Source organism: Cricetulus griseus, chromosome 5 (genome assembly GCF_003668045.3).
Source record: "Cricetulus griseus strain 17A/GY chromosome 5, alternate assembly CriGri-PICRH-1.0, whole genome shotgun sequence".
Classification (NCBI taxonomy): domain Eukaryota; kingdom Metazoa; phylum Chordata; class Mammalia; order Rodentia; family Cricetidae; genus Cricetulus; species Cricetulus griseus.
In genome coordinates, this window is record NC_048598.1 from 117,283,614 (window position 1) to 117,355,445 (window position 71,832).

The 71,832-nt window shown below is 48.5% G+C and overlaps 1 protein-coding gene across 2 annotated transcripts; it reads right to left on the reverse strand.

Annotated features, from left to right (window-relative positions):
• Nucleotides 1-11,019: 11,019 nt before the first annotated feature.
• Nucleotides 11,020-59,080, reverse strand: Esrrb (estrogen related receptor beta). Of its 2 annotated transcripts, XM_035445792.1 has the most exons (6): nucleotides 58,678-59,080; nucleotides 40,649-40,765; nucleotides 23,625-23,735; nucleotides 23,074-23,235; nucleotides 15,580-15,849; nucleotides 11,020-11,264 (listed from the first exon to the last, which is right to left on the reverse strand). In XM_035445792.1, exons 1-6 carry the CDS (start codon nucleotides 59,066-59,068, stop codon nucleotides 11,020-11,022), a joined length of 1,296 nt encoding a protein of 431 aa, XP_035301683.1. In that variant the 5' UTR covers nucleotides 59,069-59,080. The 2 variants fall into 2 exon arrangements, with proteins under 2 accessions (XP_035301683.1, XP_035301682.1); XM_035445791.1 differs by lacking the exon at nucleotides 40,649-40,765 and having other exon boundaries at nucleotides 58,678-59,068.
• Nucleotides 59,081-71,832: the final 12,752 nt, after the last annotated feature.

Consider the following 71,832-nt stretch of genomic DNA (forward strand, 5'->3'; position numbering starts at 1 on the left):
TTTGTGATGAGGGTGTTGGATAGGCTTGTCTGTGCCATTGCTAGGTGGGAGTGGTCCCAGCAAAGGGCACATTTTGTTGACTGTGAGAGGTCAGTGGCCAGGGTATGGTTGCTCTTTATAAAGCCCATGAAAGGACCTGTTGCTACTGTCAGGGTGAAGGGCAGTGCCTCAGGGCCTCTGAACTGTTGACTCACCTGGCACAAGCTGTTAGCACAAGAAGCATCATCCAGGTGGTTGGTGCCACGAATACCATGGTGTGGTCACTACTGTGGGATCTGGGAATCTGGTATGCTGCCAGAAAACCTCAGAGAATTCATGGGATTGCCAGTGGTCCTCCTCCCCCTTGTACCCAGTTTCAAGAGACACACCAAGGAAGATGAATTGTGCTGGTACTCCAAGCAGAAGGGAGCAAAGAGATTTTTCTTTTTCAAACTCAAGGCACTGCCTGGTGCCCAGGCTGGTAGTGTGGTGCTGGTGTCATTGCTCTGACAGCATGAGGGATGCTTGGTTTTGTTCCCAACGTGGAACATTTATTATTCTCCTGTATGAGTTGGTACCCCCTGCCAGTTCCTTCTTCTAGCTCCCTACCCCCACATTCCAGGCAGCCTCCCCGATTCTGTCTGCCCCTTCACCCCAGAGGGGACCTTCTTATATTTACCCACAGAGGAAACTCTCCCACATGGAGTCACACCAACTGAATTCAACAACACACCAGTCATGTAGTCTCAGTGGGTGAAGTATTGTACAAAAGAGAATGCAGATACAGCAGAGAAAATGAGAGAAGACACAATTCCTGAACAACTAGTCCCAAGGGGGGGACTCATTTTTAAAATCAATTTATTTTTTAGGTCCTCATCCAAGTATATATTGTGCTGAGACTATTTCTTGCCAGGCCCCACCCTCACCCTACCTCTTCTCACCCCTCCCATCAGTCCCCTTTGTTCTTTTGAGACTATTGTTCTTCTCTGCCTCCAGTCTTACATACAGCCCTGATTTTATGTCCCTGTATAAAGTCAAGGACCCACAGGTGAGAAAAATCCTGCGATATTTGTCTTTCTGAGATTGGCTTAATTCACTAAATCTGATTATCTCCGGGTGCATCATGTTGTTGTTGTTTTTTGTTTGTTTTGTTTTGTTTTTGTTTTTGTTTTCAATGACACGATTTCGTTCTTCTTTATAGATGAAAACTTTCAGTATATATAGACCATATTTTCTCAGCCATCCCTTGTTGCTGGACACTTAGGTTGGTGCCACAGTTCGCTGCTACAGGTGTCACTACGATAAGCATTAATGTGCAGTTATCCCTGTGATTGGCCATCTTGGAGCACTGTGGGTGAGTACCCAGGAGTAGAATATCTGGGCCTTATAGAAGCTCTACTGTTAGTTTTCTGAACCTTCCACGTTGATTTCCGTAGTGGCTGGACTGCTTCCCATTCGCAACAGCACGGGGCTTCACTTTTGTCCACATCCTTTCCAGCACCTGTTGTTCCTCGTTTTCTTCATAGTAGCTGTTCTAACTCGGGCAAGATGGGATCTTAGTACAGCTTCAATTTTCAGATTTTTATTTATTGTTATTTTATGTGTATTAGTGACTTGCCTGAATGTATGTATGTCTGTGCACCCTGTGTGTGGTGTGTACTGTGACAGTGGAAGCTAGAAGAGGGCATCGGATCCCCCGGGACTGGAGTGACAGATGGTTGTGAGCTGCCAAGTGCATACCGGAAACTGAACACAAGTCCTCTGGAAGAGCAGCCAGTGCTCTTAACCACTGACTCATGGAGCCATCCCTCCTGTTTGTCATCTTTTAAGAATTATCTGTTCATTTCATTAGCCCGCTTTGTTGACTGGGTCATTTGATTTCTTGGTGAGTTGTGTTATAGTTTTAGTTCTGTGCATGTTCCACACATTGATCCTACATAAGAGACAGCTGAGATGGACCATTCAGGAGAGGCCTGGCTGGCTGTGTCCTGTGCCAAGAACAGATCCATGCAAGTGGAAGAAGGAGAGGGAAACGAGAGCCTTCCGTCGTTAGACATGTGCAAAATCCAATGAGTGCATTCCAGAGTCAGCAACTATCATTACAGGCTAGTGAAACTTGGCTTTCAGATAGACAAACGTAAACCCATGCAGCATAAGAATTCACTTTAGGGAAAATATACTCCTCACCTGAAATGCAAAGTTGACTAGCCTCATCAGGAGTGGTGGTTCACACCTGTAATCCTACTCCTTGGGATGATGAAATAGGAGAATAGCAAGTTCAAGGCTAATTTGTTGTGGATTGGCAAGATGGCCTAGGGGGCAAAAGTGCTTGCTGCCAAGACCTGATTACCTAAATTTAATCCCTGAGTTCCATATGATGGAAAGGGAATAGACTCCCATAATTTGCTTTCTGACCTCCACATGTATACTATGGCATTTGTGTGAGTGCCCATGGAAACACATTTAATGAATTAATTGCACTGAGTTGCAGGCAGTCTGACTACTGCAAGACCCTACCTCAATAAACAAAAACAGGGCTGGAGAGATGATCCAGAAGTTAGGAGCTTGCAAGGACACCAGTTTGGTTCCTAGGACTACACTGGGCTATGAGTGACCAGTAACTACAGCTCAGGGGAAGCCAGTGCCTTCTTCTGGCCTCTAAGGGCACTGTACATGGGTATACGCCACTCCCCACGAACACATTAATTAGAAATAATTGTCTTTAAAACCAAGTTAACTCCCCTTGTGTATTTCTTATGGAGAGACTCCCAGGCTGGTATATTCTTGTCTCTGAAGGCTGTAGCCTGGGCACTGCCTCAGCTGTCAGCTGGTAGGCTTGTTGGAAATGCCCATTTCCAGCAGCCAGGTCCTCAAGTTCACCATTTTCCCAGGGAAGGAGCAATTCCCATGTTCCCAGGGACTTTTCCCTGGGCATGTGATCAGGGAAGGGGCAATTCCTATGCACCCAGAGGACAGCTTCTGACTCACTGCCCCAGCCATCAGCAGATTGTTAAGACTCCTACCTTTTAGTTGCCTACAACATCAGTTCCATCCTGTATCAAAGATCGGGAGGGTCCGGGATGCAAGTGACCACTGGGCATAGATATGGACCTGCGACCTGTCCACCCAGGATAAGCTCTGACCCCTTTTGGCTCCTTATCTAGTCCTGGATGTGGTAAGATGTCACCTGCCCTGTGCTGTTCCTCGGGCACACTGCTGTCACCCACACACACCTGATTAGGGGAATCGAGTGACTTACAGGGGCTTCTCTTCCCTAGGGTCGGAATTTGCATAGGGTGATGGATGCCGGGATGTCTTCTGAACACAGCTGCACTTTGCATATTAAACAAAGCAATTTCCAGGGGAAGCTGGGGGAGCTTGGTCTCCTTCCAGGGATGTTTCCTCAGAGTCAAAGTCTCTTCCTTCCAGTCAACACTTTCCCCACTGGCCCTGGGTCCCTCTCATCTACTAGCGCCCCCCCCCCATTGCAGGGACCCCCAGTTTGGCTGCATTGGGCACAGGATGAAGAAGGACACAGGCCCTTGGCCAGGGCCAGGCCAGCGCTATTCAGCTCTCCTCTGTGCCTGATGCTGATATCCCCACCTCACAGGAGATGGGGAACTAGAATAGGAGTAGAGTCTCAGCCAGTACCAGCTCCCAAGAGACCTGGCTCAAAGGTCACAAAACCTCTGCTACCTCCACCCCCATGCTGCATGCCCAGATCCTTCTGGGATGTCTGGAGACATGCACTCCTCTGTCTGACCACTAAGCTTGGACACTGCACAGCTGAAGTCTTTTTTGCTTTGAGTCTAAGCCTTGCACCCAAGGACCTTTAGGATGACAGGCCAGGGCACAGTACCAACTACAAGGTTAGACTTAAATGTTATCTTCAAAGATGAACAGCAAAGCATAAGGTTGGGGGGTCTTGATATCTTTGACCCCATGAATTTGGCCTGAAGGCCACAGCAGTGTTTGAATTTAGTTTTTCCTCCAGTGGGGCACGGTTTACAGTAGTCACTTAACCATGAAACCAGGGCAGCAATGCCCTCCTCCAGTGGCCCCAGTGGTACACATAGGCTGTGTGTGGCACTTAGGGATCCTCCAAGAAATCATGTTTAGAACCTTCCTGGACACACCAGTCCTCATGAATATGCCTATGAGCTAGCCCTGGCAGGGTGGGAGCTGACACCTGTGGCTAGAGATGGCTTCGATGGCCCCATCAAAACCAAGGAAGATGTGAAGATGGACAGATTTGTTGAGTGGCTACTATACACTCAGTCCTTTCAGTGACTAGCTAGGTTTGGGATATATGGGTTAAAGAGAGAGAGAGAGAGAGAGAGAGAGACAGAGAGAGAGAGAGAGAGAGAGAGAGAGAGACAGAGAGAGAGAGAGAGAGACAGAGAGAGAGACAGAGAGAGAGAGACTTCCTTTGGACTTATGCAATTCTGGGTATGAAAGTGACCTATGTAACCTTAAATTTTACTGAAATCTCACCCCCTATAAAGTTAAGGCTATGTCACTGCATCAGTCACATGTGGGATCGATTGGGAATCCTGCCAACATTGGCCATGGGTGGCTGTGCCCAGTGTGAGGCTCCATTACACAGGAGAAAGGGGAGAAGCTATGCTGGCTCCTGGAATCCTGCCATCCTTGAGCCAAAAGTCTTGTATCATTCCTGTAGCTAGTGGGATCTGACCCATCATTCCCTGCTTGGGGACTGGCCAAGATTTGCTGTTGTTCTTCCCACATGGCTGAACAGCCTCAAGGCTGACAAAGCCAGGACTCCTACACTATAAGGTCTTCTCTTTCCTGTCTTATCCTCGGTAATCAATCAGCTAGATGGTTCAGTGAGTAAAGGCACTTGCTGGCCAATGATGAAAGTTTCATGGTCTGAGTTCGATAGCTATAACCCAGGTAATGATGGAAGGAGAGAAGTTAAGTCCATAAAGTTGTCTCCATGTGTACACCATAGCATGCACACACACACACACACACACACACACACACACACACACACACACACACACACACACACACACACACACTCTCACTCACTAAAAATTTTTAAACCCCATCACTTGGGTAGCAGAGGAAGGCAGATCTCTATGAGTTCATGGCCAGCCTGGTTTATATAGTGAGTTCCATCCAGGACAGCCAAAAACAAAAAAGAAAATGGAAGTCAATTATGAAAAACAAGTAAGAGTCTAGTGAGCTTCCTGGCACCCTCTCTGTCCCTGAGACTCCTGTGGAGGACTTACTTGGATCACAGCTCTTATTTTCCCAGGAAAGAGCTTCGCTAAAGCATTCCTTTGGGCTTACCTCTTTTGCTGGCTAACAATGATATACAAGGTGGCCACTGAGTCCTTCCTGCTTCACAAAGCAGAACTCAGAAGAGGAATTATCTTTACCATAGTCCTCTTGTAGCCAGTGCAGGCCTGTTCCTCAATACTGTTTTTCCTACACACACACACACACACACACACACACACACACACACACACCTATGATAAAGGTATAAGTAGCACTAATGAATACAACAATCATAACAATACAGTGTAATAAAAGTCAGGTGCACGCCTTTAGTCCCAGCACTTGGGAGACAGAGGCAGGTGGATTGCTGAGTTGAGGCCAGCCTAAGAAACCCTGTCTACAAAATCAAAAAGAAGAAGTGGGGGGAGGAAGAAAGGAAGGAGGGAAGGAAGGAAGGAAGGAAGGAAGGAAGGAAGGAAGGAAGGAAGGAAGGAAGGGAAGGAGGGAGGGAGGAGAGAGAGAAGGGAGGAAAGAAGTGGAGAGAGGGAGAGGTTATTTAAAGCTTGCAAACTGCTTGTTTTTGGAATTTTCCATGTAGTGTTTTCAGACTGGTAGCTAGTAACTAACCCTGCATTAGGTGGGGTTGGCAGAGAGGACCTGCCTCTGCACAGTAGAGACTGAGAGTTGGAGGTGAAGAGGAACTCACAGCTGACAAAGGCTTCCATGCTAAATCGGTTACTGAGGAAGCTCGTGCTATTTCCTGGTTAGCTGGCACACCACTCTTTGCCCTGATGGTGTCTCCCTAGACAAACAATAACATCTTAAACTTCTCATGGATTCTCCCTACCTGGCCCTGAACTTCTGTCAAGTCTTCCCCACCTCAACAGATGCCAGCCCCTTCTTCCAGCTCATCCTGATTCGTCTCCCTCCTCTCCCCACCCCACCCCACCCCACCCCCGGAAGCAGCATGGATATTCCTTGTGCGTGTTATTCCATTGTGCTGACATTAGAGGATAGACTGAAACCCTGGTGGTGGCTTTCATAGTTCACTGAAGGCTGGCCAGGCTCTGAGCTATCCACAGATGCCGGGTTTGTGGTCTGCTCATCTGGGTCTTCAATCTATTCCTTTCCATTTGCTTAGAAGCCTGCTACTGAGTGGGATCCACTCACCCCTAAATGGCTAGTGATTCCTCAAGGAAGAGCCCTCAAAACACTGGGATTCAGGATGAGGCCCAGACACTTTCCACTTTTGCAATGAGACTCTACCCACCCCGTCCCAGGATATGAAATAAAAACTGGCAGCCTCTTGCTATCATGAAAGAGGTTAAAGACAAAGCAGACAGAACAGGATTGAGTCAGAAAAGCTGAGCCACTCCCCAGGATCTTCCGCCAGGGTGGTACTGATGAGGTACCCAGCCTGTGGTCTGCAAATCTCCAGTGTTCTCGGGTTCTGGTGACAGCCACTGTATCATGTGAGCCAATCTAAAAAGGTTTATTAGATATATATATGTGTGTGTTTTTCGAGACAGTGTTTCTCTGTAGCTCTGGAGGCTATCCTGGAACAACCACTGTAACATGGGAGCCAATCTAACTGGAGTTCCCTGAAATTGGGAGTTACAGATAGTTGTGAGCTTCCAGATGGGTGCTCAGAGTTGAACCTGGGTCCTCTGGAAGAGCAGTCTGTACTCTTAACTTCTGAGCCACCTCTCCAGCCCCTTTACTGTGTTTTAAAAAGTTGAACCAGAATTATATTGACTTTACAACTCTGGATCAAACCCAGTCTGATGCTCTGTCCCTCCTACTTCTGGTGTGCACGTGCACGTGCACGCGCACACACACACACACAGACACACACACACACACACACACACACACACACACCCTCCCTCTAGAAGAATAATTCCCCATAAGCCAATTAAGATGGGATGTCTTTTACTTGTAACAAAAGGCATCCTGTTACAATCCTTCCAGGTTCTCCTTGGCAGGCAAGCACAGCAGCCTGGGACTCTGCGTGGCTTCAGCTATCCATACTCGCTTCCAACAATGGACCTTAGCATCAAGCTGCAGATATACCCCACTTCAAACAATGGAATAAGTTGTTCCTTCCTTAGCAACCCCTTAGTGACTCCTCTTTTATGGTCAGTTTCTACTCAAACATGTCCCAAGATGTATCTGGAAAATAGAGGCTGAGCACCAATATACGCTGATCTGGCCGAGTGCATATACCCTATTTACCTTGTAATCTCTATGTATAGGTTGTGCATGCATATTAAAACCAGATGCATCATGGGTATTTGAGCAGTGAAGAGTCTTAAATAACCCAAGTCTGTCATTGAAAACAGAGAACCACACACCTCATGTCCCTTAGCAACCATTTCCTCCTGCCTGTAAAAGGAGGTCCCGAGCAGTAACCAGGGGCCTGTGAGGACTCTAGGAGCCTGCTGGAAAGCAGTATGTCTGCTGTGTACTGTCACTTAGCTTCTGGATAAAGTTCCTTGTGACTGCAACTTGGAGGTACTTCAGTTCTTTGAACAAGACACCAGGAACCATGGTGACTTGAAGCAACACAGGCTTCATATGTGGCGGATACCACATCTCTCCAGCACCCACGAAAGGGAGTGCCTGGTAGAGAGCAGTAGCAGGGCTCCTATGACCCAAATCAGAGGTCTCAAATTGTATGCCTGACCGTGGCTGATCGCACTTATTTTTGTCTTGCAATGCTAGGGACTGAACCCAGAGCCTCTTGCACGCTAGGCAAAGCACTGCTCACATTTACAATATCCACATAACCTGTACCCCCAGGCTTCCTAGGCACAGGTGCTTTGTGCTTCTTCACTGGATTCTCCAGGTACCAACGTGAGTCCTAAGGGTGATGTTGTTCAGACAGCGGTGTACTCCAACAGACAATGCATGAAAAACTCAACACACCTTTCCCTATTTATTAGATTCCAGATACATGGGACTGGATGGGAGAACCCCAGGGCATGTGATTTACATGGGGGCTGTGGGAGAACACATACAAGAATTACATACAGGAAGGTGAGGCGGCACGAAGGGCTGCCGGTTAAAAAATATATACATCTTAAGCCATTCCAGCCACGATATCATTATCAGAAAATAAAGCAATCTCTCCACATAGTGCTTCTCTTTGGTGCTGTTCCATGGGCTTGGACTCTGGGCCCTCCGGTCTCCTCGTCACAAGTCTGTCATCCCCTCCTGCCTCCTGACCCATGGGTAGTGGAGTCTGGAGGTAAGGACCAGGCAGATAGCATAGGTTCTGACCCTGCTGATGCCATTTGAGAACCTCTTAGTCCTCAAGTGGTGGCCCTAGAAAGTCATCAGTTTTTGTATGCCAAAACGGGGAGGCATGACAGGACCATCCAGAGTCTTTAAGAAAGGACAGGGGACAAAGCAATGAAATAAACCCCAGCCAGTACCTCCTCCAAGGTTGGTTGTGTTTGATTTCTTGGTTTGAAATAACCTGATCTGAATATACAACTGTGAAGGGTGGTGATCTCTCCAATCATTCCAGAAATGGATATAGCAGGTAGCCTGGGGTTTTGCTCTGATTTAGAAGAGTTGGGTGATGGAGGGACGTCTCTCACTTTTCCCTGTTGCAGTGTCCTGGCCTCACAAATGTCTCTTGTCTCACTAGTCTCTGAACGAGGTGGCTCTACCCTCTGACTCCAGGTGCCCAGGTGTCCCAGCTTTCCCACAGAGCAGTCCACTGTCACTAGCACATTCTCTTTACTTGTCAAGGCAGCTTCTATCTAGGGATGGCAGGTCAGCAGCCCCCCTAGGGTGAAAAGGGCTCCGGGGGGGGGGGAGTTGCATTAGTCGACCACAGAGACAAAGCTGCCCACTTAACTGCTCCAAGGCAGTGTCCACTCAGCCAGCTGTGGGCATTTGACCTACCTATCCTTGCTGGTGTGCGCAGGGGACCCAGCACTAGTTCTGAGGTCCAGGTGGAATCATTTTTTGGATGACACCCTCTTTCCACAAGTCTGAGATACCTCAGTATGGCTGGGGGGTAGATTTCAGAAGCCAAGATCTCTAAGCCAAGCCCCTAAGGGTCAACCCAGTTCAATACAAAAGTGACATCTACCTTGGATCAGGGACAAGGAGAGCTCAGGCAGAGGTGCGGATGCCTTGACATCCACCCATCCAGTGGCTCTGAGATGTAATTCCTTCAGGGCAAAGAACAGGAAGAGGGAGGTGTTTAGTTAATGCTAAAAAAAAAAAATAGCATTAACTATGGGAAGCCTCTAATCTGGAGTTCCTGCAGCTCTGAGAGATGTCACCAGGGAGGCAGGGCCAGTAGCAGTCACAGGTACCAGAAAGCCTCAAAGAGGGGACCCCTGTGTGGGTCAGCATAAATACCCTGACCAAGAAGCTTATCTAGAGGGGCTTCAAAACCTTCCTTTATGCCCTGACGTTCAAGGAGCTTTGCCTCTTCCCTTAAGGCTGGCTACAGGTTCCCCTACCCCTGCATTCCAGGAAGGGGTCAGAACAGATGTGGCCTGGGATATCCCCAGAAAAGTGGCCCAAGCGGGTTGGCATGTCCATTTTCCAGAATGAACATCTTTACCTCCAGGACATCCCGTCAACCCAAAAACACCAGTGAGAGCTCAGAACTGCCCCTTGAGTGGGTAAATCGGGAGGAAGACTGTCCATGTGCCCAGGCCTGAGGGGTTTAAGATGGAGCCTTTCAGGAAGAGTGGGATGGGCTTGTGGACCACCCTAGACAACAACCAGACTGCCAGGTCTTGCCAGGTGTTGACCCAGGAAGGCTACATCCAACAACCCCAGTGCAAATGTCAAGAGGCTGCCCTCCTGTGGTACAAAGCATTGCCTTTTATGAGGTAAGGGAGGAGCCAAGAGGGACCTTTAGAGCTCTTTTCTTTCCAAGGTGCCATGACACCTCCCATCTCCTGGTGGGGGGGGGGGGCTCTCCCTATCCTACACCCCAACCAAGGTTGCTGACCTTGAGTAAGGGTCCCCAAGCGCCCTCTGATGAGACCAGATCTTCAACTTTCCACAGGTCTCTAGACTGGCCAGGCCCAAAAGGGGGAGGAAGAGGCCACAGGAACAGTGGGTACAGGACCCAATTCTTTTCTGAGCCAGGAACATGCCCTGAAGTTAGTTACCTTGGCTGGCTGAGGTAGGGGCAGGAAGCAGGGAGGGGCTTCTTGGGGTGTGTGGCTACTAGTAGGCTGACAGGAGCAAAAACTGGACTTGGGTATAGTAGGACAAGAGGAAAGAAAAAAGTGGAGGCAGCCAGCTGGACTGAGGAGGTGCAGTCACAGAGCTCTAAGAACGCAGGGCCTTTGGAGACACTGCTACCCCAAGGGCCTGCTCTCTCTGACACCAACACCTCCAGGAGAACCCAGTCTGTGTCTTTTAGGTCCTGGACACTAAGCTCTGCCCGTCCAGGTACATGAAGTCCTGAATGGGGAGGGGTCCAGATGCACTGCCTCTTGGTTGCAGGCAGGGGTGCTTCCTCTGGTGGTCTCCAGCCCTAAGGGGAGTCAGCCCTGGCCCAAGCCTTAGCACTGCCCATGGAGAAGGAAAAAATACCAAAGAAAATGCGGGTGACAGATGAGCCCCCCGCCCCCGCCCTCCCATCCCCATCTCCCCATCTGCTGCCCCCAGGAGTCTGCACATGGCCAGGAAGCAGGGAAGCTCCTCCTCTGGGACAGCTCAGAGCCCCGCTGCAGGTGTGGAAAGTCGAGGCTGGTGGCTGTGGAGGTCTCCACATGGATCATGTCCGTCCATCTTTGTGCTGGGCCATCACACCTTGGCTTCCAGCATCTCCAGGAAGAGTTTGTGCATGGGCACCTTGCCCTGCAGTTTCACACTATAGAAATGCTGCACCGCTTTGGCCGCTGTCTGCCGCAGCAGGGGCAGTGTCAGCAGCAGCTTGCCCGTCCTCCGTGGCTCCTCGTGGCGCTGGCTCAGCTCGTAGTCCTGCAGCGCCTCGTGCAGCAGGTCCTGCAGCTTCTGCACAGCCTCTAGGTCCTCAAAGTACATGGCATCTGCAGACACAGGAGAGAGTCAGTGCCAGCACCGGTTGGCGGCCCCCGGGTGGAAGGCATGTCTGGAGTGAAGACAGACCAGCAGGCAGCATGTCTACTTTCAATGGCTGACTGCTGAAGAACAACCATCTTCATTGTAGGGCTGACCGGAGTCAGCGACTGGTGGTGGCACTGGGCTCAGACCCCCAGTATTGAGGGGAACCTGGAACTTGGCTGGCCGAACTAGAACTAGAACCTCACTTGCAGGCTGTATAAGACTTTGGGTGAGTTACTTAACTTCTCTGTCTCTCATCTTCCTAGCCATGCCTACCTTATAGGGTTGAGAGGGCTATACAGACTAAGGATACAGAAAAGTCAAATGCCTGTGTCACAGGAGCCTGACTCACCACTACCACTCCTGGAACCATCATGTCTCCATGTCTACTAAGCCAGGAGTACCACCCATCTGCACCACAGCCAACTTTACCACTCTGGCTGCAGAAAGGACATGAAGGGGCAGAAATCAATGTCTAGCTTGGGGGTGAGGGGGAGTACAAGGGGCATGGTGACTCAGGGAGCCAGTGGGAACAGAGCCCAGTGATGGGTGTCTGCCCAACACGCACAAGGCCTTGGGTCTGGTCCGCAGCACTGCAAACAACAAAAGCACTGGCTTAAAATGTAGCCCATGAACTCACCTTCGGAAACAGTGGGCTGAAGTTGGGTCTGAGCAGAACAAAGGGAATCCCCTAGAACCTGTCCTGTGGGGGTGGGGAGCTGCCCAGCCACTTTCTGTTAACATCTTGTGTGGGGCCCCCATGACCTGCAGCCCCAAAGCTTGCTGTGTGGACACTGGGAGCTGAGCCAACCTTGTGGATTCCTCAAAAGAGCAGTCATGTCCAGAGCATGCTGGATGGCCTGACACCAGACTGCTGAGGCAGCTAAACCAGCTGTCTGGTCCCTAGGATGCTCTGGTCTCCCCTGGGTCTCCTTCCAGTATGTACTCTCCAGAGTCCCTGCAGGGTTGGACCCCAGCCACCCCTGACTCCATTTCCCATCTTGTCACCCTCCCCAAGGAGTCACAATTGGCAGGTGCTTTCAACCAAAAATGAAATAAAATAACATTGCAGGATCAATTTCTTTGCAATCCATCAGCAAGTCTGTATCGATGGCATTGATAAACTGTTAATTACAAAATCAATGGCTATGAATTTTTTTTTTCTCCTGTCAAAGAGCCCTAGAGATGGCTGGGATGCGGGTGAGTGACAGCTGGCACACTCTCAAGGGGCCAGGTCAGCCTCTGATGAGTTCTGCTCTTCAGTGCCAGGTACCTGAGTCACCCCATTCACTTAGCTACAGGGGCCCTTGTACTGCTGCCAGGAGAAACCAGGAGTCTGGGGCAAGCAAGGGCCACCGCCAGGGGAGGATGGTATACACCCATAATCCCAATAGTTGGAAGGCTGAGGCAGGAGAATTGCCACGAGTCTAAAGCCAGCCCGGAATATACAGTCAGTCCCAGGCTAGCCTGGGCTACAGAGTGAAAGTCTCAAAAACCAGAGAGATGCCAATCACTATTGGCTTGCTAATTACAGCAAACTGCCTCACACAGGGTATGCTGAGGGATGAAGAGGAGCAGGGACGACACATGGAATTCCATGCATTGTCTGTTTATAGAGATACACCAAACAAAACCAAATAAAATAAAACAAAATAAACAACCTGTATTAGGTCAGGTTTCTGAGGAGCAGAGCCCACCTAAGGCAGGGTTTGGATTGAATGATTTACGGGGAGGGTGTTTTCCCAGGAGGAAGTGAGAAGGCAGGAGGCACAGAAACAAGGACAACACAACCCCAAGGCCTGAAACCACACAGAGTTCTTAGGCAGACTGCTGGGCAATGTGAAGCCCCCATTGGCTAACAATGCCCAGCTGGGAATTGATGATGACGCCAAAGGCACCAGAGGGTAAATCTGGGGACCTAACAGCAACAAAACCCATGTGTCTGAGGATGGGAGTGCTATAGAGTAGCATGGGGCTGAGTCATCAAGTGTCCCTGTGTGTGCTTTAAAGCCACAGAGTGACCAATGGTCACAGTTTGTCAGTCACTGGAGGAGTTCCTAGGATATGAAACTTCCTGGGAAAGCCTGGCATGTGTTTTTGTCTCCACCTGGGAGTCAGCTGTCCCTCATCCATGCGCTGGGAGCACTATTTCCTCTGACATTATAATAGCAATGACAACCGTCAATATTTGCCGAGCTTCCCTCAAGGCCAGGCACTGGGCTGCATTATCCTCAACTGATCTCTAATACTCACAGGTGCTTGAAGGAAGTACCCAGAATGCCTCCTACTCAAGGACAGAGCCAACCAAGGTCATGCTGTCAGTGTCAGGGAGAGTGTGTGTGCCAGCACTGTTAAAGTGTCTGGGAGTGTAAGTGTGTGTGTGTGTGTGTGTGTGTGTGTGTGTGTGTGTGTGTGTGCAAGGAACTCTGCAACAAACTGCCCTGCGATGGGCTTATGATTATATGTACATGTTTCCAGCACCACTCTCATCTAGACCCTGTATTTCTCCCCTCCCTAGCACCCAGCAGGCTACCTCCAGTAGGACAGAGGCGCTGGGTGTGGATGGATCCACCCACTGTCCAATGCCTCACCCCAGATAATCTAGGTGAAGTTTAGGAAATGGAATAATCTCAAGACTTTAATACTAGGCTAAGTCATCCACATGGCAGTCAGCTGTATTACACCCAAATGACTTGATGGGAGGGTAGCATAAGCCTGGGTTATCTGAGAATTAGATGGCCTTGATTTGGATCCTAACTGTGACATTTCTTTTCTAATTTTTTTTAAAATGTATTTTAAGGGCTGGAGAGATGGCTCAGAGATTATGAGCACTGACTGCTCTTCCATAAGTCCTGAGTTCAATTCCCAGCAACCACATGGTGGCTCACAGTCATCTATAACGAGATCTGGCATGTAGGCAGAACAGTGTATATGTAATAAATAAATAAATTTAAAAAATTTATTTTAAGACAGGGTCTCACTATGTAGTCCTGGCTACCCTGGAACTCACTATGTAGACCAGGCTGGTTTTAAACTTTAGAGATCCTCCTGCTCAGTCTTCTTAGTGCTAGGATTAAAGGCCTATACCACCACACCTGGACAAACCCTGGTGTCTTTAAACAGTGTGACTCTGGACAAATTTCCAACTTTCCCAGCGTCAATTTCCACGTCTATAAAATGGGATTATAGTAAGAGCTATGGTCATAATGTCATAGCCAAATTAGCAAGCTGAGCCCTTACTACTTTGAGCCCTTACTACATAATTATAGTAGAAAGGAGTTTTTCTCCATCTATTTTGGTCCCACAGGTGCCTAAGAAATAACCACTCTGAGACTTAATATCAATTACACTTGTTTAGCCAGTGGCTTAGGCATCTTATTGGCTAGTTCGCTTTAATTATTAACCCATTATTATTAATCTGTGTATCTCCACATAGCCTTGTCTTACTGGAGAATGGACGTCCTAACTCACCATTGGCTACATGGCGTCTGTCTGACTTGAAGCCCCTCCTCTTCCTTCTAAGGGATCATGTCCACACACCAAAACCACACCCTAAGGCCATTACCTCAAGTCTATTGGTGGAACAAGATGCCACCTCAAATTATATATAAACACATTGTGGAGTAAGTGCTTTACGGTAGACTGGGCTCAGAGTGAAGCAACTTGCTCAGTGGTGGATGCAGACACAGCCCTTAGCAATACTTTCAGAATCTACATCCTTCGGTGTCTGCAAGTAAAAGGCCTAGGAAATACAAAACCAGCACTGGCCTCCATGACTGTCCTTTCAACTCCAGGCCGCCCTTGCAGTGTGTGGTGGTTTAAGTGAGAAATGTTCCCACAGGCTCATGCATTTGAACACTCTGTCCTCAGCTGGTGGTGTATTGGCGAAGTGACAGAACCTTCAGGAAGTGGAGCCTTGTTGGAGGACCAGCTTTGAGGTTTACAGCCTCATTCCACTTCCTGTTCACTCTCCCTACTCCCTGTGTGTGTGTATGAAATGCCATCTGTCTGCTTCCTGCTGCCACACCAAGCCTCCTCGCCCCACTCCAGTGATGGACTCTATCCCTCTGGAACCCGAAGCCAAAAATAAACCCTTTCTTCTGTAAGTTGCTTTTGATCACAGGAAGAGAAAAGGAACTAGCGGGCAGTGTTCGCTGGTGACAGCAGTGTCTGTCTCTTACCCCATACCCATCACAGCCAGCCCCGCCCACAGCCCGAGCTGTGCTTGCTAGGCTCCCACAAACCCCTTGAAGGCTTTTGAGGGTCATGTGCCACCCTTACCTGAGTTGGCTAGAGCCAGGGCCTTAAGCGTCACAATTTCCTCCTTCTCTACCTTGAGCCTCTTGTACCTTCGTACCAGCTGCAGGATGGCTCGGTAAAGCTCCAGCAGCCCTGCCAGGCGAGAGTGCTCCTCATCCATGATGTAGTCCTCCGCATACACCAGCTTATCATCATAGGGCAGTGAGCGGTACACAATGCCCAGGATGAGGATCTCCATCCAGGCACTCTGCAGCAGGCTCATCTGGTCCCCAAGCGACAGATTTAAGAAGCCTGCAAAAGCAAAAGAGGACAATGATCAGAAGTGGGCCCAGGGCCTTCCCTGGGGCTTACTAGAGCGCTGACCTGGGGGGTGGGGGGGTGGCTGTGTCCTTGCACCTCCAGACCCTGGTTGGGGGTGGGGGAACCATGTGGTGTTGCTGTCACCCCTGTGGTAACCAAGTCATACCAGAATTCATGGGAAAGACTTACATAATAAGAGCTGGGTCAATGTTGACAGTTATTATCACTATGCTTGTTAGTTTTAGGCCTTTCCCAGTATCTGGGGAGGCATGCTGATTAATTAGATGCATTTGGAACTAAAGGAGCTGCTGAATTAATAGCAGGATTTGGGGGTGGCAAGATGGGGTCTCTAACACTCTGCTCACTCCAGGGAGGCTCTCTGATTTAAAACTATACCAGATCCTAATGTAGTTTCCACCCAGGAAGGAGGATTCGGTGGTCTGTGGCCTGGGCAGAAGTTCCTGTGACCAATGGCAGGGACCACTCCATAGACAGCCTGTCAGCCCATGTGTCCAGACTAGCTGCCTAGACTGTCACTCTCCCTTAAGACTCAGCAAACATGCTGTGGAAAGCTATCATTTATGGTGGATGCTACCCGCTCCCTCCAGTGAGGAGAAATGAAGGTTACAAGGGTTCCAGAATCATGACACTGCCCTGTCCAATGTGCTATGGGAGATTACCTGGGCTCGACTCTGACTGCCCATGTACTACTAGCTGTGGGCTAACCTTGAGGTGGCCATGTGACTTCTGTAACCTTGACCTCTCCAACCTTGAGGTCCAGGAAATGGGCACGAGAGCAAAGGATGCCTCAGAGTGGCTGTGAGCTGAACCAGGGGATGGTTCCAGAACACATGAGCTCCTATTGATGTTGAGGCGAAATCTGTGTCTGCCAGATGAGGGTGACATGCTGGGATTGCACTGTGTGTGGACTTGACTTAGGCAAAGTCAATTAACAGCCTGATTTATGAGAAGGCAACAGAGAAGAGCAAAATTTGCTAATTTCAAACATCATAACCACTAAATAGGAGGCAGCAACTCCTCAGGGGGGGGGGGGCTCATCCAGAAACGGGGAGAATGCCAGTACCTGGAAGGAGGATCTGGAGTTCAAAGCCAGCCTTGGCTACATGAGACTTTGTATGAACAAAACCGGGCTGGGAATATAGTGCAGTTGTGGAGCAGCTGCCTAGCATGTGTTCTCAGATCCCAGTGCTCGGGGCCGGGCACATAACCCACAGAACCACTCACACAATGTGCCAAGTGCAACTGAAATTAAGGAATTTGTTTCTGGGTAATTCTGCTAATGAAAGAATCTGTTAACTTAAGAGGGAGCCCTGCCTACTCACTGTGATTTGCGGTGTCATGATGCTGAAAGGGCATGTATGAAGACCCCACACAACTTGTGACACACAGCAAGCCACCATCCAGGTCATCATTACTTCCTTCCCTTTGGACTTGCCCAGTTCCTAAATAGCCCATCTCTTAGGACCTGTATGACATTTTTCCTGTTTCCCACCCAGGACCTCTTGAGGTACCCCTGAAATGGAAGGCCAATTACCTTGCCTTTATTTTGTATCCTACCATTATGAACCCTGAACTTGTCCATACAACCCGTGCCTTGGATCACCACCTAGCTGCCAGACTCTATGGGTGACCAATCACAGAGGGGGAACTTTGGTGACTGCCTCCTGGGGGGACCTGATGGGACACAGGGCTTAAGTTGTGTGTCAGTTGCTGTCCACATTCCCAGTACCACAAGAGGGTATGTGGTGGCCTGTGGGGGCTCAGGAAGCCGAAGGTAATAAAAGATAGATAGAAATGGACATCCAATTTCCCTTATCAGGTCCATGAGTAGGAGAGAGGCTTTGGTGACATTAATTAGCAGATACCAATCAGCAAGCATAGGAGGGTACAGGTGAGGAGGAAGCAGACTGCACAGGCAGGGGTAGTCTGAGAGCAGAAAGACTGGGGAGGGGTGAATTAACCCCACAAATGAACTGGAAGGCAGTACAAAGGGTGGGTATGAGGCACAGCCAGGCTCTGGGAACAAAAACAGGCTGCTAAGACTCATCCCTCAGGCAAATCTCTGAAAGATTATCACAAGCAGGCTTCTGTCCCTCTCAGTGCCCCATGGAGACCTATGGTTTACTCAAACCATAACTTCTAGTCTCCAAGGCATACGGCTGAGATGTCACAGGTCTCTTAACTGTCACCAACCAACCTGGTGGCATACACCACCGCTTGGGAGGCAGAGGCAGGTGGAGCTCTGAGTTTGAGGCCAGCCAGGGCTACAGAGAAACCCTGTCTTGAAAAACAGGAAGGGAGGGAGGGAGGGAGGGAGGGAGGGAGGAGGGAGGGAGGGAGGGAGGGAGGGAGGGAGGAAAGAGCTTCAATGACTAGAAGGTTCTGAGAACATTCAATGGTAGTGTTGCTAAAGGACAGCCCAGGGAGACCCTGCACAAGTGACCTGGAGGCTGTGTTCCAAAAGGGTCACTCACTGGGGATACAGACATACTCCTGAACTCTAAGCTCCAAAAAAGCGCAGAAAGTGTAGACACCAGACACAGTGCCACTTGCCTTCCTGCCCACCCAGCCTGATAAGTAGTCACAACAGAGGACAAACAAACAGATGCCATGGCCTAACCCTGGGATGGCAGGAAAACAACCTAGAACACTTGCTTAGAGTTTATATCCCATGTAAGGGTCATGAAAGAGGCTGGCCTGCTCCGAGGGTTGGGGAGTCAGGGGAGACAGCCACTTGGAAAATTCTTTGCTACAGTGGGAGAGAGCACTCAGAAGGCTTGCTTTCAACTGCTGAGCCAGCTAGCTGGTGTGTAGTTGAGCAGCAGGCTCACCCTCTGGGGAATGCCTTCTCTCCAACAGCTGGGAAGTCCTGGACAGAATTCTGAAAACCCCAGCCCACCTGCAGTGTTTGCTGTCGCTATTTGAAACCATTTTAATGCTTTCTACAATACTTGAGAAAAACACTAGAAGCGAAAACAGGAGAGACATGTCTGCAGGAGAGGACAGAGGTGGTGGTGAGAATAGGCCTTGTTAGAACACATTCAGAAAGTGTGCCAGGCAGAAAACTAGGGAAATGCAATTTGTGATACATGTAGTTTTTATATAAACACAACCGTTAATTAACAAACCAAAAAGTGTGAGGGAGAACTATTTGTGAGGATGTGCAAACACATGCTGGAAGACCAGACTCCAGACCCAACTGGTCACAACAGCCACTCTGTTGATCACTACAGGTGACCCTAGGCAAGACCACCTCAGACCCTGTCTACCTCCACTCCTCTGTTAAAATGGGACCGAGGACCCCATGTCAGGAGTGCTGAGGTTAAATGCGCGCACACACACAGAACATTTCTTGGTCTGCTTAGCACATGGGAAGTGCAAAAATACTTAACATTGTTACATGAAACACACAGGAGGGTAATACAGTGTTAAAATGTGAGCCCATGTGGGGAGGGAATACATGGTGGCTGGCTGTACACACACAGGGAGTTCCCAGAAGGCTCTCACATGGGAGCCTTGGAGGTTTTCACATTCTCTTCTGGTATTTGGAAGTATCTTTGTCATTTAAAACCCACGAAGCCTGTATACCCCTCTCCACCTTGGGAAAACACCCCCTTCACCCCCCCAACTCTTGAACACATGCACTTGTACTTCCAACTGGGCTTTGGTGCACATGGTGCACAGGCCCCCATCAATTCATCTGGGATTTGGGCCATCAAGGCTCCAGCGGCACCAAGGCTGACCAGCCCTCCCTGCAGCTCATCCTGAGAGCACTGCCCAACCCAGGACCCCTGGCTCACAAGTGTCCCTCCGTATGCTCTACAAGCTCCAGCAAAACTGTTATCTGCATCAGTGGATCTAATAACAGCTGGCCCCATCCCCCACGACACTATTCGCTCCTAGAATTTGAAAAAAAAAAAAAAGCACGTAATTTGTGGCAAGTGGAGTTCATAATCTGCTAATTTATGATAGTCTCTGCCGACCTGGAGAGCCATTAGAGAGGTAATAAAGGGAGATGTAATTATAGGATCCGGGGCCACTTCAGACACAGCTGCTGTCACTCGGCAGCTCATCCTTCATCCAGCCAGACGGCAGTTCCCTGGGAGCAGTCTGTCCAAAGAGCCTTCCTGAAGAGGTCTCTGGGGATCCCCTGCACACAGCAGCCTGGGCTGGGCACTAGTGAAGACTCCCCTGAAGGCTCTCCTGCCCAGGGCGGAGTCCCAGCTGCCTGGGGAAGGCAGACAAGTGGCCAATAAGGCAGGGAGACAGCAACTCATTGAAGTACTAGCAGTAGCCAGGGCAAAGGGTGCTCTAATCTCTGGATCATGGGGAGTGAGAGGTAGTTGCTGTCGCTAATCTCATGATAATGGCTTGCCCTCCAGGAAGCCCAAAACTTGGGAAATGCAACTCAAGCCAAAACTGCATTTCCAGTAGTGCATCCTCAGAGTGACCCAAGCAATAACCCTGCACTGGAGAGGTGGAGGCAGAAGGGTAGCATAGGAGCACCTTGTCTCCAAAATAAGAAAACAACAATCGTTCCTCTTCTCAGGTTTTAGTTATCCAAGGTCAACTGGTATGAAAATAGGAAGTAGGAAATTCCAGAAATTAACTATTTTAAGTTGATTTGTGATCTGGGCCACCCTGCTCTACTCTGATCTACACGAGTCAGGATGTTTGCTGGTGTATCCATGCCGTATATGCTGCCCACCCATTTGTCACATGAAGCCACCTCAGTCGTGAGGCCGAGTTATCAGCAGATATGCTCAGGTGGTCCTCATTTTACTCATTAATGACACCAGATACAGAGGCAGCACCAGGACATGAGACACAGACAGACAAACTCTAGTGCAGGGAGATTATGAAAAAATATATATATATGGGTTTCAGACATAGGAACCTACTGGAAGATTAAGGCTTCGTGGGGTGAAGTCTTAGATCATCTCTGGTTAATGGACAGGCACCCCTTAAGTCTATCTCAGACACATATTGGGAGACCCTCTGTCCAGTGCTCACCCTGCAAGCACTAGTACCCTCTGTGTGCCTGGTTGTAGACCACAGGCTGAAGACACTGTAAGGCAATCCCCTGTCTCAAGACTGCTGCAGAGCTCTGGTCCTGGGTAGTCAGAAATCCTCCCTTCCACATGCCCCCAATCAGAATCAGCAAGACTCAACATGGTCTCTATCTTCAAGTGCTTTCTGGGTAAGCCTGGCTTCTAATGAGTTTTCCATCAGAAGCAGGATTAAGTCAATAGTTTAAAAATATCAGACACAGTGCTAGAGAGATGGTTCAGCAATCACTTGCTGCTCCTGGAGAGATGGTTCAGGGTAGATGCCCAGTACCCACATGGAAGATCAACTATCATTTGTAACTCCAGTTCCAGGGGATCTGACGCCCTCTTCTGGCTTCCTGGGGCACTGTATGCACATGGTGCACAGGCCTACATGCAGGTAAAACACCTACTTAGACACATTTAAAAACACAAACAAAAAAAACCAGACACTTGGTCTGTCCTTGCCCTTAGGGTGAGGTTTACAAACAGTGGCAGGGGACCCTTTATTAATTAAGGGATGATTCAACATGCAAATTTATGCAAAATAAGCAACTCAATATAAGACAAGCAAGCCCTTGCTTACTTCACTTCTTATTTATGGTTCTAGTTTCTTGAGTCGGGGTCTCTTCTGCTGGGTATCCTTGTTGACCTAGAATTTGCTATGCACAACAGACTGGCCTTAAACTGATGGCAAGCCCACTGCCTCTGTTTCCAGTGGATCACATGTGTGAGCCATCACACTCACTGTTTATAATCCACAGGAATTATTCTATGGAGATGAAATGCAAAAAGGCTTGAATCACTACTGGTAACTGTGACAACCATGGCAGCTGTGGCAGTTTTGAGTGACATCCTCCTGGGGGTCCTAGTGGGAGCTTCTGGGATTCCCATTTTACAGATGGGAACACTGAAGCTCAGAGAAACCTTACACAAGGCCAATAAAGGCATACCTGGGTCAGGAGCCCTGGTGGTGGGGCTCCAAAGCCTACGTCCCCAATAACCACCCTGCTTGCCTGTCCCTCTTGGCACAGATGTGGCTGAATCTCCTGGACCTTCCTTTCCTCCAGGTGTTATGGGGCTAAGGCCAACAGAAGGAAGATGTCCTGATCCAGGAGACCGCCAGGCGCCACTCCTGAGCCATCCTTCTGACACTAAACCTAACTGACCCGGAATAGTAGTTTGAGGGCTGAGCTGGGGTGGCTGTGCCCAATTTGGCTTGGGGTCAGTGGAGCAATCCAGGCTGAGGTGTCTTAAGCATGGGTCTGACGCCACACCTGTGCTGAGGCAGCACAGGGCAGATTTAAAAACTACTGAGTGTGTAATCCCAGGAGATTGAGCTCCTTACGAAGGACGTACTAGCCAGGTGCCCGGCAAACCCACCCAAGGCTCAGAGTGCCAAGGAACCACTTCAGAATCCTCTAGGCCTGCCAAAGGTTAGTGTGGGGGACCACATCTCCCACCCATGTTTGGTGCCTGCTGTGGGGCACATGTGAATCTCACACACACACAGGAACTGAATCAGCTTGATCACGTGGGGGCACTCACAGGCTAGCACACCTCTGCTATGTTGCCATGTGTAGCATGCTCATCTCTTAGGGTCACAGCTGACCAAAAACAAACAGACAAACAAAAAACAATCTACAAACAGAAAGATAAAGCCATCTGTCCCATTTCACGGGTTAAGTGACAGGCTCAGGTCACATAGCTTCTGGGCCTAGAATCTGAACCTGACCCAATTCCCAAGGCTCCGGCTCCTAATTCCTTCTCTCTGCCTGCAGCTAGTGTGAAAGAAGGCAGCTCCTTTTCACTATAATTCTAGTGAACTCTTCAGGGGAAGCCCACTGTTTTGTCTTGTGGGTTCCAGGGACTTGTTCAAACATTATCAAGTGTCTACCCCTATTACAGGTCCTGATAAAATGAAAAGTGGTTCTGATGAGCCCCTGGCAGTTCATAGGCATTACAGAACCTTCCAAATACTACTTACTCCCCTCAATCCCATAGAAGAGAGAAAAAGAGCCTTACAAGGGTAGCAAAGGTCTTCTAGGCTTCAATGGGCGGGGCACCAAGTATCAAAGGCAAAGCTATGGGACAGGGTGAGCCTAGAGCCCCTTCCCGCTCTTGCCCCCAGCCCACCATGACTCACCAGGGATGTGTTTGGCCCAGCCAATGATGACCACAAGTTCCCGATCTGCCAAGTCACAGAGAGTGGTCAGGGCCTTGATATCCCCCTCCGGCATACCAGGGGGAGGCATGGCATACAACTTGTCTGGTTCAGCCACCAGTAGATAGGAGACGATCTTAGTCACTGCAATGACCAAAGAGAGAACACACAGTAAATGCCTGGGGAAGAGGGGAAGGGTCAGGGAGAGGCCCTGGGGGTCAAATGTGGCTGGTGTCTGTCCCGACATCTCGAAGCTGCTGGCAGCAGTGATGCGAGCACTGAGATGTCCCCTGCAATGGGGAGCTGCTCAAAGGCCTCTGACACAGTTCTAGGAGGGTCTGGGTTCTGTGCCACTCCATATAGACTGATGGGCCTTCTGATGAAGCAGGCAATACCACTGTTGGCCGTCTTTAGATCCACACTGCCCACCACCCACCACCCAGTGGAAGGAAGACCAGAATGGCCCCAGGAGGATGCCAGGTCTTCCAGGCTGAGAAAGGTGGGGGTTAGGGGGAGTGCTGCCTGGTACACACTTGGTTTTTTAGCAGGTGGGGAAATCTGTAAGCTCAGGTAGGGGCTGTTCTCCGAGTCCAGCCGTCGCTTGTACTTCTGGCGGCCTCCACGCACTCGGTCAAGGCGCACACCTGTCAGAGAAAAAAGTCGTTGGTATCAAGACCTGTTCCAAATCTCCAGGAAAGGGGACACTGACTTTGGAACTGCAGTGCTGGCTAAGAGCTTCATGGCCGTCCAGACTCATGCCAGGAGGTAAGACGTCATCTGAAGTAACAACCCATCCACTCAATAACCTGGTCCTGCCTGCCTCTCCAGAAGCAGCATCCTCCTAACTTCTCCCTGTAAACTCTAGCCTCTGAGTCTTCATCTCTAAAACTGAAGTTCAACAAAGCCCTCTGCCAAGTGTCCCTGTCTTGGTTCTGCTCTGTTTCCAGGGAGGGCTGAGTTCATGAAGTTGGGAAAGAGGGGCTAGGGATGCAGAGGTCAGCTGGTACAGTGTGTGCCTAGCATACACAAAGCCCTGGGTTCAATCCCCAACACTTGCATTAAAACAAAACAAACAAACAGAAACAGTGGCGTGTGCCTATAATCCCAGAACTCAGTGAAGACAGGAAGATCACAAGTCCATGGTCAGAAACAACGAAATTACCACCAGCCTGGGCTACATGAGACTGTCTCAAAAGTAAAAAGACAGTCCATGGAGAAAGAAGCTGGGCTATTGTCTCAGCTTCTAAGTTCTTCTACAGTTCAACTCCTGCTCTTTCCTCTAAAGGAGAGAGTATCCACCCCACCTCGAGGCCCACCCTTCCCTTCAGGAAGACTTGCAGATCTGAGGATGAGACAATGGGCTTTTGTCAGCAGTCTTAACCTGACCCTCAACTCAGTCCAGCCCAGCCTGCAGAAGAGAAAGCCAAAATGGCCACTTGATAAAAGGGTGATTTACATCCCATTCTTGCCTCGGGCTACTTCTTTGATAGTATATACAAGTAGTTATATGCAACCTGTCCAAGGGAAAAGAGGAAGTTGCCTAGAGAATGAGATCAATTGAAAGTGAAATGATTCTGAAAGTGGGACAATGCCTTCGGAGCTAAGGAGCTGGGAAGACACCCACACACCCACACCCAGTTTCAACAAAAGGCTGCAGCCCACATCCTTTGGGGGATGGGTAAAGGAGGTATGGGAGCTACCGAGGCATGAGCCAAGCCCAACAAGAGGGAACTGTTTCTTATGGAGCCAGTTACTTCTCAGCCAAGCCTAGTCCGTGATGACCTCCCAAACTGGCCTTGAACTTTGGACTCCAGCTTCAGTCTCCCAAGGTAGATATTAAGGCCTATGGTTTACAAATGCTTTACACAGTGCAGGGGATGTCTGTACCAGGCAAGCACTAGACAACAGAGCTACATGCTCAACTCATTAACAGTCCTTCAATCTCACACTGGGACTTCTGTAACAGGTGTTGCACAAGGCTGTAGTGAACAAGGCTGTAGTGGGAGAGGGGACTCAGCATCCCTCCCCTGACTTCTACCTAACGGCAATTCCCACTTGGGGGTGGGGTATCATCTTGTTGGGATCCTGTGCTGCACTCCCACTGGTGTAAGTTCTTTATCGCCCTCAGAGGTGAGATGAGTCCGTGACACAGGCCGATCCAATGGGAAGGAAGAAGGATGCAGAACATGTGGGCTGCCTCGTGACACAACATTCCATGTTCCTGAGCACCCTGGGACCTGTTACTTTCTAAGCCTGGTCCTTGGACCTCTTGAGACACTGTCAACAACCCCCTACCTCTGTTTAGGGGGTCAAATGGTTGCAAGAGAGCATGTCTGTGCCAATTTCTCTAGGAGCAAAACCTGAGCAGAGGACGTGCAAGCAGGAAGCTGTGGAGTGAGAGGGAAGGATGGACCAGTCTGGATGGCTGCCAACCCTGTCAGCTCAATCTGCTGGCACTCCTCAGGCACCAGAGGCCTGGTCTGGGTATTTACCTTCCAGTCACAAGCAGAATGCTGCAATGATGCTTTTGCTAGCCTCACTGGTGGCTGAGCCAGCTAGCAGCCAAAGCTCTGGGGCAGAACTGAGGTCACAGGATGTGACCAGCATACACAGGGCGGCTAGTGTTCACCACAGAGGTGAAAGAGGTGGTCTTCTCGAAGTGTGGGCCACAGACCAGTAACATCACCATCACCTGGGGCTTGTTAGAAGAGCAAATTTCTCAGGCCCCAGGCAGATGGAACAAATAAGCCTCTCCTTCCCCCCTCCTCACTCCTCCATCCCCACTCCAGACAGTCTCATGTCCAAATTGCCGAGTAACCAAGGAAGTTCCTGAACGTCTGATTCTCCTGCCTCTCTTTCCCCAATGCTGGGATTATAGGCATGTGACAGACACCATGAGCAGTTTACGAAATACTGGAGTTTGAGCCCAGGGCTTTGTGCACACCAGGCAAGAACCAAGCTATACCCCCAACCCCGATATAAAAATCTCAAGATGAGCTACGAGATGCAGAGCCTGTGGGCCCTGCTTCCGAGGTACTCTGTTGGACTGCTCTAGATTCCCCCTCCATCATCATCCCGGTCCTTAGGGAACACAGGAAACAGCTCAATCTCCCCACCCGGCACAGACCTAACCCCATAGGACTGCAGCTCACATGTGTCCCTCACTCCCGAGATCCCCTCTAACAGAGGCAGAGATGTAAGTAGACAGGAAACCCCTGCTTACTGTTCTCCCACCTGAACTAAGCTCAGGCTTCCCCTTGAAATGCCAACACAACCTAGAGTGGAACCCTACTGCATTCACAGAGTGAAGGGACCAGCTCCCCATTTTGGCAGCCATAACAGCATAACACATGCTTTTCTGACCTTGCCTTGGTCACTAGAGGTTAGGTGCCTGCCTCGTGGCAAGGAACCAATCAGAAGTTAGCTGGTGACGCTATGCTTTACGGCTCTGGGTGTGCTTTACGGACAAGTGCACAGCAATGACGAACAGAGCATAGCAACCACCCTGGGAGGGCCTATGGGCCATAACAACCAGTTGACCAATCAACACAGGGCAAGCCCTCCAAGCCTGGAGGCACACCAATCCTGAGCCTGTGCATACCCTTAGACACTCCCCTTACGCTGCCCTACAAGATCTCTCTGCAGCCCCTTTGGGCTGTCTTTGCTAGCCATTCGCCATGGCGGATGGGTGAAAGACCCGAGCTAACATGGGATTAGCTCATTAAACAACAATAAAGCCTCATGCAGTTTGCAGCAAGCTTACGAATCCACCTGGTGATTGGGGTGACAGCGGTCCTGGGCTGGGACCCCGGAGGCCTGAGATTTCCGGGGGTCTAACATAGCACAGTGATATATGCTCTCCAATTCCTGAATCCAAAACAGGGGGGGGGACATATCCCACTTCCCCCACCCATTTCTTTTCTCCAGAAGTCACTCCAAGGGACTCTCCTCTTCCCCTGGCCCAACCCTAAGGTGGCTGTCAGCTAGAGAAACAGAGAGAGAGAGAGAGAGAGAGAGAGAGAGAGAGAGAGAGAGAGACCTTTGAAACAGAAAAAAAAAAGGCAGTTGACACTTCTGCTGTTCCTTCTGGAATGTTCTCTGACTTGACTAGACCTTGATGGGTGTTCAAAAAAAAAAAAAAAAGAGCTGATGAAGAACACTACCCCACAACACACACCAGGTGTTTCTTCACAGCACAGGGTCTCCCCTGCTGGCTATGTGTCCCTTAAGGTCAGGGGTTGCTTGTGGCCCACTTCGGGTTCTGGCATGGAGCCTGGTAGCCAGCAGGTGCTTAGGAAAACACTTCCTGGTAAGTCACATCAACAGTGGCTAACAGCGTGGTTCACAGAAGACTTTCTATATATATTACACTGTTTAACCCACAGCATGTGGACTGGCAGCTATTACCTCATTTAACAAATAAGGAAAACAGGTTGAGGGGCTGGCTGGTTTGCCCGGTCAGAGTCGGTACCCAAGCTCCTTTGCTATTCCAAGGACACATATCTCAAGTACTCAAACTCTCCTTTGCATTTCCCCTCCAATTGTTCTTTATATGCAGGCAGCCAGTAACTCCAAAGGGTATCAGCTGTCATGTCAGCTTCTCTGGTTGGAATTAAGGATTGCACACCACAACCAGTGCAAAAAGGGTCTGTTCTCATTGTTTCTAAATCTTATCCAAATCCAAACCTATGAAGCCTATGACCTGTAGCCCAGGGAACCCAGTGGTCATGTTTGTGTTGACCTAGTTCCTGACACTTGGAGGAGGTGGTTCAATGCTTCCGTGTCACCCTTGGGCTTGGCCATACCCACTCTGCAGGAGTCCAGGATTCCCAGAAATTTTAATGACCTTGAGGTGGGGGTGTTGCAAAGCAGTTCCAACAGGCCAGGAGCTGCACTTCACCTGCTGCTTGCAGAGCCACCACAGGCTTACTCCCATCATGCCTCTGGCTCCTTAGGGCAGTGAGCTCTATACTCTCTATATCCCTGGTCAGGATTTGCTAATGATCATTTGGAGTGGAGGACATGGGCCTGTGTGTCCCCTCTGTGGAGCACAAAGCCAGCAGAGTCAGTGCCAATCTCCAAATCCAATGACCTTGCCCTTCATACTAATCCTGCTCTAGGAAGTTACTTTTCTGGGCCCTCCCATGAAGTCTTCCTGGATCCCGGCTTTTCCTGAGACCTGCCATGGCAGCCCAGACTTTTTCTACACTCCCTTTGTCCACTCTCATTACAGGACCACCACTCCATGTACAGCTCCTGCTGTCTCTTGCTGAGTGTGCCCAGACAAGCCCAGTACTCTGCTGTCACCAACAGGGTGGCTGACATGTTCATCTCAGAGAGCTCCTCTCATGACATCCCCATGTCCCACCTGTCCAAGGCAGGCCCTCCCTCATGAAGTTCCTCCTGCTAATTCCTATTTCCTCACAACTTTCAAAGCTCCATCCCAGCCAGCATCACTGATTTTCCCCAGGCCAACCCTTCAGGCATCTGAACTTTCCTGGACACCCTTCTTCCAAGGCCAAGGAGTCTTTACCTTCTGCACCTTAATGCCATCTCTCCTTGCCTTTTCTGCCTTGTTTTTACTGCTACAGTCTTCTCTGGACTAAGAACTGTCAGTACCTCAAGGCCAAAGACAATGCATGACTGAAAGCCTCTGCACACTGCAGACAGTTGTCAACTGTACTTGTTCTTACCACCCATCACATTTTTATATTCATTCAGGAAGCTGTTTATGTTTTAAGTCAGAAATGCCTCACCAAGACACAATGACAGACAGACAGACAGACAGACAGACAGACAGACAGACACACACACACACACACACACACACACACACACACACACACACACTCACGCACACTCACACACGAAGCCTCATAAGGGCTTCCACCACCAGACACTGAGTTGCAGGAGTTCATCACCTTGAGCCAGCAGGTGAGTTGTTCAGACATCACTACCCATGTTCTCTTCTGCCCCTTCTTTCATGCCAACAGAACCTGAGTTCAGTTTGTGAAAGCAACAAGTCCCAGTCAGTCCCAACAACCCAACTGTTACCTATTCTAGCAGTTTCTCTGGTAGTTAAGGCCAGGTGTGACCCCAAAGATGGGAGGCTAAATAAAGGGAGTCCATGAAGTGAGTGCCCAGGATGGTTTGGGTTTTCTAATGAAAACACGGGGTCAGTGCAACTGTTTTTGTCTTTTTACCCAGACCAGGAGTAGGGAAGCATAGACTTGCCTAACAAGAAACCTGTGGTAACGATCGCTGGGAAGCAAAAGCAGGATGACCAACACTTCAAGGTCATCCCAAGCTATATAACCAAGCTTGAGGCCTGTCTGGGCTACAGGAGACAGAAAAGATAGAAAGCAACTTCATTTGCTGATGCTTAAGCTACTGGCTACCAGAGGGTCTGGCAAGTAAAAGTCATCTCCACTGACTGATATGAGGGACAGACAATTACTGCTAAACTGAGATGTGACTTCTAAATACCGACTGGGGAGAGAGAAAAGGGAGTCTTGAAACAATGCCTATTGTTTGTATATTTATATTAGCAAAATACTCAAAAAGCACAGTCAGGAAGTGCAATTAAAATACTAATTAACTTATAGTTACTGTCTGAGATTATCAGATCCTATCATTGAGACTTTCCAAATACAATGAGGTATTAATAATGTCAATATGGAGATCATTGCAGATGTCCAAATACTAAATAACAAACACATGGCCCTTGTTTGAACTACTGTTGGATAGTGTTTAACCCATTCAGATGTACAGAGAAATTAAATGCTTATACAGTATCTCATGAATGTAAAAAGATTGGTAACCAATGCAATTCATAGCCCTGGGCAAACAGGCTCCTTGAGTTTTGAACAGTGCAACACGCCTGGGTAAGTGTGATAACTCCCTAGCATAAGCAGAGGGATGAGTACTGGCCTAGGGCAGAGCTGGGTACACCAAACTACACCCAGCTACTGGAGTGGCACTGGGTAGGGGTCGTCTCCTCTCTGTACCTCCATTTCTTGGGACTCTAAGATGGGGTAATGGTGCCTACCTCACAGGGCAAACAACTCATTTAATCCTGTGTCTACTCATGTGAACACTTGAAAAACATCCAATGGCAAACAGTAGGAGTTAAATAAATGCTAGCACCACTACTAAAAATACCTCATCTTAAAGGATGTTCTGTTGTACAACGTCAGCATCTTAGTTGTGATGGGGGAGCTGGGTGAAGGGTCCATGGAATCCTTCTGCATTTTCTCGTAACTGCAACTCAATGACCTCAAAATGAAAAGTTTAAAAACTTCTGGGAAATTCTGGTGGAGGGGCAGAATGCTGTGTTGGTAACTCAAAATACTACCCAGCATCCTTACACTCCTCGGTTTCCAACCCAACTGAGAACTGAAGGTGGGAATATGCCAGTGTTCACTGCAGCACAGCTCATGGGAGCAACCTCAAAGGCTATTAGAGGCCAGGGGCAAACAAATGTGGCCTATACACGTATGTTACTCAGTGAAATAAGCCAGACACATAAAGGCAGCTATGGTCCAGCTCTACCTTTGAGGCTTCTGGAGTCCTCAAGGTCAGACACAGAGGACTGGGCAAGGGGTGGGTAGCGATCCAGCATGAAGAGTTAGTATGCGCTGGTCCCATCTGAAGCAGGTGTGGGGGTTTCCGGCTTGTAATCCCAGCACTTGAAAGGCTGAGGCAGGAGGATCAACATGAGTTCCAGGTTAGCTTGGGCTTTAAAGTGAGTTTCAGACCAGCCTTAGCTACAGTCTGAGGCCCCGTTTCAAAATCAAATAAACTTCAAATTGCCAGGCATGACAGCAACAGAGCCCACTAGCTACCTCCGTCCAACCCAAGGACAGAGCTTTTGGCCTCAGCTAAGTCACACGTGTTCCATCCTTCGCCAGCCTCATGGAACTAAACTGGCAGGCGGGGGCCTGCAGGGGCCCTGCTTAGGGCCCAGGAGATGGCACAGAAGCTTCATGGAGAAGAGGGGAGCGCCTCAAAGCTATGCCCCACCTGCTGGCCTCTGCTATCCACTGCAGGCACCTCTGAGCTCCTGATCAGGCACTGACTGAATGGACACCAATGATGCCATTGGACCTCTCACCCTTTCTTAATGGAAAAGCAATACTTCCCATTTCTCGACATCTCCCGCCTTGCTTCTCATTTGCAATCCCCTCCCCCAAGGCTGGATGGGATCCCAGTCTTTCAAAGCAAAAATAGCTGATTGTACTGGGGCAACAGCCAGTTGAAGTTTCTTTCATTTGCACTAAAAATAACTAGCTAAAGCATGGTCCTGCACCTGGCCTCGAGCCTGTCCTGGTGCTGCCCTCCACTATCATGTGTCTCTCTGCCCAAGGGGAGGTTTACCAAGGGCAAGGGGAAGGAAAAGCCTGGAAGCCAGAGTCCTTCCTGACTCCTGTCCCAAGTTAAAGCCACGATGGATCCCTGCTGACCTTGCTAAGGTGTTCAGGACTGAGTCACAGACACACATCAGACAGGGTTTCTTTGTGTAGCCTTGGCTGTCTACAACTAGCTCTGTAGACCAGGCTGTCCCAAACCCCACTGGCAGCACTTGACCCCACCATCCTCAGTTTCTTTATGAAGTGCTGGTCCTGGACTAAACAGGGCTTTACCTACAAAGCTGTGTATGCCCATTTCCCATTTGAGCTGCATGACAGTTCTGAGGACGGAGAGTTCAGGGCTGTCATCAGGAAAAAACAGAGGACTAGACAGAGCGGGATCAAGCTGGGTTGGGGAATGCTGCTCAGATGGTAGAGTGCTGGTCTAGCATGCCCAAAGTCTTGAGTTTAACCTCCAATTCTGCATAAACCTGTGTGGTGGTACAGCCTGTAAGCCCAGTCCCCTGAAGATGGATGCAAGACCATCAGAAAGACAAGGCTACTCTACAGACACAGAGAAGTTCAAGGCCAGCCTGGTATACACAAGTTCTGGACAGGGTCACACAGCCAGGAATGACAGAGGAAGGGTCTGGGTTTGTGGGTGACTGAGTGCCATTTGATTTCAGTCCTGTATAGTGAGAATGGCTTTCTTGGAAGGGAACAGTGCAGAATGGGGGACTTACTCCTTGAAGGCTCTGAGCCTGAGGTCTCTGGGGTCATGTACTGTCTAGAACAGTGGTTCTCAACCTTCCTAATGCTTAGATAAGCCCTTTAATACAGTTCCCCATGTTGTGGTGACCCCCAATCATAAAATTATTTTCATTGCTACTTCCTAACTGTAATGTTGCTGCTGTTGTGAATCATAATGTAAATATCTGGTTTTTGATGGCCATGGGCCACTCCATGAAAAGGTCATTCAATTGCTTGGGGTCACCACCCACAGGGTGAGAACCTCTCGTCTAGAACCGCCCCCAAGCACACACACATAACACAGGGTTTCTTTGTGTAGCCTTGGCTGTCTAGAACTAGCTCTGTAGACCAGGATGGCCTAGAGCTAACTCACAGATATCCACCTGCCCCTGCATCTGCCTCCCAAGCACTGGGATTAAAGGTGTGCACCACCACCTAGCAAATGAGCATCTTTCAAAGCTCTTCGGTGGCGGTATGCTGGGCCTGGGTCTTTATGACACAGTTCTTTGTTCTGAGCATTCTTCCCAGGGGGATTATGGGTTTTAAGCTAACCCTGGAGTCCTAGCTCGATTTCTACTGCTGTGATAAGCACTACGACTAACACAGCAACTCAGGGAGGACAGGGTTTATCTGGCTCACAGGTTATGATCCATCAAAGGGTGAGGCCAGGGAATGAAGTCAAGGCAGGGATCTGAAGCAGAGATCATGGAAGAGTGCTGCTTACTGTCTTGCTCCTCATGGATTGCTCAGCCTGTTTCTTATAGTAACCACTGCCCAGGGATGACATCACTCACAGTGGGCTGGGTGCTTCTGTATATGATGGAGACATTTTCTCGATTAAGATTCCCTCTTCCCAGATATGTCTAGGTTTGTGTAAAGTTGACAAAAACCAACCAGCATGCCTGGTGATAGAGAGGGAGAGGTTGGAGGTTGTGGGGAGGAGCCATCTCCTGGTGGAATAAAACACACACACACACACACACACACCCCTACCTCTCTCTACCTTATATTCCCAGGTTGCTGCCAACTGCTATATGGACTCTGAGTAACTTAACTGGCTACTGGCTACTGAAACAGTGTGACTCTTCTCTCTCCTCTAGACCCTTCTGGCCCATGGCACCACACTACTAAGGACACTTCACCTGTGTTCCCACTGGCCAATGTTTAAAATTACACCCAACAGGGAAAAATCAGTCCAGCCAGGCCCTACTCTACTCCAATCTTTCTAGCGAGGGACTGCAGGGCAAGGAACACATACTGAGGACCAGTGTCCTACAAGGAGCCTAGACTTCACCCAGCTCTGTCATGTCCTAGTTGTGTGGCCCTAGGAAAGTCACTGAAGCACTGGGCCAGATCAAGCATGGCAGGTCCTGTCACCTGTGCCACTCCTTTCCATTTCCTTGTCTTCGAGAACTGCTAATCAATCATACCACCACAGCCTGCTGGTCTCAGTGACTCCACTGGGGCCTTTCAATCACGCACACTACCACCCTGCCACCCTGGAGCTGACAGTCCGATGGAAAGGCAATTTGCCACCGGGCTTCGTGAATTAAAAACAAGGGTGTGAGGAGATGGCAGAGTAAACAAAATAAGCCAAGTGCATAAAGAAATAAACAAGGTCATTTCTTGAGTGGGAGAAGTTGATGACAAGGTCTATGGGGAGGGGGAATCTGACAGCAAGTGATGGAGGAATTGACATCTACATGGAGACTGAAAGGATGAGTAGCCTGCTCAGGAACACACTCAGAGAGAGGGAATTATCTGGAGTCCCTAAGGTGAGAATTAGGTCTGCCATACTTGGAGACCAAAAGCAAGCTGATGATGCTGGAGCTGGATGGACAGGAAAGCAGACAGGACAGGGTGGAGATGATGCTGGAGCTGGATGGAGAAAAATGCAGACAGACGGGGTGGTGGCGATGAAGGTGGAGTCTCAGATCAAACTTGAACCCTGCGGTCAGATGTTTTGGTATTTTTCTAAGTGTCATGGAGAACTTCGAGAAGATAGAAAACAAAGTGACAAGACTTTCGTTGTAGCTTTTAAAAGACTCTTCTGAGCTGGGTGAGGTAGCACACACCAATAAACCCAACACTTAGAAGGCAGAGGCAGGTGGATGAGTTCCAGGCCAATCTGGTCTACATACAGAGTTTTGGGACAGACAGGGCTATAGTGAAAAGCATCCTCTGGCTGCAGCACGGCTGAGAAGGAACAGCCAGGGGACCAGAGATCTACTTAGGTTACTGTCATGGTCCATAAAAAGATGATGCTTCCTTGGACCAGTCTCATCTGGAGAGGAGCAGCAAGCAGCGCTCGACAGTGAGAACCTGCCTCAAGAAAACAAAGAAAAGGATGCAGGCATGGTGGTATATGCTTAAAATTCACAATACTCACCCAGGTGGCCATGGTGCATGCCTTTAATCAGGAGGCAGAGGCAGGAGGATCTCTGTGAGTTGAGACCAGCCGCTGTGAGTGAGGGCCAGGACAGCTATGGCAGCATGGTGAAACCCTGTCTCAAAAAAAAAAAAAAAAAAAAAGCCAAAAACAACAACAACAAAAATCAAAAAACAGCACTCGAGCTAAGGCAGTAGGGAGGCCACTAGTTTGAAGTCAGCCATCAATCACTACACAGCAAGAACCTGTCTCTTCCCCGTACCCACATCATAGTGGCTCCTGTCATTCAAGCTCCAGGTGATCTAATGCCACCTTCTGAACTCCATGGCCATCTGTGCTCATATCAACACACCCTACCCCTCCTACATATACATAATTAAAACTAAAATAAATACTTTAAAAATTAAATCGTTAAAATCTGCAAGTGATTGTCTGGTACATGTGAAGCCCTGGGTTCAAACCACGAGGGCCATATAAAATCAGGTGTTGCAGGGGCCTGCCTACAGTGATAGAGCAGGATAGCCAGTGTCCTCTTTTGGCTTGGGCACTACCTATACACATACTATATACTGCGTGTGAGCGCACACACGCGCACCCTGGAGCTGAGGACACATATTCCAGGCCCTTCTCCCGGATGCTAATAATTCTTCCGAAAGCACACCTAAGAAACAAGCATAAGCTTGGTACTCCCATGACAGACAGCAAGAGCCCACAAGCCCAAATGATACCCATCAGTGGCAGAAAAGAAAAGGATTCAGTAGTCTCCAGTTCAAGTGCCAACTCCCAGCCTCTTTTACTGTGTGGGGTGCCCATATGTTTAGGCTCTACTGAAACCCTTCCAATGAAAAGACCTGTCCTGGCTAACTGTGAACTGGGGTCCTAGGTCTAGCAGGTCTCAGGCTGAAATGGTAGCACTGCCACCCTGTCCTGAACAGCCAGATACCTTTGGACAACTACATTCTGAATAAAGAGAAATCAAGAAATTGCCACAAGGGACTGAAGCAGAAGACATACTCACCAATGGGGAAAACCGTTGTAGCACAGTAAAAAAAATCTTCCATGTGACCCAACCTGGTGGCATCCCTGCTAACTTGAGAAGCTGGGACAGAGAGATTAAGAGTCGAAGGCCTGACCAAGTGACTTAGTGAGACCAAAGGGCAGAGGGCTGGGGTTGTAGCTCACATAGGTAGAGCCCTCATCTGGTATCTGTGTGGCCCTGGGTTTGATCCCAGCTCTACAACCAATTAACTGAAAATTTTCGATGTTACTGTTTTCATTTTCAAGACAGTATGAAGGTAAGATCATTAGGTAAGTATGGGCAGACAGTTTATGGGGGATGCCAAATGGCTGCTTTCCAGATCACAGAAGGAAAATCATCTCTAGGGGTTCAGGGAAGGGGAGACACTAACAAAGGAGCCCCATGAGCTGGGAAGGCTAAGTAAGTCTCCCCACTGCACTGCCTGGGCCCCCAGGGAACACAATGATGTACTGCGGACATCCAGACTGCTAATACAGAATTTTAATGTTCTCACCACAGATGAAACAAATAAACTGGTGATAAGATAAGTATGTCTGTTAACTTGACTGACTTCCTATAATATATAAAGCAAAGCCCCACACTGTGCCTCAGAAATGCAGTTACCTACCAGTTAAAAAAACAAAACAAATCAATGCTATTACATGAAGACTATCTCTAATCAATAATCAACATCAGACATCATGGAAGAAGTTCCAGAGACACCCCTGGAGATGGGGAAAACAAGATGACAGTGGCCACTACTACTATGATTCTCGTCTTCCAGGAGGGAAGTGAAGTTTATGAAGGTTTAAGTAGCTTTCCCAGGGAGCTGCTAACTGGTCAAGCAGGGGTCTGACCAGATGGGCTGAACCTGTGATCCAATGCTCTGGTGTCAAATGCCTGGAGTAAACAGTAGTAAGAAGTCAACACAGCCAGAAAGCAGCTGTCTGTTTTCAGTCAACACTTGTCCAGCCACAGGTATTGCACCTGAGTGTCCAAGAGGCTTTGGGAAAGATCTTGTGAGCTACCAAGACGGGAGGGTAGGGCACACATGTATAGGCTAGAAGAAAGAAAGCAGCTGGGTTCTGTTCTCTGACATGCTGGAGAGTTGGTTTGTTTCAAACCATTAATGTATTTTGGAAAAGCAAAAGAATTTCTCTTCCTTCATTCACAAAACCAGAAAAGTGGTATTTCTGGTATGGGCTAGAAGCAGAGCGTTCTATAAATACAAACCCATTAGATCCCATGCAGCAGGAACCTGATCAGGGACCCCTTTTAATTTCCTAATGTGTGCTGGCCACTAACCCAATTACCCAGAATCCCTAGAGAGAAGCTTTCTGCTTTTCCAACATGCACGAAGAGAGTGAAAGCATATTGCATGGCCGTCAGCCCAGCTCTCACTGAAATCAAATATCTTTCAGAAAACACTTGGGAAGAGGCAGACGGGGCTGAGCAGGAAGGGGACGGCAGGAGTGGCTGGAGGAAGGGTGAGTCATGAGAGGAAGAGGTAAAGTGGGACAAGCTGGCCAGGGAGAAGAATTCAGGTCCCAGAGCTGAACTGAAGCCTGGGGGGCACCGTACAGATGAGATGCAGAAGTGGGCTTTCTAGTCTGAAGACTGAATCAGCCCCCACCTGAGATGCCAGGCACCATCTTAATCCATTCGGACTCCAGAACTCCTAGAGGATCAGCCTCAGGTAATGGCATCCCCTTGGAGTCCCAGCAGCAAATCCAGGAAGGAAATCAATGGGTCCAGGCTGCCTCACTCGACTCAGTGGGCAGCTGTAGAAAACACAAGGGTCAACTTGAGTAACACCAGCTGAATATTGCCAGAAGGCTGCTGACACACCAAAGCAATGCCACGGCTGTCCCATTGGATCCTCACCTTTAGTTGGTGGTGAACAGCAGGTCTCAAAGGAGACAAAGAAAGGAGGTCCAAGGAGCATTACGTATGAGAACCACAAAGAATGCCAGTGGCCAGCTCTGAACCCACATCAGAAAAAAGACTTTCCCTAAAAATGTGAATTGTCATACATAGATCTGTGTAAAGACGATGAGATACTGCCTTCAGTCACCAAGGCTCTAGTTATCTATCCCAGGACAGACAGGACAAAGCCAAAGGAAGCCATGTAGAAAACAGGATCCATCTCCAACTGCTCGAGGCATCTGACTGGCTTTGATCGTGAGACAGGACACCACATATTTGACTTCATAACCCTAGTAATGGTTGCTCCTAAATCTTGGATCAGCAGCACAGACTATTTCACTAAGAAAAGGTTATTGGAGACATCTTGAGCTGCTGGGTAGAAGGGAGGAAATGAGGTACTGAGGCAGACGTGGGGAGGAAAGGAGTGGCACTCACACCCCGTTTCCCTGTAAGACTCAGGAACCCGTTTCCCAGATGACTGTGAGACCCTAACACAGGAAGCAGCCCAGGGAAGTGTGAAGTTTGTTTTCAGAACCAAGTCAGAGGCTGGGGGGGTTGGGGTGGGGGAGGGCCCTAGGGACCAAATATTGCACACATAGCAAAGAGGGACACCCAAACAAAAGCAGGAGCCAGGACAACTGCCAAGAGCTCTACCTGGCAGGGACCCAGACTCCTGCAGGAAGGAGGCCTGCTCCTCCCCGGAGGCTGGTCCCCACGGAGCTTCTGATGCCAGCTACACACAGCTCTATGGGGACGCACACTAAGCCAGGAGCTCGGCTTCACCCACACTCGGGAGTTTCCTGTCAGTTCTTCCCTTTCAGATACAGGCCTGCCAGCACTGGAGGTGAGGTGGGGTGGGTGTGCCCTGGTGACTGTCTCTTCCTCCTTCAGGCAAAGCTACCTCATGGCTGCATCAGGCTCAGCACATCTGCCCGGGGGACATCTGGCTGCCAGTGGGGAAGCCACTCCTGGTGGTGAGACAACTCTGGGGACCACCCTGCAGATCCTCCTACTTGGATGGCATGTATCCTTGCCTAGTGTAGGAGGCAGGGGACCTCGTCACCCCTCTATCTTGGCCACAACTATACACAACAGAGACCAAAACTGTGCAGCAGTGTGAAACACGGTTTTACATACAGCAAGCCCCAACACAGCCCATTTCAAACTAGGAAAAGGCTGTTTCCTCCATAGATCCCCACATAGCAGCTGGCACATCCCCAAAGGGGTTAAGAAATGACAAATGAAGAAGGGATTTGTGCTGGACAGTTTTATGTCAACTTGATACAAGCTAAAGTGATCTGAGAGGAGGGAACCTAAGTTAAGAAAAATGCCTCTATAAAATGGGGCTGTAGGCAAGCCTGTAGGGCATTTTCTTAATTAGTTATTGATGGGGGAGGACTCAGCCCCTAGCAGGTGGTGCCATCCCTGGGCTGGTGGTCCCAGGTTCTATAAGAAAGCAGGCTGAACAAGTCAGAGAGAGCAGGCCAGTAAGCAGCACTCCTCCGTGGCCTCAGCTCAGCTCCTGCTTCCTGTTTCAGTCCTGTCCTGTCTTCCCTCAGTGACGAACAGTGATGTGGAAGCGTAAACTGAATAAATCCTCTCCTCCCCACTTTGCTTTTGGTCATGATATTTCATCACAGCAACAGACCTGTAACTAAGGCAGGACTTTAAGGCCCAGTGTGCTGCAGACCCAAGAGGTCCCTGGAAGCTGTGTTGAGAGCTGCCTCATGGGTGCAGATGCTAACTGAGCCAGGTGAGGAATGGAATGACTGGAATTTTCAATAACACCAGAAGTTCCATCCAAGCTCTCTCACAGGCAAACATCTCAGCGATAGATACTTTTCCAGCAGGCACAGGAGGAGTGGGGAAAGCTCCTGGGCCTGCTGAAGGCTGAGCTAGGTTTGGGGAGACCAGCAACTCCACCTTGCCCTTCCCAGGGAAGACTGCACCCAAGCAGTCTCTGCCCTCCTCTTTGCTCATCCTGCTCCTCATCCCTATAAACTCTTGGGAAGGATCAAGGCTCAGAAGCTGAGCTGTAGGAATCTGTGCTGGCTCTGAGGGCATCACACATGCACATGCAGGGGTGTGTGTACACGGAATCATAACACACGCAGGCACACACGCATCCCACTCCTAAAATGGTACTGAATGAGATTCAAACCAGGCAGATCCACACAGATGGTGAGCAAGGGCCCTACAGCAGCCTTCCCAACAATGAGCCCCCTCTCACATTTCCTGGGAGCCACTTTTAAAGCAAAAAAGATGCACAAGATGCCACAATGTTAATATCATTGTGCTTTTAGTTAACTCAATCTGGGACCAGGGTTCAGTTTCCAGCACCACCTATAACTACTTCCAGGAGATCAGATTCCCTCTTCTGACGCCAAGGGCACAGGTATGCACATATATTCATGCAGGACTTACACATACATACAAAAGTTAAAAGCTAAATGGACAACAAATGTTTTAAAAAGGACACACCTTTTGAGGGAATTAAATATAGCTCAGTTGGCACTTGTGACTTCTGCCTATTGCACTGAATGGAAACCTAATGAGCCAGGTGACTCTAGAGGGAAAAAGCAACAGGAAGGAAGCCAGAAGCGAAGATGGAAGACAAACAGGAGTGGGGAAACCCTTAACAGGCAAGACACACATCCTGAACTCTACTAGAAGCAAGGACCACTCCTTGAGTATGCCATTACCCACCCCCAAACCTGGAGAAGCATTGGGAGTTCTAGTCCACCTGCCAAGATAGAGGGGGGTCCTAATCCAAATGAGGACTTCCCAGGGAGACAAGATAACAGCTGAGGATCCAAATAGGATCTGGAGTCCCAAAAGGATCCTTGGGACCTCCCTACTTTCACCTTACTAGTCCACATCTTTTCAAGAGAAGCCCAGCAGGCTACAGAGTAGCAGCCATGACAAGACAGCCTGTAGCCCTGTGTGGACACATGCAAGCATACATGCATACATACATACATACATACATCGTGTGTGCGTGTGACACACACACACAGCCCTTGGGGAAGCCCTAGGCCTGTAGGTATCCTCAAACAGGCCTGACACTCCCCACCAAGACAAACCAAGCGGAGTCCTGACCCTGGCAGGTGGCTGTGGGCCTCTTACCTTCCTTCAGCATCCCCACTTTGAGGCATTTCATGAAACGGCAGGCCTGACAGGACTTGCGCCTCCGTTTGGTGATCTCACACTCGTTGGTGGCTGGACAGCTGTATTCGATGTTTCCTGCAACATAGAGAGGGTTGCCAGGTGCCTGCTGTCCATCCCGGACCCCAGCCCATTTGGTTGACTGTCTGGGCATTAACTGGCCAGAGCTGACTTGCCCCACCTAGGGTTGCACAGGGAAGTGCTACTAGAAGGGGGGACTCAAGTGGCTGTCCAAGACACTTCAAACTCTCTCCCATGCCAATTCTAGCCTGTGAGCTGGGTGGGCCAAGCTGTCACCTGGGGAGAAAAAAACATCTTTCTTCTGAGCATGGTCACTCAGGGTTCTGAAACACAGGATGGGGGTGAGGGAGGATCAACACATGCTGAGACAGCATTTTATCCCAGGACACCAGCCCGCCCCAGCTCCTCCAGCCTCCAGCCTGCACCTGTCACTAGGAAAAGCCCAGGAACGCCGTGGCAGGGCTTGGACTCTGCTCCCACTGGGGGTCAGGCCACCTAGCTCCCCTGACTATGAGGACCTATCTTTCCTGTCACCCAGCCTTAGTTTCCTCAAATGCAAGATAGCCGTTAGCTCCAAGGGAAGGGTCGAACAAAACCTTATGCGGAAACTCACTTTAAAAAACTATAGGCTAGGCTAGGTGTGGTGGTGCATGCTTTTAATCCCTACAGAGGCAGGGATCTCTTTTTGAGGCCAGCTTGTTGTACATAATGTGTCCCAGAACAACCAGGGCTGCACAGTGGGACCCTGCATCAAAACAAACAGATAGACAGACGGACAGACAGATATAAATTTAAAATAAAAAAAGACAAGTTGTAGCCCAGGTTAGGCATGGCAGTGTGCATTCCTGTCATTTTATTTTTATTATGACTATTTTATTTATTTATTGTGTGTGCATGTGTATTAGCGGGAGCGAGGGAAGTATGAGTGCCAGTGTGTATGGAGGCCAGAGGGCAACTTTCTGGGCAGGCATCAGTTTTCTCCAACCACATGTCTCATGGGATTGAACTTAGGTCACCAGGCTTGCCAGCAAACCGCCTTTACCCACTGAGCCATCTCGCTGGCTCTGCAATCTGAGCACCTGGGAGGTGAGCTGGAGGCAGGAAGATCAGACTCATTGTTATCTAAAAATAAAGTTCAAGTACATGTCTTAGAAACAAAATGGGGCTGGGATGTGGCTCAGTTGACAAAGTGCTTGCTCGGTGTGCTGAAGTCCTGGGTACTACACACCCAGCAGCACATAAACCAGACCTGGTGTAGATCCTAGCACCTGGAGTAGAAGCAGGGGGATTAGAAATTCAAGGTCATCTTTTCCTACAGAACAGGAATTTGAGGGCAGCCTGGGCCACAGGAACATAGCAGTGAACAAAAATAAAGAACTACTGCGTAAGTATAGCAGCCCATTCAATTAGTCCCAGCACCGGAGATGCTGAAGCAAGATGCTCAACGGTTTGAGGGTAATGTGGGTATGTGCTCAGACCACCGCCAACTATTAAAACCAAACAACAAACCCCTTCAGCACATGCGGTGTTTATTTTATAAAGCCATCTTCATTGTGAAAGCGTGACTGCCTTTCTGAATCAGGGACAGAGTCCACCCTGAGTCCCCTGTCTTTTCAACACCTATTGTTAAAAAACTGAACAACTGTGGACTGTGTGCCTACATGTCTGGTACTAGAAAAGAAAGCAACAAAAGGCACCAGGGTCCTTATCACATCCCAGAGGTTCAGGGAGAAGCTGGGGCCCTGCCCTTGCTCTGCTACTACCCACTCACAGTAACAATAGCTAGGCCTTATTGTGAACCTACTACGTGCCACCTCTGGATCAGCTCTCTTGACCCTTACCCTAACTCTCAGCTGGCCTTCTCTTGACCCTTACCCTAACTCTCAGCTGGCCTTCTCTTGACCCTTACCCTAACTCTCAGTTGGCCTTCTCTTGACCCTTACCCTAACTCTCAGCTGACCCATCAGTGCCCAATTCACAAACCAAGAAATGGAGACTCGGGAAGCCCAAATGAGCTACCTCAGGCCCAGAGCCCCTATACCTGTATCTCACAAGGAGCTTGAAGAAATTAGTAAGTGCCTCACCCACCAAGACAAGCTTCTGTTACTAACCCAGCAGCTGAGGTGGCCTGGTGGCCAGGAGGGGAGGTAAGTGTCACAGATCATCCCATACCGCATCCTCCTGGTGTGGGTTATGGGAACACTCTCAGGTCTCCCAGTGCAAAGCAGGAGCCATGGGACACCAGTGACAAAGGGCTCTGAAGCAGTATCACTTCTGGGCCCAAGTTCCCACAGTGCCTCATTCCCCAGAGCTCAGACCAAGGAACCTCAGAGCCCCATGACAACTCCCTCCTCTCATTACACCCCTCGTTTCTTCTGATCAGTGCTATTCCATTTTTTCTTTGCATTTGTACTGCATTTTATTTATTTATTTATTTATTTATTTTTGGTTTTTCGGGACAGGGTTTCTCTGTGTAGCTTTGGAGCCTATCCTAGCACTCGCTCTGGAGACCAGGCTGGCCTTGAACTCACAGAGATCCGCCTGCCTCTGCCTCCTGAGTGCTGGGACCAAAGGCATGCGCCACCAATGCCAGGCTTGTACTGCATTGATTTACTTGTGTACTCATGTGTGCACTGTGCCATGTGTGGGTCCCAAGTGCCCACAGTGTATGTTTGGAGACCAGAGAACATCTTCTTCGGAGTTGCTCCCTCTTCTAACATGTGGATCCTAAGGCTCAAGCTCGGGCCACCAGGCTCAGCAGCAAGTACCTTTCCCCACTGAGCCTTCTCGTCAACCCCTCCAATGTTATTTCTGAGAGAACTCACTGGTGTAAACTTCATGGGAAGTCAACTGGGGTGTGGCAGCAGTTTCAATAGCCATATGAACATGGTTTTTGTTTTTCTAGTGATTTTTAATTTTTGAGACAGGATCTGGCTCTATAGCCCAGACTGGCCTCAAACTCAGGGATCCTCCTACATTGGCCTCCTCAGTCTTGGATTACAGATGTTGAGTCACTACACCTGGTTATTACCAAAGATAAATGAGAGAGGAAAACGCCGGTTCAGCTAATGCATCTGTCCCCTGTGTGTGTTGTCTAAGAAGTTCTGTAGCCTGTCCACTACCCCACCTAACCATCTTCACACCATCCACAGCCTGAATCCCTCCCACGCCCCAGCACTGTGCATAACGACCAGTTTCTAGAGCTGGCAAAGAGAGGCAAGTCCACCAAGTGTCCTTTGCCCCAAGCCTGCAGGCCACCAATCCAGATCCCACTGGTGAGGTTCTGGCTGCTTCTCTCTGTCGACCACCCTATGCTGCCCCAGAATCCATGTCCTGTCTATTTCCTCCATGCAGGCCAGTTCCTCTTGCCCAAATACCTGACTCACACACAGTAGGTTCCCAAAGCACACTAACCACTAAGTAACCAAACATTCAGTGATGCAGCTGCAGCCCTGCTCAACCTATATTAAGTCTTTAACTTGGCCAATTTCTCCCCATTTTATAGATGAGAACCAGGTATAACAGTGCATGCCTGTAATCCCAGCCCTCGGGAGGCTGAGACTTTAGGAAAATCACAAAGTCCAGAATAAGACAGGCTACACAGTGAGAGTCTGGTTTGTTTGTTTTAAAGTTTTTACAAGTGAAAAAAAAGGGAGAGCACAACTCTAGCAGAAGCAGCCTGGAAAATGAACCCAGGTGGCCTGCTCACAAGAGCTGTGCAGTTCAGACGTCTATGCTCTGTTTTCATTGCAGCCAGCCACCCCTGAGTGAGGGTGAGCCACAGCTTATTTATTGCTCAGAATGGGGGGGGGGGGAGACCAAGAGCATGTGAGGGTTTGGTCCTGCTGTCTTCCTAAGACAAGATGACAGGACAAGAGTGCTTCCCAAGGCAAGAGTGCTAACAGCGAGTGTGGGGCAATGCTCCTGACCTTTCAGGGTGTGCGTGTGCGGATGCATGCAAACACACACGAGTGCCTGTGTGTGCTTCTAATTTCACTTATTTAGTTTGTTCCTTTCAATTTGTTTTATGGGCCTGGCGGCCAGCTGCCAGCAAACCCAGGCTGGTGGCCTCGCCTTGTAATTTCTCTAAGTGCCTCCTTGATAAAGTGATGAGATTAATTCATCATTGTTCCCATGGTCTCAAGGGGAGACCAGGAGATCTCAGCACAGGACGGGGGCATCAGTGAGCGTGCGCAGTTGTGAGCACACTCAAGAGTGTGCACACATGCACATGTGTACACACACACACACACACACACACTAACTCAGGTGTGACCAAGTAGTGAATAGGACTTTAGACCACAGCTAACACAAACTCAGGTCCCAACCTGGAAGTTTGTCTGCTGCAGACACCGGCAGATTCCACTTCTGGGAAGGTGAGACTTCTCTGAGTCTCAGTTTCCTCATCTATAAAAAACAGGTATAGTTTCCATCTCAAAATTGGATGAATTCACACACCACGACTGAGTGGAGCATCTGGTAACCAGGCAGGCGAGGCGAGGCTTAGTACATACTTAGTATGTACTAAGTCTTACATACAGGCAGATCTGAGGGAGTAGACTAGCCTCTAGCCTGTCAGTCACACTGAGGCTGTCCACCCAAGGACACTTGAGAGCACTGTAATTGGTGGATGGCGGGACCCGTTTGTGCCTGAGGGAGAGGAAGGCATATCCGGAGCTGAGCTGGTGTGACCCTGAGGCAACGAGGTAGTCTCTTTGATCCTAGGCCACCCTGAGAAGGGAATCCCAGAGGAAGCCACACCAGCTGTCCCCACAGTTGCAGGCAAGCCAGCAGCCCTATCCATGGTTGGGCACAGGAGCTGTTAAGCTCAAACAGTCCCAAGGCTCCAGCTGACCTCAGAGGCAGTGGTGAGCAGCTGCCCTGAAGGGCTGGGCTCTCATTTATCTCAGTCCTGGAGGACAGAGACATGCCCTTTCACTCTGTGTGGTCCAGCGACCTCCAGCCTCTACCCATCCCTCCTCAACTTCATCCACTGCCAGATGATCTCACTCTGGTGTGTCCACCTAACTCCATCACATAACTGGCAGTTTCCTATCCTGGAACACATGGTCTGTCCTGGGCCTGCACACTGCTACAATTTCCACCCGGAGGGTCTCTGGACTTCTCAGCTTTCTCACACTGAACCCATCCATCTTCACACTCCAGATCTTTTATATTCCTTGTCAGTCAAGGAGACTAATTTTCCTTAGGTCAAAAACTGTCAGAGCACCTAGATTCTTACACAATCTGCTCCCATGGCCCCTTCCAAAGCAGGGCCTAGAGGGGGAAGACACACTTGTCGAGAAGAACCGCAGGAGGCTTGGGACACAGAAGATTCAAGATAATGCAATAGATAGGGAGAGACAAGGGCTAAAAATAGCTTTCCTGGAAGAGTATGTTGAGGGAGTGTTTTGCGGTTTGAAACCTGCTTTGCAGCCACCTGGCCACCAAGAATCCCTCCCAGGTCTGCACAAGAGGAAACCAACAGTCTCTGGAGAATGTTAGCAGGTGCTGTGTTAAACACAGGGCCAGTGGCCCCATCTGGAAGCAGAGGCCCGAAAGATGAATGGACAGTGGGACCACTCGAACCCCCTGCGTGGCCTGACACACACACACACACACACACACACACACACACACACACACACACACACACACACACACGCGCGCGCTAAGTAAGGAATGAGGGCTCTAAAGGAACAGCATCGGCATACAGACCAAGCTAACACTCTTCCATACCTCAGACCCCACACCAGTGAAACTGCAACATGTATCTGTAAACTCTACCTGTACCAATTTCCAGGTTGAGCAAGAATTTACATAGGTGAAGCTGGGTGAGGAACTTGCTGGGTGAACTCACAGTTATGTTTGCTTACAGCTTCATGTGATCTGTAATTATCTCAAAACAAAAAGATCAAAAAAACAAACAAACAAACAAAAAAACAAACAAACAAACAAACTTCACAACGTAGGTTAAATAAGTCAGCTGAGCTATTTCGGTCACTGCAGGAGGATCAGGAAGGAGTTCGCGGTCAGCACAAGCGACATGGTAAGCTCCAAATCAACCTGAGCTTCATTAGACCTTGTCACCAAAAAGAAGAAAAAGGCAGGTAAGTCATCCGTGGACAACTCAAGAACCTGGAACATGCTTCCTGTCCTTCATTTTCTATTGAACAGGAAGTGTCCAGGTGTGGGGGGAGGGGGGCAGGAGGTGATGGCTATGAACTAGAATTGCACCTAAGCCAAGCTGCGAATGTGATAGAGTTGAAGGGTGAAACAAAGTCCTTTCCACACACACAGGGCATCAGCAGCCCTGCCTCTCCAACAGGCTCATGCAGCAGGTACCCCTAACCCAAACGGAACAAAACACAGAAAGTGGAAGGAGCCCAGGAAACAGATAACTTAACCCAGAAACAAAGAGGTCAAAGCAAGAAGGAAAACAGCAGAATAGATTTTAACCAAAAATTCATATACTGGAGGAAACAGAGAGAGATGGACACAGGATAGGGACAGACAAATATTAAATAAAGAATAATTAAATAAACAAGAATACTGGGTATAATGGCACATACCTATAATTTCAGGGCTGAGGAAGAAGGCAAGAGCTCAGGGCCAGCCTGGACTATAGAAGAACCAATCACAAAAAAAGGGGGGGGGCAAGATTGCTAAACTAATAAATCTAGGTGTTAACTCATTAACATTAGCAACCAAGAATATGCTAGGTGATTTTTTGGGAGGGCAAGAGGGTTGTTTGTGTGTGTCTGTGTGTATATGTGTGTTTGTGTGTGTCTGTGTGGTGTTAACTTTGGACTAGGGTACAAGGAAAATGGGTAGGGCCAGAAGCTCTTACCTTTCCTTAGACATTTTGTATTTCTAAGGCCAGCAAGATAGCTCAGTGTGTAAAGGTATTTGTATCCAAACCTGAGAACTTAAGTAGGACCCCAGGCAGGGCCCACATGGTAGTTCTAACCTCTATATATGTGCTATGGTATAAGGGCTCATACACAATATTCAAAACGTAACACAAAATTTTAAAGAAAACCCATGTTTCTATGATAGTCTTTAAAATTAGCTAGGCAGTGGTGGCACATGTCTTTAAATCCCAGCACTTGGGAGGCAGAGGCAGGTGGATCTGAGTTCAAGGCCAACCTGATCTACAGAGGAAGTTCCAAGACAGCCAAGAATATACAGGGAAACCCCGTCCGAAGAAAACAAAGACAACATGCTGGGTGTTGGTGGCACACACCTTTAATCCTAGCATTCGGGAGGCAGAGGCAGGCGGATCTCGGTAAGTTCGAGACCAGCCTGGTCTACAGAGACAGTTCCAGGACAGCTTCCAAAACAATACAGAAAAATCCTGCCTCAAAAAACAAAACAAAACAAATAGACAACAAAAATTATTGAAATGATACCTTATTAAAATTTAAGAAATGTTGTGGGCCAGGGTATAGCTCTGTGGTAGAGGCCTTGCCCTGCAGGCCTTAGGTCCTAGGTTTGATCCTCAGCAAACCCTTAAAAAGAGAGGATAGCACCCCACCCTAAATACAAAGAAAGAAATTCAAACTCCAGGGCAAGGCCCTTTATGTCTGGGGACTCTGGCCAGTGCAGCCTACTCTCTCCCAGAGGCTCCAGTAAGCCTGAGTCACTAATACTGAGCCCATGAAACCCAGAATCCTCAGCTCCCTCCACGCCAAACTCTTCCATTTGTCCTCCAGGCAATCTCCTCCAAGTTCTGGGTCTGTTCATGTGGTCTTCTAGAGGATACCTTCCTCCCTTCTCATCCCTCCCCACTGACAGCAACTGACTTAGTATCTCAGTTCACCCTGTCTGAACTATCCTTACTGCTGATAGACACCTCTGCAATATTGAGAGACAGGGTCTCATTTATTACAAGATGGCCTTAAACTTGCCATGTAGGTGATGACCTTGAACTTATCCTCCACCTTCCAGATGCTAAGGTTACAAGTCTTCACCACCACACACGGTGTATGTGAGCACTGGGGTTCAAACACAGGGCTTCATGCAAGGTAGGTGAGCTCATCTCCTCCCTTGTCACTCTGTATCCAAAGTGGCCTCAAAGTCACTACACAGCCCAGGCTGGCCAGTAAGTCAATGCTACCCTCCTGCCTCTCGCTGCCTCCCAAGTACTAGACTTTCAAGTGTGAGTCACCACACCTGGCACCTCTTTCATTGACAAGTGTAGTGCCTGGCACCCTAAGTCTCTGCTGAGTTAAGGATGGATGTAAATGCATTCAAAAGCTTGAAGAGGCCACAGAGAATTCCCAAAGTGTGGCCAGTTGCCAAAAGAGCTGCAGTGTCCTCCTGGTCCTCTTCTGAGTTCTTCCTGGGGGACCACATTCCCATCACCACCAGCTGAGCTAAGAAAGGTGACTGTATTTCATCTCCCTTTTCTCTGCAGAGGCTGTCACCCACGTCTACCTGGCAGGTATACTTCATCATCTCTAAGATAATAAAATGTACTTATGGGCCACCAAGAAAGGAAGAGTAGACTGCTACTTCAGGTATTGTGGTGGAGCACTCCTTTAATCCCAGCACTTTGGAGGCAGAGACAGGTAGATCTCGGTGAGTTTGAAGCCAGCCTAGTCTATATAACAAGTTCCAGGACAGCCAGGACTATGTAAAGAGACCCTGTCTTAAAATTAAATAAACGCTGTTTTAATATAACTAGCATTTTCACATTTTTAATTAAAAAACCACTTCTAGATTTACTTATAGACCTGATGACGTGGAATTCTGAGGTATGCAATATGTGTGTGTGCGTGTGACTATATAGTTCGTATACACACATATAATATATATGCATATATATATGAGAAGGATTGGCTAAGAGATTCTGAAATTCTTTTTCCTAGCCCAGGAGCTGACAATCTGTTTTCTTACACGAGGAACTACTACTGCCACCTCAGCCATCCTCCTGGGCCACTGGCCCTGGTTCTTGAGGTTTTCATGATATGCACATAAGGTTGGTGACAACCACACCATGCCAGCACCAGGACAGGCACATGTGCCACAGCTGTAATCAGGGCAAATTTGCTTCAGAACGGACGTGATCTCACTTTCTCCCTTCATCCTTTCACCTCCCAACTTGCCTACAGCTCTCACTTGTAGCATTTTCCCCAGCCCTGCTGTCATCAATGAGGCACCAAGCTGGGGGAGGGTGCTGGGCGTGGTAAACCAGATAGCAGAGCCACAGTCAGTCGGGTGACTCTCACATGCTGTTCAGTCCAGGGTAGGTCCCTAAATTTGCATTTCTAAGGAAACCAAGCGGGCCAGGGCGCACACTTGGAGATCCATAGCCCTGGATGTCACCTTACCTAAAACCCAACCAGAGCCAGGTCCCGGACTCCAGCATCTCTGATCAGATCCAGGGTGTCCAAAACTTCATCTATTTCAAAAATTTACTCTCTTCCCCAGTCTGCTCCTACCATTCCACCTTCCATGTTTCTTCCACACCCTTGCACATATCTCTAGCATTCAACGCTCTGCCATTCCCCTCCCTTCTAGACTAGATCTAAGGGGATGCTACCAATACCTAAATCCTCCCCCACCTCTTCTTCCCCAGGTACCCTTGGCTTCTATCACTGCCAGAATTCTTTGGCTTAGAGACCTACTTCTCGGCCCAGAAACCTTCAATGGCTTCTTTTGGTCACGAATAGTAACAGAACAATTAACTGTTTATTTTGAATAGATTATACATGGGGCACTAAGTTACACTCATCATGGGCATGGCTCAATTTCTACACCAACACTCTAGAGGAAGGAACTACGTATTAGCCACATTTTACTAAATGACTCAAAAGGATAGCTACACCTACAAAACTATCTAGGTACGATTCTGAATCAGTTTAAATAGGCCTCTTGGACTCTGTCACTGAATCAGACCAACCATATTCAGACTTCACCCACCCACCTTTTGACAGGGGATTCATGAGCTGTTCTTCCCATTCTCCGGTGGTTCCACTTTAACAGGCTCTGCTGACAGGGAAATTGAGGACAGGGGACTCCAGTCTCTGTCCAAGGTCAGCCAGCTGGCTTGTCACTGGCCTGCAAGCTGCTTCAGATCCCAACTGCTTCCTACTCCTGGGCTTTGTCCTCACACCAGCCCTGGGTCCCCCAGGATTCACCAACCAGCCTCATTCTCCAAAACAAAAGACCTGGAGGTGGTCCCAGACAGAACAACCCATCAGTCATGCCTCTGCCCTGCTCCGTGGGGACTTTCCCTGCAGGGCCTCTGGTGAGGAGGCACTCCATGCCAGGACTCCTCACTTGCTCCCTGTCACAAGTCACAGATGCCAGGAGGTGCTGGCAGGGTGTCTCACACTCCCGATACACCAGTCTCCTCTTCTAGACAGCCACACTGCCTTTCTTTTCTGTGCTGGGGACTGAACTCAGGCCCGACACATGCTAAGTGTTTTTTTCTTCCACTAGGCTACATTCCAGTTCCCTAATACTCCCTAAAAGAGTACAAGTGTAGTATAGTGCATACCTTTGATGCTAGTGGAAGGCAAAAGCAGGAAGATCTCCAAATCTGAGGCTAGCCTGGTCTATATATCAACTTCCAGGACAACCAAAACTTTTTGTCAAGAACATAAAAAAAAGGGGGGGGGTAGGAACAGCTGGAGAGATGGCTCAGTGGGTAAAAGCACATATGGTCTTGCAGAGGACCCAAGTTCAATTCCTAGCACCCACAAAGGGCTGGTAACTGCCTTTAACTCCAGCTCCCGGGGATCTGAAGACCTCTTCTGGCCTCCATAGGCACCAGATAAGCATGTGCACAACCCTCCAAGTATAGTTTTTAAAGCAAGGGGTATCCTACTTATAAGTATATTCAAACTCCAAGGTGGCCTTGAACTCCCAAGTTCAAGCAATCTTTCTGCTTCAGCCTCTGGTGCAGCTGAGACTATGCTTGGCACCAAACACTTCGAATGGCTGCTTTCACTGGCTTGCAAAGTCATAGTTTTGCCCTAAAACATTTGATATTTCCTCTGCATGGAATGCTGGTTCTCCAGAGTCCTTACCTGGGACTCAACTTACTTTGAAAGCCACTTCTTCACATAGCCTTCCCTGAGCCCCCCTCACCCTGTCTCCATTAGAGATCCTACGGTCACCCTTTCTAACTGTTTCACTATCTCAATTTGCTCCTTAACTTCTCTGTAATATGCTAGATGCTAGAATAGGGGCCATGGGTTGGTCCCCAGAGCAATGATAGGCACTCAACACAAATTCACTGAAGAACTTGAGTGACCAGGTCATAAGCTCAGTTCTTTAGAAAAAGGAGGAGGTGGTTAATAGTCAAGTAAGGTCTCATATTAGATAAGATATTACATCAGTCCCCCTGCCCTTTTCCCTATGGAGGGATACTTTCTCAGCCTAGGTACATGGGGGAGAGGGCCTAGGTCCTGCCGCAAATGATGTGTCAGACTTTGATGATCCCTCATGGGAGGCCTCACCCTCCCTGGGGAGTGGATGAGGGATGGGATAGAGGAGTTGGTGGGGGGCGGGGGAGGATGGGAGGGGAGAAGGAACTGGGATTGGTATGTAAAATAAGATTGTTTTTAATTTAAATACAAATTTATTTAAAAAGAAAAAGGAGGAGTTGGTTAATATTCAAGTAAGGCATATTAGAGAAGATATTATGTCAGTGCCCCCCCCCCTGTTTTTTTAAATTTTGAGACAGTCTTGAGGTCCTCCAACTCCCTAGAGACCAGGCTGGCCTTGAACTCAAGATTTCTGCCTGCCTCTGCCTCCTGAAAGCTGGACTAAAAGGCATGTACCATTGCCACCTGGCTGTCAGTCACTTAAGATTTAACTAGAAAAAAAGAGAGGGGGAAAAAAAGATTTAACTAGAAATTAATGGCATTGTCTGAAGACTGCAATCAATGCTGGTCACCTGCATGATCAACAAGTGAGCCAAAAAATTTAACCCAACTTTTGTTACTCTCAGAAATGTGAATTTATAGTTAAAACTGTTGGGAGTCAATAGCAGCATATTACCTAGATAAGTAGAACCCCAGAAACTAACACATGAAAGAATTATAACATTTTCTTCATTTAGGTGTGTCATGGCTTTAAAAAAAATATAATAATGGTTAGGGAGAGTGATCCACACACTCAACCAGTCTGGAAGGTTAGTGCAGACAGGGACCTGAAACATTGTGAAACCACTCAAAACTCGGCTAGAAGGCTGCCAAAGGTCCAGAATTAAGATTCTGAGGGAAAACTCAGTAATACCTCACAAAATGTTTTTCAAAAATGCAAGTATTTTTCAGGCCCATGCCCATAATCCCAGAATTTGGGAAGTGGAGGCAAGCCAGGGATGCCTGAGAACCTATCTCAAAACAATACTAAGTGGAGTGCGGTGCCTCACACCTGTAACAGAAGAGCTTGAGAGGTTGAGGCAGACCAGCTGCAGAAAATCTGAGGATGGCCTTGGCTTACACAATCACACAGACAGACAGACAGACAGACAGACAGACAGACAGACACACACACACACACACACACACACACACACACACACACACACACTAAACCATTGGAGATGGCTCAGCAAGTAAAGGCACTTTGGTGACATGCTTGAAAAACTGTGCTGGTCCCTCAGGATCTTCTAGTAGGATTGACTGCTACAGGTTTGTCCTCTGACCTCTGTACACAAACTGTGGTGGCACACACAACAATAAACAAATGTAATAAAAACAGTAAAAACAACCAGAAAGTCCGTACATGGTTACTTATGCCAGTAACCCCAGCCCTCAAGAGGCAGGAGAACTACCACAAGTTTGAGGTTCTGTCTAAAAAAAATAATTGTTGAGCTAGAGAGATGGCTCAGTGGTAAAGAGCACTGGCTGTTCTTTCAGAGGACCCGGGTTCAATTCCCAGGACCCAAATGGCAGCTCACAACTGTCTGTTACTTCAGTTTCAGGGGATCTTTACACAATACACATAAAATAAAGTTAAATAAATTATTAAAAAAATAATTGTTTTACATCATGAGATTCAAAATATGCATATACAACTAAAATTAGTATATTGTCAGTAAACTTTATATATGTAAATTAGCCAGACTTCTTCGGCTGGTCCTTACTGGGAAAAGGAGGGACCATTTTTGTTTGGTGCCTGGATCATGCTCAGATTCTTTGAACTTTCTTCATGCCAGGAGCTATGAAGGGCCTTGGGTCCAGGGAAAGGAAGCCTGACCCTTCCAAGCTGTCTTCTCAGGGAATGAGAACTGTGCTAAGAGTGTTGGTGATGTTATAAGGGCTGATGGTGGGTTAGGAAGTTCACAAGAGGAAGCCCTGATTAACTGCACCACTACATGATGAAAGACAAATAGACAGAGTGGGGGGAAGCAGGACCAGAGACTGAGGGTTGAGGGGATTTTGTTTGAGGCCTGAAGGCTCTTGATGGAAGGGCCTACAACCAGTGGAAAGGTCGGTAGCCACTACCGAGAGTGGTCAAGGTGGACAAGACCTGGAGTTTCTCCTCGAGAAACCTCATCCCTACGACTTTGATTAGGGTGGAATCCGTATCACAGACTGGAAACTGACACTCATCCCTAAGACCCCTAAAAGTCAGATGTCACGAGCCACCCAAAGGTGCTGTCTGTGAGGGGGCAGACACCCTTTGCCCAAGTTCAATGCCTGAAGCCCCAGAGATATTAATGCAGAAAGAAAGCCTAAAACCTACGAAATTGATCTGTCTACCTAACTAGCAAGTTCACAGCTTAACTGAGAGGAGAACTAGGTCATAATCAGAAAGATATTAATCAGATAGGCTGAATGTTTAATCACACCATGCTGTCTTTAGCCTCAGGTTCCCTTTGCCAGTCTCTCTGCTGCCAGGGTAGGCTAATCCTCCTGGATAGTCACAAGCCGTCCTTCAGATATGCTAATAAATTCAATCAGACTGCCTCCTTCCCTTTGCTGGAGCCGGCATGTCCGTCAGTGAGGTGCCTCTGTCTATCTCGAAGCTCATCTATTCTGGGCAATGCTGTACAGCCTCCAGCCCTGCAGACAATCTCCACCGATGATGGAGTCTGTCATTGGCAGTATAGACATTCCACTAGCACCACTGGAGTTGATTTAAAACTGCAGAAGCTGGGAAACTGTGCCTTGCTTTCTAAGGGGCGGGTATTAAGTCTGGGACTTTGTGGGCCTGGCTCAGTCACATGTTAGGAGCAGCCAGAGACAAGTAAATGCTAGGTTTGTCTAGGTCCCAGCCCCAGTGTCTGTCATGACACTCTGGTATCTGCAAACTTCCTTCCGCATGGGATGGAGTAGACAAACATTTGTCAGGAAGGGATGAAAGAGTTGGAACAGCTATGGCACTCAGAGCCTATTAAAGTTTACTTGGGAATCAATCCACAGACTTAAACCTTTTCTGTGTAGCCCAGGCTGACCTGAAACCTTCTATGCAGACCATGCTGCCCCCCCCCCCCCCAAGGACTTCAATCAAAGGCTTGCACGACTCAGTGCAGCCACAAAACCAGACTTTTAAAAGATGGCCTGGGGCTGAGGTGTAACTCAATGGAACCCTAGCCTTGCATTCAAGAAACCCTTAGGTTCCAGTCTGACACAGTTGTTTAATCTCAGCTTTAATCCCAACACAGGAGACAGGCCAGTGAATCTGAGACCAGCCTGAACTACATAGCAAATTCTGGGTTAACCAAGTCTCAAAAGTTAAACAGAAGGAGTCCACACAGCACCTCAGTACTGGAGACACCCTCCCTGACTGTACACACAAAGGAAAATGGCCCAATCTCCCTGGTTAGGAGAAAGTCTGCCTCGCCTGCAGACCCTGCAGAAACAAGCTCACTCCTCAGCACAGAATCTAGCTATTTTGGAGACATGATCTATAACCCCACCTCTCCTGTCTCCACTGTGCACCTTACAAAGAGCAGGAACTTAAACGATCATGTCATTCTTTTGCTGTTTGACAGCACGTAGAAACAACGAAAACCATGGTGGAAAATTCCTGTCATCTCAGTACTTGAGGGGTAAAGACCGGGAGCCTGCTAGGGCTACACAGCGATTGCAATCTTTGTTAGGCTGAAACCAAGGAGTTAACAAGGAGAGCATCCGGCCACCTTCAGGCCTCAAGCTAGCTTTGCCCTGCTCTGGAGAGAAGACTCTCCCACCAGGTAATGAGCTCAGACCTCTACTGGAGATAAGAGCCACAGCATTCAGCCCACTTCTAGGAAGAGATCGGTATCCTTTTCATGGTAGCACATAATTAATAGTTTGCAGATCTGCCCTAAGAACGCTCCTAGCCACCTGGTGAGGGGGTGGCAGGGGCTCTGGGTCTGTACACACCAGCCTCAGCTTCTAGAAAATCTGATCTAGACCATTCCTGCTCCATTTAAAGACACCATGAAAGGGGGGAAAAATGCTGTCTTTTAAAATCCCATTTCTGTCTTCCTTTTTTTTTTTTTTATTGGTTTTATTTTTTTGAGACAAAGTTTTTCTCTGTGTAACAGCCCTGGCTGTCCTGGAACCCAACTTTGTAAAGCAGGCTGGCCTCAACTCACTGAGATCTGCCTGCCTCTGCCTCCCAAGTGCTGGGGTTAAAGGTGTGCACCACCACTGCCCATCTTTAAAATCCCATTTTCAAAAAGCAGGGTCTAAAACGACAAGCCTGCAAGGCCACTTCCCAATTAGGAAGAAAAACCTGGGGTTTCAGTAACACACACGGATTTCAACATCTCATACATGGCAAACATCTGCTGATCTGTAAGATTTCACTGAGCTGCAAGTTCTCTGCCGTGGCTGAAGCAGAGACAGAACTGTCTGCTGCACAAAGTATTTCATATAGAACCCGGGTTCCTTTCACCCAAGGGAGGGATATAAAGCTGCAGAGGCCCAGTATGCACCAGCCCTGGGTTCCACACCCAGCACCACAAGGGAGAATACAGACAGACAGGCCCAGAGGCATTCATCTGTCTCAAGAGTCTGGCATACAAAACGTTCAATACACATTTGCAGGCTGGGGTGGCAAGAAGATTCCAAGGGAGGTGGGGGGGGCTTACAAAAACTTGCTTTATTAACACTTTGGATATTAAGTTTAACATTTTTTAAAGGGTTTGCTTAAAGTATTATTCACAGCCGGGTATATCAGTGTATGATTTTATTCCTGGTACTCCAGAAATAGAGGCAGGTGGCTCTCTCCAGTTTTGGGCAAGCCAGGGCTACACAATAAGGTCCTGTCACAAAATACCAAATACATATTATTAACTATAATAGGCTAATTACACTGTATCTATTTTGTGTGTACAAGTAGGGACATGAGTACCACAGTGCCCATGTGGAGTCAGGAGTTATCTACCATGTGGGTTACAGGGACTGAAAGGCCATTTGGCTTAGTGGCAGGCTCTTTACACTGAGCAATCTCAGAGGCCCTAAAAGAGTTGAATAATCTCAATTTTATGAGATCAGAGTAAATATACTAACTTATTTAAATATATACTGATTAAAAAGCTTTTCCTATATGATCAAACACATTACACTTGTTGTCACTGTGAAAGTGTATAGTGAGTGATGCCTGCTAAAGTGAAAACAGCAACAAACACTAAGCTAAGGGCCACTAAGAAGGCTCAGTGGCTAAACACACTTATTCCCAAGGCTGATGATCTGAGTGCCATCCCAGGAACCCACATGGCAGGCCAGAACCTACTCCAGCAAGTTGTCCTCTGATTTCTACATGTGTGCCTTGGCAAGCACACACCTTCACAATCAGTTCCGAGGTGCAATTTCCAATAGTGTTTCAGGAAGAAAGGGAGAGGAGACTAGGTGTGGTGGGGTAGAGCATGCCTATAATTCCTGCACCTGGACATTTGGAAGGAAGAGGCAGGAGGATCTGGAGGTGAAGACCAGCCTTGGTTACAGAGAATTAAGCCTCCCAAGGGCTCTGTCAAACCCTAAGAAGAAAACTCACTTTATAAAGCAATAAGGAAACTGAGGCAACATTGAATGCCCTCAATTGGTCTACTAGATTGTTACCTGATGAGATTAACAAATGAAAATCTGTTGAATAAACAGAATTATCCTAGGGAAACTTCTTCCAAAGTGGGGTCGTGGAAGACACTGGACAGAACACCTTTGGGACGGGATGGGGTGTGGGGGGGGTGTTGGAGGGGTCCGTCACAGCCAGACTGGGAGACACAGCCAACACCCTTGGGTTTCCTCCAGCTGACTGGCAGTGTGTCCAGGTGGGAATCAGCACCTTACAGTTACCTGCAGAGAGGGTGCTTCACAGGCATTCGGTAGATAGCTTGACCTACTGAATGCAAATTAAGTGTTCTACACTAAAAGTGTTGCAGTCAGAACCACTCCCAGTCCCTTTGGGGCATAAAGGAAACTGCTCAATGAGGGCAGATCCACCATTATCCCCCACTTAACTACACAGAGGGAAGCAGCAGGACTCCTGAACATCTTAATCAAGATGAAAGAGGTGACTACCCCAGGGCTACTAGCATGTGACCCAAGCGATATGCAAATGTATTGAAAAATAGCCTAAGGTCAACAGGATCCTGGTCGGTTCCGGTCCACAGTAGGGACAGGCCTACCTTTCTACAATTAAGATAAAAACAAAGAGACCCTTTATATTTCACTAAGTCTGGAACAGTGGGGGCAAATGATGCTAACATCTATGCCCCCCAAAAAATAAGCTTTTGGAGGGAGAGGTGGAGCATCTGACAGTATGCATGGTGACAGCTGTCCAGGACTAGGTATTGGCATGGTGTTTCAGGGGTACAGCAGGGAGAAGTGAGGTGTATCTATAGTCTTACAGTTAGAATCCTTGTCTAGAAGCCCGAGAGGCACAAACAGTCCTCTGGAGAGCCTCTGCTCCCAGGGAACCTAGATTTGAATTTAAGAAAATAAACCATGTTAGACCTGCAGCCCAGAGTCCCCACCCACAGCCTGAATCCAGGCCTTGCACTGCCCACCACGCACCTTGGATGGTTCTCTTGAAGAACGCCTTGCAAGCCTCGCAGGAGGCCACACCATAGTGGTAGCCAGAGGCAATGTCCCCGCACACGAGGCACAGACGCTTCGGGATGGCATTAATCATGTACTCGCACTTGATGTCGTCCACCATACCACTAGCACAGTCCTCGTAGCTCTTGCGGCACGGAGTGCCCCCCAGCCCCGCACCTGTGAACATAGGCGGCGAGTCTAGACCGTTGGTGTGGGTGCCCAGGGCCATGCCAAAGCCACCGCTGGCGTCCGAGGAGCCGCTGGGACTGTGGTGGCTGAGGGCATCAATGCCCGAGGATGGGCTGGATGGCTCCGTCTTGATGAAGGAGCCGCAACTGGAGCCCAGGTGGCGATCTTCGGAGGCCATTCGGTTCAGCAGCCTGCGGACACAAAAACAAAACGCGGGAGTCAGTCCTCTCAGCAAAGTAAGAGGGCGAATGGGGCTTAGGCCTAGTGGGCGGGCCACGTGGGCGTGTCTGCAGCTAGGGCGCTGGTGAGATGCATTGGTGGCCAGACCAATAGCAGGCGCCCAGAACCAGTTTCTGTGACTTCAGAGTGCTAAGAAACTTTGGAATTAGCAAACTTGAAATCAGACACCTGTGCTCTGCAAATTGCTGGCCAAAGGGGGAATAAGATGATAGCTATCCTTCCTAAATATCTGGCCAACCTTCCTACCTTGACAGTAAGTGGAAGTTGTCAATAGACCTGTCCCAAGCCTCACCTCAGGTACTCACTGTAAAGGGGCCTTCAGCTCCTCTCACTTCCTCCAACCACAATGAGTTGTGAAGTCCAAGCTTGGGACTTTCCCCAGTCCCTCACTTTTACCAAGATTGCCAAGTCATCTAACTGGAAGAAAGGGGCAATTTGACCAAAGGCACCAACCAACCAGAGTGACTGCTGTTGATTTTTACCTGTGGTCCAGGCTTGGTAATGGAGGTCCTATCCAAAGTGTGATTTCTTGACCCTCTCTATTTTTCCTTTTTACATTTGGCTTTGTTTTTAGAGGCAGGGTTTCTCTATGTAGCTCTGGCTGTCCTAGAACTTGCTCTGTAGACCAGGCTGGCCTCAAACTCAGAGACTTGCCAACCTAAGGCATGCACCATCACAGCCCATTTTCTATTTTTCCCTTCTTAACCACTGGATAATCCAGCTTGCACCTACCCCCCCCCCACACACACACACACGACAGTCTCCATTAGAACACATAAGGGAATCAGTCAAACCCCGATTCTACACAGCTCTGTTTTTCCTCCTACTCCCTCTCTTTTTGAGATGGAACCTGTGAGAGTAGCCCAGACTGGCCTAGAATTCATTAAGTAGTTCAGTCTGACCTCTAGCTCTACCCTACTGCCTCAACCAAGGAATTACTGGGATTACAAGCCTGCACCACCATGCAACTTTTCAGGGTCTCTCTACGAAGCCCAGGCTGGCATAGAACTATGTAGACCAGACTAGGCTCAAATTCACAGAAATCTGCTTGCCCCTGCCTCCAGAGTGCTCGGGATTAAAGGCGTGTGTTGTGTAACTCTTAATCAGAGTTGTTTTTTCTTTTAGAGATGGAACTCCAGTCTCATGTAAACTAGGCAAGCACTTTGCTTACCACCTCTACTTCTTTCACCTGAAGTTCTTTTTAGCCTGGAACCTCCCAGAATGCTCTGGAGTCTCACCAGTATGGCAGACCTTTGGGATCCCTGAGAACTGTGGGATAATACTGTATTTCTGCTTATTGGAAGACCTGCCTCTCCAGCCAAGTTCACATGAAGGAGACTGGACTGAAGGAGTGTTCAAAAGAACCTACTTGTCCACTGAGTTTGGTTAGGATTTGGGTCTGAGGCTGGAGACATAATCAGATTGCCTCAAAAACTGTCTAGAGGTGACAAGCATGGTGGCACCCACCTTTAATCTCAGCAACTTTGGAGGCAGAGACAGGAAGATCTGTGAGTTTGAGGCCGGCCTGGTCTATATAAAGAGTTCCAGGACAGCTAGGACTACAAAGAGACCTTGTCTCAAACAAATAAAACCTGTCTAGAGGCATGATTCCCAAAAGTGGCCTCACTCTCAGACATGCCTCTATGCAGGGACAGAGTACAGACCATCTTGTGTACCCCAAACAAGTGAAAAGGCAAAGGGGAAAATCTTGGAAAAACAACAGGAACAGAGAGACTCCTGAGGGGCTGGAGAGATGGCTCAGGGTGTCTGCTCTTCCAGAGGTCCTGAGTGCAATTCCCAGCAACCACATGGTGGCTCACAGAAAGACTCTTGGGCAGGAAGGAAGATCTCAGAGCTGGAGGGCTCACACCCCCAGGATCTCTGGAAGGTAACTTGCTTGTCAACTCTTTCCCGTAAAGGGTGGGTGGGAAGCTTTGTTAGTACAACCAAGGCCACAGAGTTGTTAATGTGACCTGCTGAGGGGGCTTTTGATCCCACTGAGACACAATTACATTCAGGACATCTCCTGGGGTTGTCACTCATCTGCACATGAACTTGTCTAGTGAGAGGGAGCTGCGGGCCCTGGATGACAGACCCAGGCAGTGGTCTCAACCTTCCTGATGCTGCAACCCTCTAATACAGTTCCTCAGGTTGCTGTGACCCCACCACCATAAAACCATTTCACTGCTACTTCATAACTGTAATTTTGTTACTGAGGGGTGGGTGTCTCAGTTCCTAACACCATCAGAAATACGTGGTTTTCCATGGTGGCGACCCAAGATTGAGAACCTCTGCTACAAGCTCTTGTTTTCCAGCTTCCTGGAATGTAGTTTGCAAAGACGGGGTCCCCTGGTCCCCACTATGTTCCTTCAGCCTGGAGATCCCACCTCCTTTTGTAAGCAGTGGGTCCCTGGTTAACGGTCTTCTCCAGACCCTTTCTACATCTCTGGCTGGTGCGTTTGTCATCTTCCTGCGCACTGCTACCCAACACCCCTCTATCCACCAATGAGGCAGCCTGAGGAAATAGCAGGGCACCAACTGGAGGAAGTCGGAAGGAGCGCACGGCCTAAGGCACTGTGGGACTCCTCCCCACATGTCCTTCCACACAGGGACAGGGAAGACGACCACCAATTCTCTCCAGCTTCTAAAACCCATGTGAAGCCCAGAACTCCCAAATTCCCTAATTCTACTCAGCCTTTCACAGGCTCTGAGTACACCAAAGATTTCCCAAGAGACTCCTTGACACGGGCAGTGCAAACAGCCACTTGTGTTCAACACATACTGTAGGCTTTCTGCATCCCCCTCTGTCTCTGGAGGCACAAGAAGCATTTACCCAGAGGGAGGCAGAGGAGGCTGCAGTTTCTCCTGGGTGGGTATGGGCAACAGTTGTCCACTGCCCTCCCAGTCTTGAAGCTCAGCCTACCCTGAAAAGACACTGGAGGTGTCCCAAGTCCTGGCTTTCTCTCCAGTCAGTCCTGTGACATGATTCAGAAGTCCCCAAGGCATCCTTCAGTGTCTGGGACCCCCAAGGCTAAGAAACTTGATCCTGGTCTCAGAGTTGGTGTAGAAGCAGCTAGTAATTTAGTATCTGAATCCCAACCCAGGGGCATTTGGTTTAATGGTGTTATTTCTTTATCTCCCCTTCCACCTCTCCCTCCTCTTCCCTTCCTTCCTCCCTACCCATCTCTTGCTCTTCTTTCTATTTGTTTTGTTTTGTTTTTGAGACAGGATCTATGTGGTCTTGTCTGTCCTGGAATTCCCTCTGTAGATCAGGTTGGCCTCAAACGCACAGAGATCCTGTTGCCACAGATTTTTGAGTATTGGCATAAAAGGCGGTACCACCCTAGCTGGCTATTTTATTATCTTAATTGTGTGTGTGTGTGTGTGTGTGTGTGTGTGTGTGTGTGTGTGTGTGTGTTCATTCACACATGAGCGCAAGTGCCCTTGGAGGGCAGGAGGGTGGGAGCCCTTGAAGCTGGAGTTATAAGCAGCGGTGAGCAACCTGACATGGGTTCTGGGAATGAACTGAAATCCAAATAAAGAGCAGTTAGTGCTCTTACCCTCTGAGCCATGTCTCCAGGCTGGACTCTAACACACTATTCTCTTGCCTTAGCCTCCCAAGTGCTGGGATTATAGGATTATAAAGTGCTTACCCTTCACCACATATAATTTAGCTTTCTCGTCTCCATGGCTATTCTAGCCCTATCACATCAGCTGCTGGCTGCCTGACAGGAAGAAGACAAACACAACCCAGTCTCCAGGTCAGACGCCCCCTCATGAAAGAATCACAGGTCAGCAGACACCCCTGCTTCTGGTCTTCTTTGACTATAAGATCCCTCAGAGGCCTTGGTTTGATTCTTTTTCTTTTTCACTCTCAGGCCCCAGCTGCCTGCTCCTCCACTCCAAGGCTTGTCAATTGACTCCAGCTGCCATCCACTGAGATCCAGCTGTCCTTCTGGATCTTTGCTTTTTTTGTTCGTTGGCTTGACTCTTGGTGTTTTGAGATGGGATCTTACTAGGTAACCTAGGGTGGCTTGGTTTTCACTACAGAGCTCAAGCTAGCCTTGGACTGAAACCTGCCCTGTCTCTCAGTCTTTGAGAGCTGAGATTATAGGCGTGAGCCACCACACCTGACCTGGGTTCTTCTTCAGTACCGTTGCATTTAATCATCATACTCTATCTGCTAGAGACTGTTTCCCCTGCCTTACAGAATAGACAGCAGGGGCTCCAAGCCTATTCAATTTACCAGAGCAGTGGGAGAGTGATCCCTGTCAGCAGATCTGGTTCCTGTGTCAGAACCCCACCCCCCTGGTTCCAGGGCTGAGTCCACAGAAACTTTGTCTTTACAGTCTCCCAAATTATAGATGGTGTCTTACTGTCCTCAACAGACCCGAAGTCAGAGCAGAAAACTCTTGGCAGGGCTAAACTGTGAAACTGTCTCAAACCCAAGGAGGAGAAAAAGAATGGAGAATTCTGAGACAGGGAGGGAATTCTTTTCTGATCAACCTGGTTTCGTGTACCTGGTGGGGCAAAGAAACTCACTGAAGACACCAGACTCTCTGGGGCACTTGGCCACGGTCTGTCTGTCCCTGACTTCAGGCACTTACTCACAGCAAAATGTAAAGGAAGGACAGAGAGAAAGGAGTCCAAGAAGACCGCACCAAGTGAGGCAGTGCATACCTGTAAACTTAGCAAATGGGAGACAGAGGCAAGAGGACTGAAGCAAATTCAAGGTCAGCCTAGGCTACGTAGTGAGACCCAAAAGAAAGAAAGGGAAGGGAAGGGAAGGAAAGAGGAAGGAAGGAAGGGAGGGAGGAAGGGAGGGAGGGAGAAGGGAGGGAGGGAGGGAGGGAGGGGGGGGAGAAAGAGGAAGAGGGGGAGGAAGAGATGGGCATATTGAAGGACAGAGGGAAGAAGGGAAGAAAGAATTGAATGAATGAAGGAGTGAGTGAGTGAGAGAGCTTGGGATGTGGCTCAGTCAGTAAACTGCTTGTCAGCAAGTGTGAAGACCTGAATTCAGATCCCCAGAACCCATGTAAAAAGCCAGACAAGGTAGCATGCTTGCAATTCCAGCACTGGAAAGACCTATAGACAGAAGAGTCCCAGGGATTTCTTTGCCAGGTAGTCTTGTCAAGCAGTGATCTTCAGATTCACTGAGACACTCTGTCAATAAAAAAATAAGGTGGTGTGACATGGCAGTGCACAGCAGTGTCAAAAAAAAAAAAATAAGGTTATGGTATGGCATGGTGGAGCACGCCTTTAGTTCCAGCACTGGGGAGACAGAGACAGGTTGATCTCCATGAGCTTGAGGCCAGCCTGGTATATGTACAGAATTCCAGGCCAGGCAGGGCTACACAGTGAGACAGACAGACAGACAGACAGACAGACAGACAGACAGACACACACACACACACACACACACTCTCTCTCTCTCTCACACTCCTCTCTTTCCCTCCCTCCCTCTGTCTTCCTCTCTTCCCCCATTCCCCACCTCCTCTCTTGAGGTAGACAGGGTTTTTCTGTGTAGCCCTGGCTGTCCTGGAACTTGTTATGTAAAGCAGGCTGGCCTCGAACTCAAGAGATTTGCCTGCTTTCTGCTTCCCAAGTGCTGGGATTAAAGGTGTGTACTGCCACACCCAGCTGAGACCCTGCCCAACCCCCTAGAAAAAAGGTAGAGCACGATTAAGACACCCAGTGTCAACCTCTGGCCTCCGTATACATTCGGGCACCCCCTCATACACGTGAGTATGGACCTACTTCACACACATGGACACTTAATTAACTGAGGAGGAAATAGAAGTGAGTTGAGGAATCGGGAGAGAATAGAAAGAGCTTGTCACAAATGTGATGATCAGTGCCACCGCAAGGGAGGTAGACAGCATTCAAGTCAGCCACAAAGTCAGATGAAGGAAGGAGAGACCAGTGTCTGCTATACTTAGTGGTTGGGAGGGAGGTGGCATGGCCCCAGAACAGGATCACTTTCATGGTGGGAATGGATGCAATGCTGCAATGCCTGCAGGGGAAGTGAGGCCGCTGGAGGTTTAGTTGCCTGAGGTGGAGGTGGTGACTTGGGGAAGAAGGTGTCTCACCTACCTGAGTCAGCACCATCTATACTGCAGGCTCCCCTGGACTCAAGGATGTGGGTATGGGGAAGAGATACACTTTCCACTGTTGTTGGTCATATTATAGCTTTTTGTGGGTTTTTTTGGTTTTTGGTTCTTTTGTTTGTGGTTGTTTTTTTTTTGGTTTTTCAAGACGGTTTCTCTGTGGCTTTGAAGGCTGCCCTGGGCAGTATAGTATCTTTGATGAGACTCAATTCATGGAGAATGGAAGGAATGTAAGGTATTTAAAAGCAACCATCCATTCTTCCCATTTCCCCCGGCAACTCAGTCGCACCTCGACCTATCCTCACCACCAACCGTTCTTTCCACTTCTCTCCCCAACACAGATTGCAAATTACAGATCATGTAGCCTTCAACTGCAATGCCATAGACCAAAAGTAGCTTAGATTTAATTTTTTTCAGATTTTGAAAAATATTTGCCTATACATAATAAGATCATGGAGACGGGACCCAACTATAACATAAAATGCATTTGGTTACTGCTCTACGAACCAAAAGGTAATTACATGTGTGTGTGTATGTGTGTGTGTGTATTTTTTTTTCAGTGCTGGCTCCCAAACCCAGAACTTTTGGAAAACCACCCTGACACTACAAACCTGATGGTTTAATACAAGTTTTAAATTAGTAGAGATATTTGTTTAGTACTGGGCATACTATTCAAGCATATATGATACCTTGGGTTCGGTCCTAGCACTGAACCAAAAACAAACAAACAAAAAACCCAAGTTCAGATTTTGGAGCACATTTTGGATCTCAGATTTTCAGAGTCTAGCACTCCACTTTGTCAGTTTCTGATGGTGGTTGTGTATGGAGGGTAATCAGGGCATTATAGCATACACAGGCTAGCAATCCAGCTACTTAGAATGTTGAGCTGGGAGGATCACAAGTTCCACCCCACACCCCAGGCTACACAGTAGAACTCTGTTTCAAAACCCAGTATATAAAGTGTAGTGATAAAAAGGGAAGGAGCTGGGGTTCAAACATGTGCAGGTCCTGGGTTCAGTCCCCAAGATTGAGGCTCACTAAAATCCTGAAGAACAGTATGATGCCTTAGCAGGCAAAAGCTTGAGGATTTGCATTTGCTCCTGGAACCCAGGTGAACTTCAGAAAGCTGTCTTCTGACCCCTACATGCTCCCCAACCCTTCAAAACCAAGAAGAGAAGGCAAAAGTGTGTGTAGGTTATACCTCAGTTAGCAGAGTGCTTGGCGAGCTTGTACAAGGCCCTGGGTTTGATCCCCCCCGTACTATATAAACTCATTCCTGGCTGTGTATGCAAATAACTCCAGTACTCAGGAGGTGGAGAGAAGAGGATTCAACGTTCAAGGCTAGCCTCAGGTACACAGTACAACAGTTGAGCTGGAGGCTAGCCAGTGTTACATGCAACTCTGCCACAAAAAGGTGGGAATGGGGAAGAGATACACTTTCCACTGTTGTTGGTCATATTATAGTTTTTTGTGGGTTTTTTTGGTTTTTGGTTCTTTTGTTTGTGGTTGTTTTTTTGATTTTTCAAGACGGTTTCTCTGTGGCTTTGAAGGCTGCCCTGGGCAGTATAGTATCTTTGATGAGACTCAATTCATGGAGAATGGAAGGAATGTAAGGTATTTAAAAGCAACCATCCATTCTTCCCAGCACTTGGGAGACAGAGGCAAGTGAAAATCTGAGAGTTAAATGCCAGCCTAGTCTACAGGTGAGTACCAGGCCAGCAAAGACTACACAGTGAAACCCTTTCTCAAAGAAAAAATAAAAGAAAACAAAGACAAATTAAAAGTGAAAAGATTTTGGAGGTGACCATGAATAGGGTACCAAGTGGAGTTCAGGAAGGATGCAGTCTCAGGATGAGAGTAACCAACAAATGCTCTGGGAGGGGGCTCAGACCAGCCATCACTGGGGCTGGCTGGATCAATAACTATTGACTCTTTGTGGGAAGGGAACAGACATCCCATCTCAGGGCCTTTGCAAGAATAATCATCGGTGGTCGAAGCCCCTTGAGGCATCATTTCTCTTTGATCTGTCTGGTAACTGGAGCTCAACAAACCACCTTGGCCTCAATGTCACCACCATCTGATTAAATGTGGCCTCTGTCTTGCACACAGCCCTTCCTGCCCCAGCTGGACATTACTCCACAGGGCTGGAAACTCAAATACAGAGACTGGGGAAACCTCAAAAGTTCTGAACGAAACCCAGTATCGCCCCCAAACTCTAGGGGAAAAGAATCCCTGGTGTCTCATAAATTCAGCAGGTATAGGCCCCCTTGAGGTGAACTGCCAGCAGGTGGGCAGTTGGAGGGAGGTACAGAACTGGCTCTGCCTACTTTCTACCATGGGTTGGGGGTCTTCTCACCACTGAAAAGGATGTGGGTCACAAAAAAACCGTTGCCCTAGCTACAGTCATCTGGCTTTCTGCTCAGGCCATGCACCTGAGGGCAGGGACAAACATCTGTGCCGAACTTGCCAGTTCTGCCTCACGGTATGGTCGGTTTCGAGTAGCCAGGTCGTGCCTGCTCTAGAGCTCATCAGTGGAATGGGCTCAACCATAGTATCTGCTTCCCAAGGCTGTCTAGGTGATGGTGCTGAGGAGGGGACCAGCTTCAAACAGTGCTGGTCCCAAGCCATATCTTAGTGGGTGCTGCTCTTGTGATCATTTCCATGGACAGCTTCTGGAGAAATTCAACAGCTAGCTGACATGAGGTTCACTGACAAACACCAGCCTCATCTGAAATTGAGGCTAGAATGGAAGGAATCTGTAAAATACTAGGAGGGGAAGGGGTTGACAAATAAAGAGGGCAGACAGGCCTCACCTGGGAATCCACTAAAGGGGGCAAAGTGGGAAACACTGACTCACACATTTCTATAATCAGTGACCTAACTGGAAACTAGGGACCCTTAGGTAAGGCAGACGGATGGGCTCGTGAGATCCTCAGGCACCCCAGAGGAACATACCTAAACTCCCAGGCAACCAATACACTTGAGAGGTGGCTATACGCCGAGTACTTGACCAGCCTCTACCACAGGAGACCCCCTCCTTAAAAAAACAAATCAACAGAAACTAGCACTTAAGGAAGTTTGGACTTGTTGGTGTATGCCTAAAATGTCGGCACTATGAAGATAGAAGGATCAAAAATGCAGGGCCAGCCTCAGCAATCGAGAAAGTTCAAGGCCATTACAGCCTGTCTCAAAAAAAAAAAAAAAAAAAAAGCACCTTAACGTGCACAGGATAGGGGCAAACCTATGGCTAGATGTAAATGACTCTCCAAGTCTCAGCTTTCGTGGTGCCTACTACAGTAGAGTAAGGGGAGGAGAGGGCAGGAGAAGAGGAGGAGAGGTGTGGGCCAATGACGAGACATATTAGGATTATGATAAATCAGGTTCTGTGCACTAGGTCCATTAATTATAGATGCATTATTTTTAAAAACTCAGAAGTTTCATTAATTCAAACCTTTCCCCTAGTAGTCTGAATTGCCCGTTTTAATAGGAAATGTTTTCTAATCATCCCTGTGGGATTGACATCTTGCATACCTTGTATCTTTCAACTTTTACAACCAGACACACCTGCCCAGCTGAAGTCACTGATCCTCAGATTCGCACCGGGCCTTCTGCCCAACTTGGCGACTTTTAGATTAGGAAACCATAGCCTAAAAAAACTGATTTGCGCTGGGCATTGGTGGCGCATGCCTTTAATTCCAGCACTAGGGAGGCAGAGGCAGGTGGATCTCTGTGAGTTCGAGGCCAGCACTCTCCAGAAAGAGTGCCAGGATAGGCTCCAAAGCTACACAGAGAACCCTGTCTCAGAAAAAAAAAAAAAAAAAATTTCCCCAAGTCAGGCTGGTTGGTGGATGGACGGCACCTAAAAAGCACAGGGTTTAAACTCTGAGCTGGGGGGACCTGCCTGGGAGACCAAGAGGATGGAGAAAGTCACCCACCTGCCACCATCCCAGGGCACATTGCTACTCAGGCACTTTCCTTGGTGATGTCTGGGTTTTATTTGTCTCCCTTGGGAATGTCTTCGCTGGAAGCCAGGACAAATGAGTGCTCAACAGTGTCACAGCCTCAGTGACAGCCTTCCTCCTTCTGCATGCTCCAGAGCTGAGGCAGAAATCTGTAATTAAGCACCATGTCGCCTGAAAGATTAGTCAAAACCAGGCTGATCCCAGACAACTGATGGAAATCTCATTGCACGCAAATTACGGCATGGAAAATAATGATAGGTAATTAGTGTCTTTCAATTGGGGCTTTTTATCCATCAGTTTTCAGGCTGCATACATCAGAATGGGAAGCGAGGGGCTGTACTGAAGCTGGGAGACACCACTGGACGAAGAGTGGCTGCCTCAGAACAGCTGGGAAGTCCCTGTCTGGGCCACAGATGGTCACTACTAGCTTTATGAAACTTCAGCCCTGACCCAGAACTTCCTCAGTGGCGTGCCCTCCATCTAGGGATATCAGTACTAATGACTCTCATTTTAGTCCACTCTGCCAGCTCTGGGATCCCCACACCCCAACAAAGGGTCAAGGAAACTGTCAGAGTCAGAGTAACAAGGTGTGGTGGCACAAACCTATAGTCCCATGACTTGGGAGGCTGAGGTAGGGGGATGACTGTGAGTTTAGAACAGCTTATACTATATAGTAAGACCTTGGGTAAAAAACAAGACCAAGAAAAAAAAAAGCAACAACAAAATGAATAGGGGTAGAAGGATGGCTCAGAAGTTAAGAGCACTGGCTACTTTCCCAAAGGACCAGGGTTTGATCCTCAACACCCACCTGGCAGCTCATATGATCTGTAATTCTAGTTCCACAGGGATCTGATGCCTTCTTTGACCTCTAGGGGTACCAGGCACACATTTGGTGCACAGACACACATGCGTGCAAGACACTCAAACACATAGAAATAAAAATAAATGAATGAAAGACTTGAATGGGCCAGCAAGATGGCTCAGTAGGTCAATGTGCCTGCTGGCCTGAGTTCTATGGTGGAAGAAGATACATACATACATACATACATACATACATACATGTAATGAAAGAAATTTAAAACCTCAGAATTTGTTTCTACCCCATCTCTCATGTCCTCCTAAAGGGACATGACGTTTGTGAATTATCTCAACTGGTCTTGAATCTATATTTTCATCCTGTATCAGTCAGTAATATGGCATAAATACCACACCCCACAACTGGTGCTGGACACATTCAACTGTCTCCAGATGGCACCTTATTCTCACATGCACAGAGTCTTAGCACTTAGCCTGAATTTAAACCCCAGTTCTGCCACTCATGATCTGGGTTATGTAACCTCTAGATACCTCAGTTTCCCTATCTGTGGCATCGAGACATGAACCAAAGTGCTTATCTAACAGGATACAGAAAAAACCCTGGCACACAGTAAGTACTCATCCATATGAGTCATAATTCTATCATCCTTGTCTGGCAAAAAGGGAACAGCCTCTACTTACCCTCCACCCATGCATCTGTCCATCCACCCATTTGAGCGTATACTCACACACCTGCTACTTCCACTAAGAAAGTTCCTGCTAGCAAAAGGTACCCTCATTCAAGTACTTCTCCTGGGAACTGACATCCAATCCCATCCCTCTTCTCCCTCTCTCCTATAGGGGTGGGCATCTGACCTAAGACAGGCCATCAAGTCTCTCCCAGAAGAGTTCTGGTGTTGGAGATGCCTCTCACCGGCCTGGAACTACAAGTTGCAGAGCTCCAGTGTTGAACAAGGTCATGCACCTCTCCACTGTCCAGACAAATGTGTGGCTACTACCTCAGTCCAACTTGGTAACCAATAGTTTTTATCTGAGTTACTTACAGACACAGGAACAACTCAAAGACAGCTGCATCACCAAGACACACCTCAGCATGGTGACAGCTCACACAAGCTGGGAACCTGGAGCATACTGCACAGCCTGCAGGCAGCTCAACAGGTTGGAGAGTGTCCTTTCCAGGTGCCTCAGTTGGTCTAAAATTCTTCCAGTCAGCTTTTGTCCTGGGAGCATCTTCCCGGATCCTCAGCTAGTGAGACTTGCTTTTGCTTTCTCTGGAGCAACTCTTGCTTTTATTGTTTACTCTGGCAGGGAGGAGCCTAGTCAATCTGGTCAATTTCAGGGAGTTTCTAGAGCTATTTTTTAGTTGTTTACCTCCCTGCTTAAGGAGCTCTCCTGCTGTGGGGTGGAATGTTTTTATGTCTGAGGAAACTACCACAGACACCTCCTCCCTTACCTGTGCTGCGGGTCAGGGTCAGGAGCCTGCAGTGTGCCAGTTGCTGGCTTCACCACCTCCTGCTGCCCTATCCTGACAGTTCTTTCACCGGGTTGATCCTCCGTGATACCAGGAATTCCAGTTGGCTTCTCTCTTGCTGGCTACCAGATTCTAGAACACTTTCAGACTATGCTGGCTAGTTTTGTGTCAACTTGAGACAAACGGGAGTCGTTTGGGGAGAATCAGTTGAGAAAAGTGGCCTTTGCAAGCCTCTGGTACATTTTTAAAATTGATTGTGGATAGTGCCACCTCTGTACTGGTGGCCCTGGTGAAAGGTTCAGGCATTATGCTGGCCTGCCCCTGTTACCTGGTGGAACAGGCAGTA

Coding starts and splice junctions, on each gene's coding strand:
- Esrrb (XM_035445792.1), bottom strand. CDS start 59,068: ATGGCCTCCGAAGATCGCCACCTGGGCTCCAGTTGCGGCTCCTTCATC. Junction 15,850..23,073: donor CTGGGCCAAACACATCCCTG/GTGAGTCATGGT, acceptor TTGCTTTTGCAG/GCTTCTTAAATCTGTCGCTT. Junction 11,265..15,579: donor CCTGGCTCTAGCCAACTCAG/GTAAGGGTGGCA, acceptor CTGTGTCTGCAG/ATGCCATGTACTTTGAGGAC.